Consider the following 67789-nt stretch of genomic DNA (forward strand, 5'->3'; position numbering starts at 1 on the left):
AAAGATGCTAATCTATACAACATCTTTATCAGAAATTGTTTAAAGTGAAACAAGTCTTTTGGAGGCACATTTGTTTTTATTTTCCATTCATGGTCCAATTCCAATATCCATTTTGGTACCGGCTAATGTGTTGTGAAATTTTATTTTTTGAGATGAAGCCTTCTTATTAAATACAATTTTATTATTAAAATTTAAATTCAAAATCTCTAATTAAAAACCCAAACAAAACAACCCGCCCGATGAGTATAAGCATTTTGTGGCTCTAAAAATAATCCCTAAACTGTGATTTGTAAGAATTAATTTGCCTAAAATAAAATGAAGAAAACAGAGGGAAATAACTTTGTAGAGCCAAAATTTCCCTCAAAAATGGTTTTTTTCTTATTTACCTTTTACACTAGACTATTTTTCCCCCGCTTATTGAGTACTTTTGAGCTACAAGGAGTTCTTAGTTTCATTCAAAAGGTGAAGAAGGTATGGTTTTTCAATCCAAAGGAGGTTACATTATCTTTTCCATTTATGAAGTGAAGAAGTTATTGTTTTCCAACACTTTAAAAGCTATGGGGATAAAACTGAAATTTACTCAAATATTGTGATTGTATGAGTGTGGTGGAAAGGCCATAGTGGTAAATTGATAGGAATCCATGAAACTCATCTTAGCTAATAAAAACATGATTTTGTTACTATATGAACCGAATGGTTTTGAACTAAGGATATGAGCGTAGTAGGAGGTTAAGATTTGATAATGGCTGTTAGATAAGGGTTCGAAATAATTTTGACTCAAACCCTGTTGAAAGAATTATTTTCCGTAGTTGCCTTTCATTCCTTGAATTGGTTAATATACAAAAATATTCTAACCTAAAATAGGAGATTACAAATATACAAAATATTCTAACCTAAAATAGGAGATTACAAAATATTTACATAATCTATCACACCCCCGCAGTCGAAACAGGAGGTTTACGAACGCTTAGACTGTCTCGAAAATCTTCAAAAAGGACCTGAGGAAGACCTTAGTGAAAATATCTGCAATCTGATATCGGGACGGGACATGAAGGACACGAACCTGTCCCCGCGCAACCTTCTCACGTACAAAATGAATGTCCATCTCAATATGTTTGGTGCGTGGATGTTGCACTGGATTTCCGGACAGATATATGGCACTCACATTGTCACAATATACCAACGTAGCCTTGCGAACCAGACAATGTAGTTCCAATAAAAGATTGCGAATCCAGCAAGACTCAGAGACAGCATTAGCCACACCTCTATACTCCGCTTCAGCGCTAGACCGAGAAAGAGTAGGTTGTCGCTTTGACGACCAAGAAATCAAGTTGTCACCCAAAAATACACAATACCCCGACGCAGAACGACGAGTGTCTGGACATCCACCCCAATCTGCATCGGTGTAGGAGACAAAGCCGGTGACTAATGAGGGGTATAGATACAATCCATGGTCAAGAGTGCCCTGAACATAACACACAATTCGCTTAAGAGCATGCATATGATCGTCCCTCGGATCATGCATATGTAAGCACACCTGTTGGACAGCATATGAAATATCGGGTCTCGTGAAAGTGAGATACTGAAGAGCACCTGTGAGACTACGATAATGAGTGAGATCCTCATAAGGAGCACCCGAAGTAGCACTGACCTTCGATTTTGTGTCAACCGGAGTGAGAGAGGGCTTGCAAGAGGACATACCCGCGCGATCAATGATTTCCTCGGCATACTTACGTTGAGAGAGGAACATCCCACCCTTGTGACGGGTCACAGCAATGCCAAGAAAATAATTCAAAGGACCTAAATCCTTCATAGCAAATTCAGAACCAAGCCGATCCATGATGGAACGACGGAGAGTGTCTGAGGATGCAGTGAGAATAATATCATCAACATATAGTAAAATGTATGCCATGTCAGTCCCCGTATGGTAGATGAACAAAGAATTATCAGACCTGCTATTTGAGAAGCCAATGGAAAACACAAAATCTACAAATCGTCTATACAAAGCACGTGGAGCCTGCTTAAGCCCATAGAGAGACTTACGCAATAGGCAAACATAATCAGGATATGTGCGATCCCGAAAACCCATAGGTTGATGCATATACACAGTTTCCTTGAGCTCACCGTGAAGAAAAGCATTCTTCACATCCAGTTGATGTATAGGCAAATGCTTTGATAAAGAAAGACTAAGAATAGTGCGGATAGTCACCGGTTTCACCACCAGACTGAGCGTCTCACCACAATCTATGCCAACCTGCTGAGTTTTGCCATCACCTACAAGTCGGGCTTTATGCCTCTCAAATCACCATTAGACTTTTATTTATGAGTAAAAATCCACATAGAACAAATAACATTAACATTAGGTGGACGGGGGACCAAATCCCACGTCTTATTCGTAACAAGAGCATCAAATTCATCATTCATAGCCATTTTCCAATTCGGGTCACGAAGAGCGGCCAATGGGTTACGAGGTAGAGGAGATTTTGTAACCGTGGTATATAAGTTAAACTGACGTTTAGGCTTGACAATACCCCGCTGGCTGAGTGTGACTATGGTGGGTCGGAGAGTGGGGATAGGCGGCTGAACAGTGGCATGGGGAAGGGGGCTGGTGGTCGGGTTAGGGGCCTGTTGGGCAGCCTGCATGATAGGCGGTGTAGTAATAGGAGTGCCGGAGAATGAAGAAATAGGGGGGGAGGGACCGGCTGGGGCTGCTGCACCGTTGGTCCAGCAGTGGTAACGGAAGACAGTGGAGGGGGACTGCTCGGCTGGGCAGAGGGCGGTGAAGGGGAGGCTCCGGATTTTTGAGGTGATGAAAAACATAAGGTGAGATTCCTTCATCCAAAAAATCCTATGTATGGGGTTGAAGGGTAGGAAAGTTAGCAAAGGGAAACTGAGTCTTATCAAAAATAACATGACGACTAATGATGATTTTATTTGATGATAAGTCATAGCATTTGTAGCCTTTATGGTTTGATGGGTACCCCAAAATTACACAAGGTGTAGACCGGGCTTGCAACTTATTAATCGCAGTTGACGGGAAAAGGGGGTAGCACAAACACCCAAAAACTCGAAGATGAGAGTACAAAGATTCCTTTTGATATAGAGCATGAAGGGGAGACTTTTGATTCAATAATTTGCTTGGTAAAATATTGAGTAGGTAAGTTGTCATTTGCAATGCATGATGCCAAAAGGAAGGTGGAAGAGTAGCGTGGGCAAGAAGAGTCCGCATGACATTATTGATAGACCGAATTTTCCTTTCGGCCGTCCCATTTTGTGAGGACGTATGTGGACAAGAAAGACGGAAAGACATCCCATTCGACTCACAAAAACGCCAAAAATCATTATTCTCATATTCTTTCCCATTATCACGTTGGGCATTTTTTATTTCTCGTTCGAAATGCGTTCGGACATGGGCCCGAAATTCTAAAAACTTAGCATAGACATCAAATTTCTTAGCTAAGGGAAAAGTCCACAAATATTTAAATAAATCATCCAAGAAAAGAACATAATACCGATGACCCATGGAACTTAAGATAGGAGAAGTCCATAAATCACTATGAATAATATCGAATGGCATACAAGTGTTTGAATTAGACGGAACAAAAGGCAACTTAATATGTTTACCAAGCACGCAAGAACGACAAATACTAGAGCAACTAGAATTATTACATTCAATGCGTTTATTGATCCTAAGAGAATTCAAAATTGACGCTCCCGAATGACCCAAAAGATCATGCCAAAGAGAAGAAGACAAAGCAGCAAAGGTTGATGGAGAATTGGCTGTGTTTGTGATGGTGGTGGTGATAGGATATAGATCGCCCTGGCTTTCACATCTCATTAGTGGCATCCCCGTCTGAAAATCCTTCACAGAAAACCCATATGGATCAAAATCAACAGTTACAGAGTTATCAGTAGTGAACTTTCTAACTGAGATTAAATTTTTAATGAGTTTTGGGGCGTGGAGGACATTTTTCAACGATAAATGAGGGTTTGGGGGAGGTAAATGAGTATGACCACAACCACGAATTGGAATTGAATGACCATTATCAACAACAATACCATTATGATGATTGCTCAAATTAGAATAAGACGAGAGATTACCATTCTTGGATGTCATGTGAGATGTGGCACCGGTGTCCATGTACCACTTCTGATCCGGAGGATTCATAGTCATCGTATGCATTGCTGATTCGATGTCCGTTGGAGCATAAGATGGGGCATACATCTGCTGATAAGGGGCAGCAGCAAACGCCTACTGCGGAGGCTGGGGAGCAGGGCCTAGTACGCCCGGCTGTTTGGCCGAGGGGCCTTGCGCAGGTGTCGTCCAAGTTGACGGATACGGGCAAGGAGGCACGACCCATTGTGGCATCAATCCCTATGCATAATTCGGAAGCTGCCAAGGGTGAGGAGAAGGGTGACGCGACCAGCTTCCTACCGCCGCCGCCACCACGGTCGCCCTTACCGCCGCCGTTATCACGGCCAGCGCCGTTCCTACGACCAGAATTGCGGCCTTTGTTATTGTTATTTTTGCCCCTGTTATTCACAGCATGACTAGAAGTGTGAGTATTATATATAAAAAAAAAAAAATGGAACCCTCACCACCTGTGGCAGCCACCATCGCCGAAGGAGTAGTGTAGGCCGCCTGCATCGCTTGTTCTCGTTCCTCCAGAACGAGTGAGGAGCGCGCCTCGGTGAATGGAGGCAATGGTTTGTTGTGGTGAATCTGCGTTCCCACACCCTTGAATGCTTCGGTGAGACCCGAAACAAGCTGAAGAACAAGGCGGGAATTTGAAACCAGAGCCCCCACATTTTTAATTGATTGGAGATGCTCTTGAGCCTTTGACAATACGCGGACGCATTTGGGAAGTCTTCTATCCTAGTTGTGGAAAACTCTTGTTCGAGCATGACGGCACGGGAGTTTTGATTGGTCCTAGAAGATGTCACGCAAGCGAACCCAGGCTTCCATGGCCGTTGCTTCAGGTTCAAGAATAGTAGTAAGGAGGTCATTCGAAATCGTAGAATAAATCCACTGGAGCACAGTCGCATCAAGAGTCGACCAAAGCTCTTTTTCGTCATCGGAGGGAGGGGCTGCTTGCTTCCCTTTCTCTGGTGCGATGATATGGTGTATGACCTTATGGGATTTGGCGTGGATTTTAAACAGTTCCGCCCATGTACCGTATTGTGCATTCTCCATTTCAAGAGCCACAGGAATGTGATTACGGATGTTGGAGACGACGAAAGCGGGGTGGAAGGATGTTTTTGAGTCAGACATGGTGGCGGAAAGAAGGTGGCAGCCGTGACGGAGCTAGGGCAGCGGGGAGGAGAAGGAGAAGGAGAAAGAAAACCCTAGGCTGTTGATACCATGAAATAATTATTTTCCGTAGTTTCCTTTCATTCCTTGAATTGGTTAATATACAAAAATATTCGAACCTAAAATAGGAGATTACAAATATACAAAATATTCTAACCTAAAATAGGAGATTACAAAATATTACAAAATATTTACATAATCTATCACCTGCTTACGCATGATAAAATTTATTAAATATGTATAGAAATTAAATTCATAGCTCAATTACTAGCACTTCTGGTCGTTGTCCTAGAATCCAGAACCCATTAATGTCAAATCCTGAATCCATTTCCGGTAGTGATGGCTAGCGATGGTGTCTTGTACACGGCTAGATTTTCACACACACAAAAGCAGATGATTTTGATGTCTCCATCTTAAAACAACTTGATAAGCTTTTCATTTTCAGAAGGAACTTAATGTAGCACAGATATTTGTTGTCTTCTTTTAGTAAAAATCAAATATGTAGTTGAAAGGCAAAAAGTAAAGATACAACTCTTTGTACTCATGTAATGAAAAATAAGCTAAAGTCAGCAGCAATGGCAAATGCATTTTGAAACCAGAAACCGGCAAGCTAATAAATTTGTATAAGAATAAAAAGTTGTAACACGATCTCCAGGGACAAAAAGTAGGTGTCTTAATCAAACATAAATAAATACTCCACTAAATAAGTAATTTTGGAGAGACCAAACTTTCTGTAAAAATGAATCCCTGTTGAAAGGAAGGCGATCTAGGCCACAATTCAAATGGTCCCTTGGATGTCCAAAAACCACAATTTTCATACTCATCGTGGAAAAGTAGTAACACTTCACCATCCGCAAACATATATTTCGGTATGACTTTATGAAGATGGGTCTCTTGTATGGTAAATAATCCAGTCCAAGATTTCTTGACACCATAATTTTTCATTACCCATAGCTTAAAAGTGCCTTCCATTCTATAAGTACAATAAGCACAGAGCAATCCGCCCAATACTGAAACCCCACTTTCTACGGAAGCAATCTTGAAAATATTATGAATTCGCTCAGACAACAGTATCTCCCCCTACACCTCATTTGAAATACTAAATGAAACTACAGAATAATTAGATAACGTACTCACAACGATCCAATGAAATGCCCCATGTAAAAATGCCAAAGAGTCCATGCCAGACAACTTACTGTAATGGCCAGGAGGAAGTTTACCCATTTTTCTCCAGGAACCACTCTTTAGCGCAAGGATCTCATCGCGTTCTCTAGGACCATGGTCCACGTCTGTAATCCGAACAATCTTATAGTCATCGCTAGTTGAGTCATATCCCAATCCGTATTTAAAAGAAGTTCCTTGAAATTTTGGATCAGGAAGTACTATTGATTCTCCTGTGGATGGGTTCCACAACGAAAGTTCACCACGAAACAAAAGAAGAGACAAGCCATCGCAACAACATAATATTACGTAATGATGCGGTCTATGACTTGAAGGGCAGCCAAGTTTTTGTACATCCTCAACCGATTGAACCGATGATAAAGAAGAGTAATAGTACAAAACTGAATTATCCTTGGGGCATTGTCGGCCAATAAGAAGTTTTTGAGAGTTCTGGTTATTCTTAGCATGATTAAAATGCTTCGTCTTAAAGTCCGGTGCAATCATTAATGTCTTCCAAAATTTCGAAGCACATTTAAATCGAAGTAGAGACTGCACAGGTAACATGCTGAGGATGTTCATAGTTATTTCTATAGGAAATCAATCCATGATCTGTATTGATGTATGAAAGTCATTATATACAAAGTAGATATCTAACTATCAACATAATACTAGGCTAAATTATAGGACCTAATTACTTTACATAAGGAAGAGATCATGCCTAATATACATTTGCTAATTATGAAAAGATTATCCTAATATTTACGTAGACTATTTCATAGTCTATCACACCCCGCAGTCGAAGCGCGAGGTTGTCGTACGCTTAGACTGTCCCTGAAATCATCAAAGAGCACGTGCGGAAGACCTTTAGTGAAAATGTCTGCGATCTGGTAATAGGACGGGACGTGAAGAACACAAACTTCTCCACGGGCAACTTTCTCACGTACGAAATGTATGTCCATCTCAATATGTTTAGTGCGTTGGTGCTGAACTGGGTTACCTAATAGGTATATGGCACTAACATTATCACAATAAACCAATGTAGCTGTCCGGATGGGACAAAGGAGCTCCAAAAGAAGGTTGCGAAGCCAACAGGACTCAGAGACGACATTAGCGACGCCACGGTATTCGGCCTCGGCACTCGACTTAGACATAGTAGGTTGCCGTTTGGATGACCATGAGAGTAGATTATCGCCAAGGAAAACACAGTAACCGGATGTGGATCGGCGAGTGTCTGGACACCCGCCCCAATCTGCATCTGTATAAGAAACTAGAGAGGCAATGAAGGATTTGTACAGATGGAGACCAAACTCAATAGTACCTTGAATGTATCGTACTATGTGTTTCATATGGGAAACCTTTGGATCATGCATCTGAAGGCATACTTGTTGAACCGCATAGGAGATGTCTGGTCTTGTGAACGTAAGGTACTACAACGCGCCGGCCAACTTACGATATTGTATGGGATCATCGCAAGAAGGCCCGGCTGTGGCACCAAGTTTGGCTTTGGTGTCGACCGGTGTCTGACTCGGCTTACAGGCAGTCATGCCCGCATGCTCTATAATATCTGCTGCATAATTTTTCTGAGAGAGAAACATGCCGTGTGAAGTCCGGGTAATAGCAATACCCAGAAAATAGCTTAAAGGGCCCAAATCCTTCATAGCAAATTCGGCACTAAGCAGAGACATGATGGATTTTCTGAGAGCATCTGAGGAAGCTGTGAGAATAATATCATCAACATATAGCAGAATGTAAGCAATTTCAGAACCTCGACAATAAATAAAGAGAGAGTGATCAGATCGGCTATGTGAAAAACCAATAGTGGAGACATAGTCTGCAAAGCGTTGGAACAATGCACGGGGAGCTTGCTTAAGCCCATATAATGATTTCTTCATGAGACAGATATGATGGGGATGCTTTGGATCCTTAAACCCAATAGGCTGATGCATATAAACAGTCTCATTAAGATTACCGTGTAGAAAAGCATTCTTGACGTCCAACTGATGGATGGGCCAAGAGTGTGCAAGTACAATGGTCAAGACAACGCGAATAGTAGCCGGTTTGACAACTGGACTGAAAGTCTCGTCGCAGTCAACTCCAACCTGTTGAGACCTGCCATCACAGACAAGACGGGCTTTGTGCCTCTCAAAAGAACCATCAGATTTCTTTTTATGACGAAAGATCCACATAAAACGAATAAGATTCACATCAATGGGGCGTGGAACCAACTCCCACGTCTTATTTTTAATTAGAGCATTATATTCATCAACCATGGAAGCTTTCCAATTGTGGTCATTTAAAACACTTACAGGATTTCGCGGGATAGGCGAGATGGAGGTAGTGGTGGAAGTGTTTAAGTTAAACGGTTGTTTGGGCTTATAAATCCCATGTTGGTTTCTAGTGATCATGCAGGTGGGCTGCTGGGCAGTGGTCACAGGTGGAGCAGTGGGGGGGAGGGGCTGCTGGGCAGTGGTCACGGGTTGCTGGGCAGTGGGGGGGAGGGGCTGCTGGGCAGTGGTCACGGGTGCAGCCGTGGGGGGGAGGGCTGCTGGGCAGTGGTCACGGGTGCAGCAGTGGAGGGATAGGGTTGGACCGAGGGAACGACGGGTGGAGTGGGCTGCGACAGAAAATGCAAGGTGTATGGAGAAATCCCATGGTCCAAAAAATCATAAGAAGTTAGGGTTGGTGAGTGCAATTTTGAGAAGGGAAATTGAGTTTCCTCAAAGATGACATGCCTTGATATGATGATTTTGTTGGTGGATAAATCATAACATTTATATCCTCTATGATTCAACGGATAGCCCAAAAATACACACGGGGTGGATCTTGCTTGCAACTTATTAATAGTTGTAGATGGGAAAAGTGGATAGCATAGGCACCCAAAAACCCGGAGATGAGAATAGGTGGGGGTTCGTTGGTAGAGAACTTGCGTTGGTGATTTATACCCAAGGACCTTGGTGGGAAGCACATTAAGGAGGTATGTGGCCATTTAGAGAGCATGATGCCAAAAAGAGGGGGCATGGAGGAGTGGACAAGAAGAGTGCGCACTATGTTGTTAATGGATTTAATTTTTCTTTCCGCTTTGCTGTTTTGAGGAGAGGTATGGGGGCAAGAAAATCTGAAATTTAAACCATTGGAGGCGCAAAAAGATTGAAAATGCCCATTGGCGAACTCCCGCCCATTATCACATTGAATGTTTTTGATGTCTCTTTCGAATTGGGTTCGTATTAATGCCTTAAAAGATAGAAAAGTAGAATAAACTTGGGACTTGTTAGAGATTGGAAAAGTCCAAAGAAAATTACTATAATCATCAAGAAAGAAAACATAATAGCGGTGCCCATTAGAACTCAAAACAGGAGATGTCCATAAATCACTATGAATGATATCAAATGGCATAGTAGTAAATGACAATGAATCATAAAATGGCAATTTAACGTGTTTCCCCAAAGGACAAGAGGTACAAAAAGAAGTTTGGGCCCTATTACATATAATTAAGGCATTACTACGAAGCAAACTAAGGATAGCATTTCCCGGATGCCCGAGTCGGAATGCCACAAGCTAGGTGATGCGGCAATGAAGGTTGATGGTGGAGTGGTCCGTTTAGTGGCAGTGATAGGATACAATTCCCCAGTGCTCTCACATCTCATTAGGTGGCTCCTCGTCGGTAAATCCTTCACAGAAAACCCAAGAGGATCAAACTCAACAGAAACATTATTGTCCTTAGTGAATTTTTCGTACGGAAATAAGGTTTTTGATGAGTTTTGGAGCATGCAAGAAATTTTGGAGACGTAATTGGGGATTAGGTGAGGGTAGGGATGTATGACCATAGCCTTGAATTGGAATAGTGCTACTATTACCAACAACGATTCCAGAATTATTGCTCAAATTAAAATAAGACGTGAGAGTACCTATGTTGGCAGTCATGTGGGAAGTCGCTCCGGTGTCCATGTACCAATTATCATCTGGTTGATGCATGGACAGAGTGTGCATGGCGGCCTCCACGTCTGTTGGAGTGTACCCAGAGTAGGATGGACCATGCATGGAATAGGCCTGCTGAGGTGAGCGTGGACCTGCACAGAGAACGCCACTGCCGGGCCTTGGCATCGTGGGACGCTGCTGCCATGGCTTGGTTGGATACGGGCAGGGGGGAAGTGCCCATTGCTGGGGCGGCCAGGCAAGCCAGTAGTAGCCCCCTGCTGGTGGCTGGGCCGTCAGCCACTGGCCGTGGCTGGTCTTTCCGGCGCCGCCGCGGCCGGATTTCCCGCGGTTGTTGTTGTTGTTGTTGTTATTCCCCTTTCCCTTGTTCCTATTGAAATTCCTGCCACGATTATTATCACGACGGTTGGTCAAATTATTGGTGCCGCCAGGTGATGGGGAGGGAGCATCATTATCAACGAGAAAAGCCGCGGGACTAGAATCGCGGGCACGTTCCTTGGCAGCGGCGTCTTCGAGCTTAAGTCTGGAGCACACTTCAGAGAAAGAGGGCAGCACATCCTTTTGCTGGATGGTAGTGACAAAGTGTGCATATGTCCGGTAAGCCCGCAAGGAGGCGCAAGACCATACGTTGGTCGGACACCGGCGACCCCACGTTGGCAAGCTGGTCCGCGAGTGACTTTAGCCTATTATAATAGGCCATAACCGAGCCAAAGTCGGCCATTTTTGTGGTGGTGAATTCAGTTTCAAGGTACGCTGCCCTTGAGTGCTTGTTATCTTGGAAAAGTTGAGCAACTCGGTTCCAAGCCTTCTCCGCAACATCATCCGCCACGAGAATAGAGGTAAGAATATCATGGGATACGGTGGCGTATATCCATTGGAGGACCACCGCATCGAGCCATTTCCAGAGCGGAAGATTAGCCGCCTTCATTGCGTTGTACGCGGTGAGTTCGGTGGTGTCAATTGGTGGTATGATGTACTCAAGTACGGAGTGGACGCGGACTAGAACTTTGAAGAGGGTCGCCCATTAGTGATAATGGCCGGTTTCCATGTCAAGGGTGATTGGTATTAAAGATTTCACATTCGTGACAGTTAAAGCAAAATGAATTTTTTTGTCAGCCATTGAAGAGAGAAGAGGGAGAAGGAAGAGGACGGCTAGGGTTAGGAGGGAAGGTGACGGCTAGGTTTTTGGGAGGTGAGGAAGGAAACCTAATCTGATACCATGTAGGAAATCAATCCGTGATCTGTATTAATGTATGAAAGTCATTATATACAAAGTAGGTATCTAACTATCAGCATAATACTAGGCTAAATTATAGGACCTAATTACTATACATAAGGAAGAGATCATGCCTAATATACATTTGCTAATTATGAAAAGATTATCCTAATATTTACGTAGACTATTTCATAGTCTATCAATTTCCTCTGGTATGTGAATTTCCATGGCCTAGATAGGACAGGGCAAGTGCTTTAGTAATTCACCACATCTATATATGCATATGAAAACCAAGGATGAATTAAAGAAGAAAGCTGAAGTAATTAGAGAAGAAAACAGTTTCCGCGTGCAACTTCTGTAGCAAAATCAGACAAGGGAAAAGAACCAGGAGACACCGAGTGACTTTCACTGCTAAACACACACTACTAAAAAAAATTCTATTTTCCCACTAAAAAATGTTCAGTGACTATTTCCCACTGAAAAATGTTCAGTGGCTATTTCTCATTGAATGTCGGTGGGGAAAACTTAAATAGTAGTATTTTCACATGGAAAAAGTATGAAGTTTCCCTGCGTTTCAGTGAACATGTTTCCCACCACGCGTTTTCCTAGTGAGCTGGTTCGGTGGGAATGAGGTAGGAAAATCATGTTTTATATCACAACATACTATGCGAAAAACATCTTTTTCTAGTACTAGTGACAGGAATATTAGCGACGGATAAATTATGTAGCTAAATAGTAAAATCTGTCGTTAATCCTATTTAGCGATGAATTAGTGACAGAATGGGAACATTGCATGCCTGCAGTACTAAAAAAATAGGGTAATGATGATTTATTAAAGCATATTCGCATTTGAGAACATTATGCAACTTATCAGGGAATAATATTCTAACAACTAATCTACTGTAGCATTTCATTATAACTAATTAAACCAGCAAATGATGAAAAATAATGCTCCTAATTGATATATACGATTATACGTATTGTCAATTCTTCACGTGATGTAATATCAGCAACTTTTCTGGCAGGTGCTGCAGGATTTAAAGAAGCATTATCCTTGACTTTACATTAATTCATCACATAAACAAAAGTCACAGAATTAAAATTAATTTGAGCAAGAAATAAATAACTAATGCTGAAGATATTTGCAATGCCAAACCTAATACAAATGAGTTTAATAGTCCTTTTGGCCAAGCTCTTTGGAAGACAGAAGTGCTTATTTAGAGAGTTTGTTTGCCTTGTTTTTAGAAGACAAAAAAAGTGTTTTTGATTAATTAGTAGCAGAAACTGTTTTTCAGAAGCTGAAAAAAACAGTTTTTTCCCCGAAGCACTTTTGGAACCTTGATCAAACACAAAATTACTGCTCTAATATCGGTAAAAGCGTTTTTCGAATAGATTTACCAAACACAAAATGCTACTCTCTAAAAATACTTTTTCAAAAAACAATTCTAACAATAAGCACTTTTCAAAATAAGCAGATTTTGAAAGTTTGGCCAAACATGTTATAAATTTTATACACTGTCGGTGCAAATAATTATTTATATTGTCAGGCCATGATCCAAGGGGTATGCACAAAGTTAGCCTCCTTAAAATGTGAGATTTGAAATCTTGAAAACAAAATATGTTACTTGGTCTAACAGGGTAAAGATGACCTAATGATGTAAAAATTATTTACACTAACCGTGTATACAATTGAAAATCAATAAAAGAATTAAGTGGCTACAAACCATAATTAGCAAGGATTTTCAGAAGCATCCAAGATTTGGAGAAGAATCTTGCAGAAGCACTGTCCAGGTCTTTTTTACATTCATCACATAAACAGGGAGGCACATCATTAATATTAGTTCCAGGAGGAAATAGAGCATCGCTGGTAGTGAGAGCTATTGCTATAGCTCCTTGCAATGCCAAACCTAATAAAAAACACAAAGTATATACAATTAGATCTCTCTGTAACAATCATCCTCTATAACAGTTAAGTTTTCTTTGAAAAAGACTTTCATGTTATGTTATATTATATGCTCTCTATAATAATATTTTGCCATAACAGTCAAAAATATTTGGACAAAACCGTTATAGAGAAGTTCGACTGCAAAGACCATAATAAGCAAGCTAAGGTACCTTGACTGTCACTAAAAAATATCTGAATTTAACTACGAGTTTCATTGCTAATCTGCGTTAAATAGCTCGTAGCGACCATAGTTTTTGATAATCTGTCGCTACTTCATCCCTAAATAGGATTAACGGATTCTTTAGCGGACAATTAATCTGTAGAGAAGCACAAGTTGTGAAATTGAACAACAACATGTGAAGGGGACTTTCAATCATCTCAACATCAATATACCAAATATGCTCCAAAATACAGCTCAGGCAAAAAAAAAAAAAAAAAAAAATCAGACCTGGATGGGAGAAAACCGTCATTTCTTGTTGAGACAAATTTAATCACATATCCGTTTTACATAATATGCTCAAAATGCAAAATAAATTTAGGATATATTATCTTGGGGAAGCTACATATTTGGCCGCTCAGCCAAATCTATGTAGTTATACTACAGTATCTTTTCCTGACTTTGATCTCTAGAGGCATTGGTATAGCCTCCCTCTACTCTTTGTATTTTTCTACTTCTTAATTTTAGAAAAAAAACTTTATTTAGTGAAAAAGAATAACACAACCAAGAGAATGAAAGTATAAAAATCTATAATTTGTTAAATATCTTTTTCGAACAAGACAACATTAATGTTGTTAAAAATGAAGCAACAATACTCAAGGCTCGAATCCAATTAATACATACCCCATAAAGCATTATTGCGGCATTGATCTCCTCCAAAATGCACATTGTTGTCTTCATAAGTTACTGGATAATGTTAGAGCAAACAAAAGAATATATACGTAAAGGAATCATTAGTCATGTTGTATATATCCAAGCCAAATACATTATATTTTTCATGAAGCACGACCACATAATTATATTTAACTATGCCAAAAAAGAAATCGACATATATAGAAGATTAAAAGAATGTAAAGAAGACAAAACTGAATGATAGAAAAAAGTACAGTTCAATATTAATGCTAACCTGCAATGTCTCTAAATGACTAGAACCTGACTGTATGATTTCAATATTGGGAGTCCACGTTAGTGCAAAAAAGGAAAAGGCCAAACTTTTTTTTTTTTTTTGGGGTGGGGTCATATTTGGTTTTAGTTACCCACATTAGGACTCGATCAAACCTTGATTATATTGTCGGGAAGTCTCCCCACTTGGGGTAAACCACTCCCTAACAAAGACGCCTCATACTCAAAGTTGGCTCGAATCCGAAAACTTTGATTGAAATTTTGTGCATTATGAGTGGATAAAATGTGTTACGCCATCAAGCACACTACAAAAAAAATCCAAATTACCAACAACAAATTTAGTTGGTAAATTGACAAAATCAGTTGGCAATTTGAATTATCAACGGATTCCCAACGGATATTGATCCGTTACTAAAAGGCTCGATGGTAAATTTTGCCAACCAATTTGATATCGTTGGTAACATTACCAACTAAAATTCGGTTGGTAAAACCACAAAAAAATTGTTGGCAATTTATGAATCTTGACTCTATGATTTCCGTTGGTAACTTTGCTAACTAAAATTCAGTTGGTGTTCAATCAGTAACTTTACTAATGGACAGAGAACAGGTTAGTAAATTTGGTCATTTATTATTCAAATTTCGTTTGTAATTGGTTGGTAAATGTATTAACAGAAAAAGTGTCATTGGTATCCCGTTAGAAACTATACTAACACATAACAACTTGGTTGGTAAGTCCGGTCATACTATTTTCAAAATACATTGGTAATCCGTTAGTAATTTTAGTTACGAAAAAGATCTGTTGGTAATCCAACAAATTTCAAATTCATTAGTAAATATGGTTATTATTACGTTAGTAATTTGTTAGCAATAGAAAAATTCCATTAGTAATTCGTTAGAAAGTTTAATATCAGATTCTAAACCTGTTAGGAAATATTACTAACCGAATAGTAATTCAACATTAAAATTGTCATTTTAAATATTCATATTAATTTAAAGCTTTGAAAAGTCTAAAAAACTAAAATAAAACAAAAACAGTAGCTATTTTATAAACAATAACATCCACCGTAAAGTTAATAAACAATCCAAAATGTATCTAACGTAAAAGACTCTAAAATAATTTTAAATAGGACTCTTGTCATTATTTGACGACGAGTCACATCTACGAGAAGGAGGTGTAGGTAAGCTAGCTAGGATGAGCGACATGAGTGCTTGGAGTATTTGATCAACTTGCTCTTGCACCTCTTGTTGCACTTCATGTCTCATTTCTTCACGCAATTCTTGTCGCATTTCTTTTCCCATTTCTTGTCTAATCTCTGCTCTCATGTCTTCCTTCATTGCTTGCATACGTTGTCCAACACATTCAGTCACCCAAGCATCAAAGTCTAGATCTGGAGGCCGAGATGTTGAAGAGGATGATGCACCAACATGTCCGTAGAAAGGTGTTTGAGAAAACCAAGACCATAAATGCACGGCTTCTTAACCCAGCCAAATTCATCCAAATAAATTTGTGAGAAATCAACTGTAGGAGGCTCACTACCTCCATCTTCAAGTTGAGATGCAGATGTGATTTTAGACATTATAGCATCCTCAAAGCAAAAAATATGATATGAATTCTATAATAGTAATTTTTTTTAAAAGAAAAAACCATCAAGAACAGTCTTATAGACTAAATCAAAATGCTAACAAATTAAAAGGCTTATAATAACTTATAACATGTCAGAGCATTGACTAATGGTCTATCTGATTCATTCTATTACACTTAATTCTCAATAAAATCTTTACTCTCCTAGGAAGTGGGAAGTTTCAAAGTTTAAACGACTGGAAGGAATGGAAAATATGAAATGACTGTTATAAATGAAGAGCAATTAAAGTATACATTCTTTCAACAACAGTTCAATAGCAAGCTAGTCAAATGTTTCTTTTTCTAAACAGCACCTCAACAGCAAGTTGATAGAACAGTCAGAGTTTAGTATCCACAGCTAAAGCTTATCACGCAGAAAATAAGAACACAAACTGAACCTTCTCACAGAAAAATAAGAAGGCAACAGAAAAAATCTCCTTCAGACAAAATCTCCTTCTAAAGCACATCCACTCACTATCCTTAAAGTACTCAACATTTATCTGGTTTCACATTATTAAGAACAAACACTGAATCAAGTAGCAGACAGTACTTTACTCAACAAAAATAACAGTCTAATTAAGGGTTCTCATCTCCCTGCTCTGTAACTTCCTCATCCCAATTATGTATCAGTCTAATTCTCTTCCCTTTCTTCTTAGATTCTGTTGGATTTACTTACTATCATTTGTAATCCCAGTTTAGTGTTCAATATAAGCAGTCTATTTTCAGTTTGTTTCAAAAGAGCAACATAATTTATGAAATCTTTGGATAGTAAAAAAGGGTACAATATACAATTAAGCAGTAAGACAAATGTTTCCACCCAAAAAAGGTCTAATGTTCCTCTGCTTTTCGGAAAATGGTCTTTGTGTTTTTAAACAAGGAACTAGGGGGGGGGGGGGGGGGGGAAACAAACTGGAGAAATTAAGTTTTATGTAACAGGTGGCTCGAAAATTGTAAACCTAACAGAACTCCTGAAGCCACTTCACGACTATCTTAGATAATTCTCCTTATCAAGGGGATTCAAAAACACAGGTAGCCATATATTCTATCTTTTTTTAATCTAGAACCATCAACACAAATTAAATAAATCCTATATATTAACCAAACAAATAAAGCACATCAGAAGATACCCTATGGACGGATGGATTCAAACAAAAAAGAGGAAAATAAAATTGATAAAGACTACTTGCCAGTTAGTAGAAAGGAATGTGGAACTGAGAATCCAAGAGTGACAGGCAGATTGTGGGATAGTACAGCTTGAGGATTTACATAAAAGTACTGGCATCGTGAACGTGGGCTGAAATTGGAGAATAAGAAACTGAAATAACGGCGCGAGGGTCTCTATAATTCAGGAGGTGGAGAGTTTAGGCGGCATTTTTTTTCTTTTTTCTCTGCTTCTTCTTAATTTTCCTTTTTCCTGTGGACACTTTGACTTCTTTCGTATCTGATTTGGAGCTCTGTTTTGCAATTTCTTTTTAAGATTCTTATATTATATTACTGGTAACTAGTTAAATGACTTATACATGGATTCTTGGTTATTAAATTATTATAAAAGAGTAGTAAAATTTTAATTGCACTTAGTATTTTAACTGCACTAAATTATTTTTTTGAACTAAAAATACAAATTAAGTCCAAAAAAAGTTTATAGCTAATTTTTTTAAAGTTCGGATGTACGATGAAATTAATATTAATACAAAAAATTATAATCATTGGTTGTCGTCTGAATATGCAAAGACGAACACCTAATTAAAATACTTAGTATTATTAAATCAACCATGTAAAAACACTACACTACGTATTTTAATTTCACAATGAATGGGTCAACTATTTAATTTATTTCTCATAGCAAACAAAATAATTTATTTTTATGAGAGTGCAGAGCTGTGAAATAAACATGGCAGACGTGTAGATCAACTTCAACAATTAATTTCAGCCAATATAGAAGGATTTTGAATTTTGTTTTGATATGTTACAGTCTCGGATGTCTAGTTTCTACAAATCAAATTGCTCGTGATTTAAGGCTCCTATATTGAGATATGATTTTTTGGTAGAGAGTATGCAAAGTTGTGAGCTCGACAGGCCAAACGTGTAGATAAACATTATAACTTAATTCTAGCTAATCTAGAAAGAGTTTTGCTTTTACTTTTGACATGATGTAGTCCTCTGAGTCTAGTTTCGAAAGAATCAAGTAGCTCGTCATTTTGGAAACTCATTCGATGAGATGTGAATTCTCCATTCCAGACACGCAAAGTTGAAAGATTTTGGGATAAGAGAAAAAGGGGCACAAAATCAGGAACAAGATGCTTATTCGACATGAAAGGATCTCTTGATTTTACATTAGAAGCTATTATTAAGGGACCACTTTGGTATTTAGACTATTGGTCAAAAGAAACTGGTGCAATAAAATCAATCTACAAATTGAAGTCTCATCTTCAAATTTCAGCGTGTCTATACTCGAACTGTCGAACAAGCCTTGAGACTGTGACTCAAAAAAATTAAATGTAGTTTGAAAAAAAAAAGGATTCATATTTGTTCACTTGTAATGTTGGAGTGTGACATTAGATATCGACTAGTTCTAGTTATATACGAAATGAAATAAAAATATATTTCTTTTTTCCTACTATCCTAGGGGATTCAAATGGACTAGAAGTGCTTTCGACCCCTTACACATGTGAATTGAATGAATAAATAGATGAAATCAATCAAATAATTTAACTAACAATTCGAACCAAAGAATAGAAGAACGAAATACATATGGGTTCACGACGACTATGTGGCTAAAAAGTTATATATATATATATATATATATATATATATATATATATTGAAGTAGCTCTAACAATTCAGACTTCAATCCGAAGTTCTTCATTCATGAATCCTAGCGAGAAAATAGTTAAGTTTTCATTGGTTGTTGCTCCCAAATGCACACACAAGTATATGTGGTCGTAGAAGTAATATAGAACTTTTAAGTTCAGATATCGATCCCACAGAGACTTAGATTCTACTGTTAAACTAATTCAAATTCGAATCAAACTATTCAAGAAAGTGAAAATCAAAGTGTTTGTTGTAACTAAACTAAAACTGAAAAGAAACAAGTCATGATTGGTGTTTTTGTGACTGAGAATATTTTGACAATGACTGTAAGATTTATCAGATGAGAGAAAGTTCTAGGGTCATGGCTTTCGACAATCCAGTTGATTTTCTGACAATTCTACCTATCTTATTTCCTGGGTTACTAGTTGACGAGTTAATTATAACTTTATGATATTCTCTCAACCTACTCACAAGCCTGTAGATGTGACTATAACGCTTATATCTCTATGGTTATCAGAGGTAACAAGAATGCATTTAATTCTCCGTATTCAACTAAGTAGGGCTAAAGGGTATATCTAAATCCTCAGTAGCGAAACGATTAAATCGAATAAACTATATTTATTCTTATTACGTACATGAATTCCCTTTCTCAAGTCCAATTCATGCACCACAGATAGTGTTTAATTATTGACCAGATAATCAAACAATTAAGCACAAGAATAAATAAGCAACCCAAAATATGGAAATTTAATTGATAGAAATTGTTGTCAAACCAACTATCATGTCTTTTTCCATAGCCCCAGAATTAAGAAGTTTCGCTACTCATGATTCTCAATGAACAACAAGAATTCATGAAGAAAGTAGGGTTGAAAAGATGGAAAATAAAATAAACCTAGGGAGAAAGTAGAACGGTGGCTTCCAAGTCTTAGAATATCCCAGCACACCGTTTACAGCCAATAAAACATTTATATATAGCCTAGGGTTAAAACAAAAAATAAGTAAACCTAATCCCGATCGAAATGGGAAAGTTGCGTATAACCATGCTATCCTTCCACGATGCAGATGGATCGCGCGAGCCTGCTTCCGCTATGCCGAAGAAAATCCTGATTGTGAATTTTGGTCAGGAGCTTGTTTTGTCCGCTTTCTCCCCGCGATACGGATGAAAAGCATGATTGTGCAATTTGATCAGAGATAGAATTCCTTTGCTTTTGTTCCGCGATGCCGATGGATAGCCAATTTTTCAATTCGTCACTTCTTCTCTACTGTTTCTGCTTCTCAGTCGCCACGATCAGATGCCAAAGCTTCCAAAAAGCCCACCAAATTGCCCATTTCTCCTCCAAATGGCTGCGTTGCACCTATTCACAAAACATTACAACATAAGCCCGGATACTACGATTTTGTCTTCAAGAAAGCAAGTAAAGTACTAAGTTTTAGAGGGAAAGCGACACGAAACTATAGATATTTGTGCCAAATATCATTGGTCGATTGTTATCATCAATTAACTATTTCTTTTTGTACAAGGAACTTATAATGAATCCACTGATTTATACTTGCTTTTATTGGACCTGGAATTGATCAATGGACTGTTGCAGGTTAAGCTGTGGAGGGTATCGTGAGAGAACTTGAGGCAGAGGGAAAAATATGAGGTACTCTATTACTTAGTCTAGTTTTATGGAAGCTTTAACAATTTATGAACTGATTGTAGTATTACTTTTATTTTCGAAGACTTTTGTTTAATCTTAGCTTAGAAATATGAAAATAAATATATTTTCTATATTTTACTATCTTCGACTTATTGTCATTTGCTTTTTCAAATTCTATTATGATTTCCTCTTAAGTAATTGTTATTTGAGAAAAGAACCTACACGGCGGGCTTCTTTGTGGATGATGAATTAGTATACTGACTCACTTCTATCATTTCAATTTATAGTCCAAGGAAAACTCTTTTAAGAAGTGTTAACGGTCCAATAACCAATAAAAAAGCTAGTCATTAGTTCATAATATATAACTAATTAACTCGAATATCTTTAAATTTTTTGACCCAATTTCAAAAATAAAAAATAAAAAGAGGGGTGAGATGCCATAAAAAGAACTCCACTCGAATTTTTAGCTATTTATAAGATGATATTACATGAAAAACGCAATCGATTCTTTCATTTCTGTGGGCCATTGGCCGTATGTCAAAATTTCAGGACTTTAATACCGGTAATTTTAACACTAAATTTAAGTGTTAGTGCTTGGTGTTTTTTCTTTACAAGGGAGTGTGTGCAAGTTGTTTATTTCAAGCATAGGCTAAACCAATAAGTTGTTTCCTTTTCCATAATAACTAGAAAAGAGAGGTGCATGTTTTCGTGTATTACTTCTGAATAAATTCAGAAATTATATGTAAGAACCATAGCATTTAGCGATCCATTGGTAAATCAATTTTCTTCTCTATTAATCGATAATGTAGAACTATTAACATAGCTAAAATGAATGATTTGAAATTTTGATAACGGGTTTTCAAACGAGCCTTACGATGAGCTTTAGAAACTCTAGACTGAATAGTTGTTTTGAAATATTTACATATCATTAGTGTCAATATTGGCATGTTGGGAATAACAAAAGAAATAAATTACTGGTATCTATGTATTATTTTTTTTCTTTCATAAAAGAATTAAAGAACGAATCATGGTAAGTCCATTCGTTCTGACGAAATTAGTAATAATATTCGTAAACGTATTGTACAATAAAACTAGATAAGTAAATATATATTAACCACTAAATTCTATATCGGTCCAACATCAATTGATTTAGAATCCATCATTAAAGTTACCACCAAATGCTAAATTCATCAAAAATATCAATTGATTTAGCATTTCTTGATTTACCAACCGTTTTAGCTCCGGTTGGTAATTTAGCAACCAATTTAACCTTCTCGTTGGTAAATTTACCAACTGTTTCAATATCAGTTTGTAATTTACCAACAAATTTGATCTCAGGTGGTAGCAATATTTGACATTTGTATGTAAAATCACCAACTAAAGATGGATCGGTTGGTAAATTTTACCAATCGATTAATAACCTGTTGGTATGTTACCAACTGATTATAATATGTTAGTAATCTACGAACCATAAAATTAATTAGTTGGTAAAAATTTCCAACTGATTGAGTATTCGTTGGCAAGTTACCAACAGATAACAATCAATTGGTAATTTACCAACGCATTCCTAATTGGTTGGTAAAATTAGCAACAAAATCCTTTTGTTGGTAATTACTTAGTTAGTAATTCGTTGGTAAATTGTTAGTAAACTATATTCCCCGTTTTTCTGCCATATTTACCTACCAATATATACTCCGTTGGTAATATTACCAACGAAATGTGTCTGTTGGTGATTTTTCAGTTGGTAATCTGTTGGTAAAAAGTTGCTAGATTAGGCGCCACTTTTTCCCGCCATATTTACCAACTAAATTATTTAGTTAGAAAATTTTTAGTTGGTATTCCGTTAGAAATCTGTTGCTAAATTTTGAATAACAAATCAGTTACAAATTTGTTAGTAATTTGTTACTAATATACTAACGGATTTGGGTCGTTTGTAAAATCCGTTGGCAATTCAGGGTTTTCTTGTAGTGAAGTAAATTAAATGATTACCACCATAACTTATATAACAAAAGTTCAACCATCAAGTAGAATACTAACTGTACTCTAACCAAATTAGTTAGTCTTTCCTTTTATAACGCTAAACAAAGTCTAACTTTTCCATGTTGTTCTCTCAACAAAATCATTAGAATTACCGAAGTAATTTTTCAATGCCTCAAATATTGTTAAACTTGCTCTATCAGGTGTTTATTTTTTCTCTATGATTTTTCTGCAAACAATTTAAGTTTCCCCTTCTTTATATTTAGAAGCATTCAGAGTTGCAGACATCACATTAAAATCTTAAAGTGAATTATATGCTAATCTGTAATAGCTGATCAATTTTGTTTGATGATATATAAAAGTTAATACACTATACAAGACTTTTTTAACTCTTTTTATCTTTTACTTTCGATGAAGATAATTTTGCAAGAAGTTTCAGTTCTAGATAGAGCTATCAAAGGCGAAAAACGCAAAAAAATCCTAATGCTTGCTAGGATTATAAGTACAAAGTGCAAAACAAAAGGTGGGCTTTGATGAAAAAAGTCGTAAGCGGAAAAATAAAAAAAATATATGTGCAGTCCAAGAATAATAATTATAAGCATGATAATAAATAGTATATGGACATAAAATTGGAAAAAAGTAAGATAAAGTGAAGTATCATGCCTCTTCGAGTTTGCTCATTGGCAACGAGAAGCATGTGATCTAGAGCCTTGACGGTAACACTGAAGCACCTGCTACGTAAGGACCAATGTAAAACACTCCGCATGTTTTGTGACCCTGCAAAGATTTCTTGTGTGTTGTGTTATTTTCTTGGTGATATGGTCAGTAGATGATTTAAGAAAATCTTCAGCCCAGAAAAAGAAAAAAAAAAAAAAAAACTCATCAGCGTAGTGATTGGAATCACTAAACAGTGAAGAAAAATGGTAATTCAAACGCTCGTTTCAGTTGTTTCATACGTACTCAAAGTATATAACTCTAGCAATCCTTTTTTGTTCATTGCGCTCCTTCGTTCTAATGATCGCTTTGTATAGTATACTTCTTAGCATATTAAACATTTTTATTCCACTAGCTCCTTAACTTTAAGAAGGTCTTTTCGTTTTAGAATTTAAAAAGAAACTACTATAAAACTTTAATTATCCAACCGTTCTTGAAATATGCAATAACTGTATTCCATTGTTGGGGGACTATGGTTTTGTTGCTCTTCGAACCCAATGGTTTAGAAGAAGAAAAGTTGGATATGAGGAGAATAGGAGTGTAGTATTTGAATAGCAAATATTAATTTAGTAGACTTACGGGGTTTTTTCTGTCACCTTCGTTGGAAATCCTCACGAGAAAGATGAACTCCCTTTAAACACAGCCTATTAATACCTCATATTATTTTTTATGTGAAAACCCTCGCCCAAAAGACTTTTCTTAAACACCCATAATGATATTTATATAGGCTAACTCTAGGGTTTTACGTGGAATAATAATTAATGGGTTTATAGGTTGTCATACCCCATTTTAACCGGATTAAAGTAGAGTACAACATATTGGTGATTCCTATGTTTTGTTTATTTTAAGGAGTCGCCACCTAATTATTTATGGTGAATTAGGACACCTAAAGTTTATTAAAGTTATTTTCTAAAGTTAGCGCTGTTTAAGGTCTGCGAAACTTAAGATTCTAGGTAAGAGTTCAATTAATCTAAAGGGAAGGTATTAGGCATCTTTTAAGACCCATTAACAATGGTTAACCGACCGGACTTAAGTGAATTAATTAAGCTAAGTGCAAATATTATAGAAAAAAGAACATATTTGTAAGTATTGCTGAAATCATAAATAGAAATAGAATGTTATTCAAAATAAAACTTGTAGAAAAGTAATAGTTGCATAAAAGAGTTCAGCCATAAAATAAATTGAAGAAAACGCGGGATGGTGTAATGTTTTAAACATGTTTGAAAATAACTCAAAAGGGGAGACATTAACTAATTTTGTTTAAAAATAAAGATAAGATGAGATTTTTCCTTCTCCTTTTTGTTATGTTTATTAACTATGCCTAACTAAAATGATGTGATTGATTCAAACTTGAAGGGTTGTTGATAAAGTATACATGAGTTCATACTTACGTCTTAGTGACATTTCAAAATTTTCTAAGATAATAAGAATAGGACGTACCCTTAATTCAAAATAGATGTTCGCGACTTCGCGTCTTTGAAGATCAATTGTGTAATATAAGTGAATACTATAAGTATTATAAACAATTTTAGAAATAGATAAAATAGATAAAAAGAAAACAAAACTGATGGAGTTACTAATAGTTCTTCCTTAAGATGACTACTTATTGTTTCTACAACTACCCGTACTAATTCTCTATAATTCGTATAAACTAAAAGGCAAAAATAAAGTGTTAGTCATACAAGGTAAATAAGAAATACATAACAAAAATAAGATAGAAGGAAAGAAGAGCAAATGGATCAGTCCATTTTTAGGACTGCTGCTGCAGCCTATTTTGTTATCGGGCTTTGGCCCAGAAAGTCTTTTTTTTTTTTGTTGCTGTGGGCAAGCTGGACAAGAGAGGAGAAGATCACGTTGGGCTATGGCCCAACACCGAATGCGGGAGATGACGAGTCGCTTGGACTCGTATGCGAGATGTCATGCATAAAAAATGAAAAGAAAAGGATTAGTATACGATCAATGGATAATGGTAAAACATATAAAATATAAACTCAAACAAATCGGCAGAGCGTATATATTCTATGTAAATATACAGTCAGGTGCCTAAACTGCCTTAACCAATTTTAAGAAAAAGCGCTTAATGTTCAGCAAACATGGTCAACAAACAGCAACATGGATCAAGTAAAGTATCATGAGGCTGATTGAACATATAACAAGAAAAGCAAGCACTTAGGGTGATTGTAGACATTTGTAGAAGCACTTACAGGATGCAAGAAAGCAAATACCAAATTGTAGAGGGACATAGCAGTTCTATATAACGTTTAGACAGTAAGACAAACAGATTGGACTAATATGGACCAAGGTTCCAATTAAATCTTCACAAAGGGTAAACACATCTTAGGGTCCATTAGGCCAGTCCTTACATTGATCATATCAGTTAAGGTGCTGATAAGAAAGACAACTATCCTCAGAGATCAAATGAACAAACATGTATAGATTCAGACAAAATAGAGGTGCATGAAAGTGAAATATAATGGCTTAGGCACGTGATACACTTAATTCCTTATAATTAGTCATGTGAAATCCTCATGTAAGTGATATGGCTCAGTATGTGTAGGTAGAATCATAGCATAGGTCCAACAGCTTTCAACTAAACAAGGCGTATTATGTAATGAGAATGGCAGTTAAACCAACATAATGGATCCATGTTCGGATCAGATGTACACAAAGAGTTTTAATAGCTACGCAAGCAACTGAGCAACAGCCCATATCAATTGAGCAACAGCCCATATCAATTGAGCAACAACCTACACTAGTCAACAATGTTTGGCCAAAGTGATAGATGGCAGCAGGGATTCAGCCAGATAACAGCAAACTATCGATGGTTCGTTGTAGTAAATAACGGCGATAACAGACGGCTATATGGAAACAGCCTGGTTTGTACAGACAGCAACCCGAAAGGAAGAACCCGACGTAGCAACAACATTTCTATTTCAAAGACTCAAATGAAGACGCACAAGCATGTAATACCCTATATACAGGGCAATATACACTAAAATATATTCAACATTGCACATACCTGTATATCCTATGTATAAGTTTCATAGTAGTTTTGTAAGACAACACATTGAAGAGGGCAGACTTTTACCAGCATTATTGTTCCATTATTAATCTTGCCAACTGCACATTTAACTAAGTCATTTCATTCATATTCTTAGATGATTGAATAGGGAGAGAACATCTTTGAAGGGAATCTCATTCTACAAACTCATATTTAATGTACACACTGTCTAGAACTACCAGAGATTTAACCTATACACAAGGTGTGCAAAGCTTGTTACCAATTCCTAGTTCATTTTTATTCAGTTGATCATTAAAGAAACTGCACAAATCTTCATTTGTTGACTCTCAGTTTAATCTTAGGACCTCATGTTTTAACTGATAGGCTAACACATCTTTTAAGATGGGGCATAGTTAAATTATTATGTATACACTGGTGTTCAAACAAAGTTAAGTAATATCATTCGAGAATACTCAAGCCATTATGATTTCAGTTTCTATAACCAAGTGCCCTTTTACTAATAAGGTAAGCAACTAAACAATGGTTCAGATATCAACTAGGAGGTGTTCAAATATGACCACATTCATTCCAACAAATTATCCCCCTTACATCTGATACTCAAACAGACACACATCAACACACATTAAGGCTAAGCTAACCAACTAATTTATATGCTAAACATATATGAACGTATATAAGCCGAGTCTAAGCAGAAACTGGCACAATCATCTATTAATATTAACGAAATATCAAACCAACCCAACAGCTACCTATCTGTTACGTCCCGTATTTTTATACATTGGGACAACCCGGATTAACTATGATAGTTCAAGGCCAAGACCATTCCGGGAATTGAAGTCAGGACTTTTGACCATTTGATTTTATTTTGAGATATAAGTTATATATGAAATTGTTGGCATTGAACACTTAGGAAAAATTGGGACCACAATTCATAAAATTGGAATTTAAAAATGTTGTGCAAAATGTCATGGTGGCCGTGCAAGTTGAAATGGTCCCACACCTTGTGTGGCCAATTTTAATTGGTCCAACACATTGTGTGGGCCAAGACACTTGGAGATATTTTTGTGGGACTAAAAGATGACTTTCAAGTCATCTCTCCTCATTCTAAACTTAGCAATGAAATAAAGCAAGAAGTGAGGAGCAACTACTCCATAGTTCTCGGCCAAAGTGGAGGAAAACCAACTCCATTTTTAGCTTCTCAAAAAAATATTTCCTTGATACAAACCCACTATATTGAAGTCCCTAAGTAGCATGGAAGTATTGTTTGGGTCATCCAACCATTAGTTGTGCCTATTTGCAAACCCTAGCCTATTGGTGGAGGTGAAGAACAAAGGTATGTTTTGCTCTTGCTTTTGTGTTGCGAACGTTTATCATGTTGTAGTATGTTAATATGGATGAAATTGGTGAAATATAGTATGTTGGAAGTGGAGTGTGTGCATTGTGTTCTAGCCGTGTATATGGGTGTAGAAAATGGAATTTATGAATCAATTCTTATATCATGTTAGATTGTTGGAGAGTGGGGAAGAGAAAAAAAATCCTCAATATATGTAAATGTGTGTAGTGTGGCCGAGTATAGCCCCAAGTTGAAGCAAAGCATGAATTGCTATCGCTTAGCGTCGTAATGGTTAATGTGATGACTTCTATGTTGGAAATGAGAATTTAATGTCCCAAATTGACATAGTAAGCGTTGCGGACTGATTTGGAGAACTTCGTCCATTTAATGCAATTCTTATATATGAGAACCATTAACATATATATGTGTGTAGTATGGACGAATGTGAGTCCTATATTATGTCGAAGATCGCATTTATATTGCTTAGCGCTTTAGTTATCGTCGATATGAATTCTAGTTGGAAATAAGTGTTTAGTGACTCAAGAATGATGTTGAAATGGTAGGGGCTGATCTAAGGCTTATTGTACGTTCGATGTAATTCGTATATTTTATGAGAATGATATTGTTATATTGTGGATTGTGATACAAAACATGACTTGAAAATGAGAAAAGTGAAAAGACGGCTGCTCTCGGCTAGGGACTGTTTTCGGCCAACATTGGAGAAAAATTTTCGGATTGTTAGAAATGTCATGCGAATTGTTTAGAAAGTCCTCCAATATTGTTGGTAAGGATTTGGGTTGAATATATGAGCTATATTGTGGCTTGAATGTAAGCCGTCGAAACGAATATTTGGGAAGTTGTCGAATGGTGTAAAAGAGAGCTACTATTATTATTTTGCCTTTCGAATTGATTATCGATGTTGCTAGGTTGGTTGTTGTTGATTTTGAGCGAGTTAAATTCTCGGGATGGCCTATTTACAGGGGAAATGCTGCCGAATTTTCTGTAGAATTTAATGAATGACTTAAGGGCCCTTAGCTAATGTTTGGTATTCGTTGGCGTATTTGTAGACCTTGGGGAGCCCGAGGCGTAGATTTGTACTAGCTTTAGATTGACTTGCTTGGAGTGCGTACGAGGTATGTAAAACAACCTCCTTTCTTTTTGGCATGCCTTAGTTTTACATAGGCTAGATTAGAGCCTTAAGGAAATTCCAAATCCGAAATCCGAGCATGATATGGTCTATATATATTCCTTGGCACTCTTATGTATGATTTGATGAAATATGAACCTTTATGTATTTGAAACAATCGCTTTCCGAACTTTGCGCAAAAAGGTTTCACTTTAAAGAATTTCGAAATTTTTGAATGCCATATCTTTTGCATAAAGGCTCGGATTGTTTTGATATTTTCGTATGAGTTTGCATGGCCTATGATGAGTATGATTTCTATAGGCGGGCCCGACTCGGATAAATACCCGTCCGTGGGTCCCGCGACGTTCTTTTATGTAATTCGGAGAACTTTTGAAAGAATTTGATATAACTATTACTTCGATTTGCAAGTATGATCATTTTACTTATGTTTGAGGTTATGATAATGATTTTATGCATATGACTACTCACGACTCTACTCGTGCATTCTGTTATTCCCTTCGCCGAGTCCCGGGCCGGTTCTGTTATCGTGCGCATTTTAATATACTCCGGAGTTATGCTGTGTTTATGGTTCACCGAGCTACTCGCAAAAGAGGGTCGGGTTCCACTTATATCTGGTGTTATGCTGTGTATGGCTTTATGTTGTGATGTGATATGTGACGGGGATACGGAGATTTGAGACTTTCTGGTGTTATGCTGTGTTATGGCGCCATCGACGGGTGGGCGACCATATTCTTCTGTACCCGATGCATGACTTACATGTTTTTGAAAGCAAACAAATTTTGATATGTTGGATTTGCACTTATGTTTGATACTTCCATTTCGTTTATATCTCAGATTTGCTTTCGGTACATTCTGCTTTGCATACTCAGTACATATTTCGTACTGACCCCCTTTCTTCGGGGGGCTGCGTTTCATGCCCGCAGGTACAGACGCACAGTTTGGTGATCCACCGGTTTAGGACACCCCCTTTTTTCTGTTGGAGTGCTCTTCTCCTTTCAGAGCATATCTTTTGGTATATATTTTTGTTCGCCATGTATGTATATATATTCGTTCAGGGGTACGGCGGGGCCCTGTCCCGCCATATGATTCGTTTGGTCTGTTAGAGGTCTGTAGACGTATTTGTGGGTGTGTGTGCCTACTATGTACAGTTATGTTTATATGATTCTACTCGTTATGGCAGCCTCGCCGGCGTGCATTTTGTATATGCGTTTTGGGCCGTTGTGCCATTTGATAGCCTTGTCGGCTTTTGATACATTTGACAGCCTTGCCGGCTTTTTGATATATATATATATATATATATATATATATATATATATATATATATATATATACGTTCGCACATGGTTGCGTTAAAATGTGTCTGATACAGTTTGATATGATTTGAGACGGCATATAGTACTTATGGCCGCATATGCTATTTGGATGTGATCAGATATGGATAGGTATGTCAGGGTGCCCAAGTAGGGCACTAGTCACGGCCTACGGGGTTGGGTCGTGACACTATCGAACCAATGAAACACTTCAACATATGAAACAAATAGGAAAGTACTTAAGCTACTAATAAACAGATAATGAAGAGAGATTTACCGACCTTTTGTGGGTACAGTGAAGTGGGTCTCGAGGTCTCGAATCTACTCTTGCGTCGACAGGTTCGCAACTCGAGTCAATAATTAAAGTACTTCCGTCGTAATTAAAATTCTCGCCGAGCAACGATGAAAATTAATCAAATCGTCAAGAACTTAACTTCGTCACAAATTTCGCATCTTCAACAAAAAGTATTTTCTGATTTTAATAAAACCAAGAACAGGATAAAAGAAGCTTAAGACTTAGTGACAACAATACTCCGTATCTAATAATCTCCCTAATCAACGTTCAATCCCTAATCGGTGTTGAATCCCCCGAATTTTCTATAGACTCGACTTCGAAATAATAAAAGAGCAAACAGAAATAAGGTTTTGAATTTCCAAAACTGTCTAGGAAACCATGGAATTCCCTCGAAAACACTGAATAATGTCCCCTAAAGTTACTGAATCCCCCTTTCAATTGAGTAATTCTTCATTATTTATAGAGCGAGGATGAAGAGGAGCGTATGAGAGAGAGGAGCGGGGACAGGCGTGGGGGACAGGAGAACGTGAGGAGCAGGGAGCAGGCGTGAGGGATGACGATGGTGGAGAGGAACGTGGGAGAAGAGAGAGGTTGAGCGAGAGAGAGAAGGGGGAGACGGCAGGTAAGGGAGTGAAGAGAAAGGGAAGGGGAAAGGGATTAGGTTTTAGAAAATATAAGTGGGCCGGATCGGGTAAGGTGTTGGGCTGAACCGGGTCGGGTAAGGTGTTGGGCTGAACCGGGTCGGGTAATTAGTATAGGAATTGGGCTGGTTGGGTAGGTGGATAAAATGTGGGTTGTTTATTTGGCTGTTTAATATATGGGCTGATTTGGACTCAAATGTTGATCCAAAAATATTGATCCCTTCTTCCTTCAATTAATTTATTTGGGCTTTTAACTTAATAACCAGTACAAAATATACTATGTGAAATATGTAGAAAATAGGGATTTAACAAAGTGTTGTCTTGTAATTAATTTAACGAGTCCAAACCCGAAAATGAAATGATGACGATCATTTAAAATTTGTGTTAAAGTAATGCTCGTAAATGTTGAAAAATAAAAGTAGCGAAAATAATAGTAGTGAAATAAAAAATAGAATAGTGAAAATAAAGTATTTAGCTCGTCAGTAAATTTAGAAGCCCGAATGAATAAAATTAAATAAAGGAGGGACAAAATTGGGTGTCAACATAGGTAATGTAACAGCCGTTATGAGTCGACCCGACCAAATAATTTTTTTTTTTTTGTGCGGGTTGCCCTTCAAAGGCACTGGTCTTTACTTTTTGCCCTTCAAATTGGTGGTCTTTAATTTTTGTCCTCCGCACTGGGCCATATATCATTTTTTTTTCTCGATTGATATACATGAGCATGAGCAAATATATATTGTAGTGATTGAAAAAAGTACTAACAATTATCCACATCCATTTTGGGAAAGAGAGGCCTGAGCTTTAAATGCCTACTCAAAAACTTTATTAATGTCCTTACGGCTATGGTGGGGTTGTCTTTAAAATAACTAGAACCAAACTCTTAAACTGCAGCTTGTCATTATAAATGAAGTTAGGAGCTATATGTTGTTTTAACGCTCCAAAAATAATGTTTGATATGTGTCAAATTCTTGAAAGGCCGTAATGTCGTGTCCGCATCGGATCCTCTAAAATATAGTATTATAATTTTTTGAGGATCCGACACGTATGTAGCCATTAATATTTTTTGAAGAGTTCGAACTTGTATGTGTACATGTTTCATCATTCAAAAGCTATGTTGTTATACCTGTATTGGATCTTTCAAAAATACATAATTTTTGAAGAATCCGACATATAACCAATTAATATTTTTGAAGAATCCGAACATTATAACACTACGTCATCTCTAGTTTTCTTAAGTAGAAAGACTTTCCTTGCTTGCTGTTCTGAAAAATATTCCTAGTTTTCCTTCTTGACATGGTGAAGTAATTGGTTCTATATCTATGTAGCAGTTGTAATAAAGTAATTGCACGGTTTGGCCTTCAAATGGGCTGATTTTTAATTTTTTTCCCTTCAAAATTGAATTTATGTTTAGAGGGACCTAAGTTAAGCATCATAATATTCACAAGTTATATCAGCGTCCTTAAAAAAATATTATGCCCCGCTAGGTATAGTTCGAGTTTGAAGGACTACAATTAAAGACCAGCCCATTTGAAAGGCAAAAATTAAGGACCCGTTTGGCCATAAGAATTTTTCACTTTTTTCCGGATTTTTTTTTTCCACTTTATTTGAAAATCAGTGTTCGGCCATGAAAATTTCAAAATTTGAAAAACACCTAAAATCCTGTTTCCACTTTCATTACATTCAAACAACAAAATATTCTTTGCAAAAACTATAACCAAACACAACTCCATATTCAACTCCAACTTCAAAATTCCAAATAAAGTTAAAAAATACTATTTGATTTTCATGGCATAACGCCCTTACAAAATAGGCCCAAATATGTTAATAGCCCAAAAAAGAAAGTACCCGGGCCTATAACCCGTTACCCGTTTGTTTGTGTTCTACAAAAATCCCGTAATTTGTGACTCTTTTTGCCCTTCATAAATTAGTGCTACTCCACTATTGTGACCAACAACTTAACCATGGCGGAGACAACAACAACAGGCTCCGATGATCAGCAAAACAAACCCGGAAACCCAATTATGTCATTTATCTGTGGTGTTCTTGACTTCTTCAAACCACCACCACCAAATAATAAGAAGATAGAAGAAACCACTGCAGTTACTTCAGACCCCAAACCAACTGTTTCAGTTATAAAAGAGGAAAAACCTGATGTAGTCAAGTTTCCAAAACAGGATTTGGAAACTTCTTTGAAGCTTGAATCTGAAGGAACTGAACCCAATACTAACCCTGTCGTTTTGTGGCAGGTATTCTATTACTCTCTTTGTCCTAATTTATGTGACACAAATCGGAGTCTAATTTGACCGTGAATTTGTACATACAATTTAAGTTTTTTGAAAAATAATTTACATAAAGAAAAAATACTATAAGTCATGATAGTTAATAATTTATATTATTTAAAGGGCATAATCAAAGATATTTTCGTCTGACTGTCGAGAAACGAAAAGTATCACATAAATGGGACGGAGGCAGTATTACTTAGCCGTTTCTCCATAGAATTTTTTTTCCCTTTTTTTTTTGTCCATAGAATTTATTTTCTCTTTTTTCCAATTTTTTTTTCATAATTGATTGATTATTTGAATTGTGGAAGGTATTTATTTTCCTCTTTTCCAATTTCTTTTCTTCAAATCATCTCATAATAGGTTTCTATACAACTATTACAAATTCAAATTCATTAAACCATTCATATAACTAAGTTTGAAGTAGTATATTGGTATTTGGTGTGTATATGTTTAAATTAACATTTTAAAGTTTCGTGCGGAACTAATCGGATTATTTTTATAAGTTCCCTCTGTTATTGAGGATTTTTTTTTTTTTTGGATGTTTGATTCTTTCTTGATGACTTGAAGTATTATTGTCCAGGAACAGGTGGTTAAGATGACTCCAGAGTTGCTATGTATAATTTGTGTATAGTTAAGGTCAACTATAGTTATAAAAAAGAATATTTTTTTTGCTTAAGACTATGCTTTCACTTCTCACTGATGGAGAATTGAGTTAGACACCTCTTAAACTAACATTTTGCATTTGATGATACTAGCACTGGTCCATGTAACTTTGTTTTCTGAGAGATTAGGCGAAAGTACGAATTCCTACAGTCAGACCAATCTTCATGAAATTTCAGACCTATTGGGAAATAGTTAATGAGAAGGGGAGCCTTGGCATAACGGATAAAGTTGCCGCCATTGGACCAAGAGGTCATGGGTTCGAGTCGTGGAAACAACCTCTTGCAGAAATTAGGGTAAGGCTGCATATCCTTGTGGTCCAGCCCTTCCCCGGACCTCGCGCATAGCGGGAACTTAGTGCACCGGGCTGCCTTGGGAAATAGTTACTGTATATTAATTTTACAATATTGAAAGCAGTTTGTATTCTCCAACCTTAAGCACCTTTTGGGAGGAGTTTACACTTTGCGGACCTCGAAAGAGAAAAGAACATTGTAATCACTGAGGTACATAAGTACTTCAACTGATTAATCAGTTATTTGTCATTGGTTCTTCGAGAAAAAGAGTGGTGTTGATATCATACATGGGATAAATAAGACAGACTAGTAGCAACAGCTAGGCTAGAATACGAATTAAAATAGTAGTGTCAGATACCATATGTGGGAGAACGAGTGGGACTACTGTGGAACCATCTATTATATGTTTCAGAACATAAATGAATTATTTTGCCACACACAAGGGTGTGGCCTAGTTTGTCAATGAAGTGGGACCTCAGGTTCAAATCCTAGCACAGACAAAGCACTAGGTGGTTTCTTCCCATTTGTTCTAGCCTTGGTGGACATAGTTACTTGGTACCTATTACTGGTGGGAGGTGACAGGTATCCTGTTGAACTAATCGAGGTACGCGAGCTCGCCCCAACACCGCGGTTATAAAAGAAAAAAATGAATTATGTTGCGGTGGTTATATATACCATCAAAATGAGAAAGGATGAAGTGAAAGCTTTGCACACAAGATTGATCTTGCTGTGGATATACGTACCATTAAATTGTGAAAGGATGAAGTGAAAGCTTTGCACACAAGATCCTGTATTTGATATCGATGCAAAGGGAGATATCAAAGGAAGGAAGAGAAGTATTGAATACGACAGTTGGAAGTCAGTTATATAGCAAGCTTTTCTTCTCACGTATGCGTTGCCACGATTTGTGTATGCCTCTGGGGTTGATATACATCTTTCCTGATCTAACTTTGATGACCAAATTTCTAGATCTTTTCGTGTTTTCTGTTGGTGTAGTTTCAAGCTTTATTTGTGTCAATATAGTGTAATGATGAGGAATTAAGTAGCTAATGGATTGTGTAACCAGAAAAAGGAAAAGGAGGAAATTGTAAATCGTCATGTGTTCGACGAGCAAAATGTGGTGCCCCTGCATATCTCAAGATTTTGCTTCTTTCTTCATATGCTGCCTTTTCTTATTCTATTGCCTGAATTTTCTGCACTCTTTCTGAAATCAGGTTTATGCTATCGGAGGGTTCTTTGTTTTAAAGTGGGCATGGTCAAGATGGAACGAGCGTCGAGGAAAGAAGAAGCCATCCGATGAAGAACCTCCTCCGGGTCAAGAGTAGAGAAAAAGAAGAATGATACTTGTGGAGGCAGGTTTATGACTTTATGTGAGTTTTGTAAAGTGTTGAAGTCACAGTTCTGGTTTTACAATACTAAATGTAAAAACCCGAATCAAGCTACATCAGTTGGCTGGACAACATTTTGTACAACCTGTGTTTTAGCCATTCTTGATAATTCTTCAATTGCTAAAGCAAGTGGATGTGTGCATGAGTTATTGTAAGCTCGTGTCTTCATTCAAAATGGTAAGTCAGTATTTTTTATTAAAAGAAGGTGCTCTTGAGCACATGATATTGGAAAATCGGAAGGTTACATTCTTATCACGTTGTTCATGGTAAGTAGCTCATATTGTAGCTCGAGGAGCAAAATTCGAGTACCTTGAAGCCAATTTATTAATTGCCTTTAAATACATGAGATGGGTTGATAAACAAAAATGGATTTATGCTGCACTTGTGTGGATTCGATGATACAGCAGAACAATCTCACTTTCCTCATAGTAGGTTTGATTTACGTTCAATAGCGAGCAGAGCAATATCCCAACAAAAGAAAAAGGATCTCATTTATGACCTTCGCCTTACAAGAGCACATAACAGGGAAAAAGATGCAGCTACAACCAGACCTCTTTGTAACCTTCATCTTTTATAACAACATTTTACTATCACGGCCAAATTTTCTTCCGAACCCATTTTCATGTTATGTTATAGGAGTATTATATGTCTGAACTCTGCACTCTTCTTCGGCCAAATGTTTTATAGTATTTCGCTATAGTAGTCATCTGAACTCTGAAGAGAGATTGTACCACGTGGTTCCTGCTCAAAGACAAAATTTCCAACACAGAGATGTCAACATTCCGCATGATATATCTCCAGAACCACAGAATCAAGATGTGTAATCCAACAGCTTGTGTAAATGAAACGACAAAACGTTACAGATCATTCGATGCTGCTACTTGTACACTTGTCGTCCGCCACACACGCCTAATCAAAAGAAACACTAGTAGATAAAATCCAACCTTCCATGTACGTTAAGTTGGTGAACAGGAAATGAGTGCAGAAAATTGCTATAGCTCAGTGAGCAAACAATCAGCTGGAATTGTTCTTTAAAAAAGTAAATTCAATAGGTGGGCTGCACCAGTATAAAAATAGCCAACAGTTATTAAGAATAAATGTACCACACCACCCACAGAAAAAGTCCGCTGGAACCATTTTATTCAGAACTCATCATTATTTGTACTTACAAGAATGCAGAAAGAACCTCTAAAGACACTTAGAAAGGGGAACGCCTACGTCATAATGTACATTTGAATCATGTTTAAATAATATCAGTCCTAAACATACAATATCAGTTCCAATCATCTCCAAGTGAAATCCTCTGCAATGTCAAAACTTTCAGATGGTCCGCATAGAAACTCAATTAGTTGTCCATGTACAGATCTTGGATCATCATATCTAACAGCAACTTTGTTGAAGCTGTGTTCTTTTTGCTACTCGTTTAATTGTTTGTTGTAATGTTTGCCGAAGATAGAAATTGAACCTACTGTCTCCATTCAATTCCCTACTGTACAAATATATTTCACCAGATAAATAAAGTTTGCTGCAAGAGAAGTGAGCTTGGTTGAAACCATCTCTGTTAAGTTCCGAAATAACTATCATAGATCGAAAGCCGATCAAATGCATCAAAGTTGGCTTTCAAACCAACAAGTTGGCTCTGAAACTGAGAACAGCCAGCATTTGGCCACCTGCACTCTCCATCTTTAGTGTGCATAGGGCACAACGATCCACAAACTCTGATGAGAGGATTGTCAGAAACGGTATCTTCCATCACAGTAACAGGTTCAGAGAAGTCTGCTTTCTCACTGTGGGGCAATGAACCATTTGGATCTTTTGTAAGAACTGAGCAGACAGATCGCTGAGGAATTTCTGTTGGGTTCCTTTCAATGCCAACATTACAGTCTCCATCTGCTGAAAGGTAGACATTGAACCCCAAAGATTGTACTGCACGCTTTACAGTAGCAGTTTCTTTGCTTGCTCTTTTTACCGCATCCCTGGCAGAGGCGCTGACAAGTTTCTCATTTCTCAATTCTGCAACTAAGGACTCCACGGTGACATTTATTTCGTTAAGTCTCGTTTCTGCTGCTTCTTTTGCCTGTGCAAAATGTTGTTTTTAGACAGTTGATGGAGGAGTTATGAAACACAAATCAACATACACACCAAGTTCTAGCTTGCATTGACAAAATTAAGATGCAACAGTAAAGCGACAATGACAGGCAACACTATAAAGGAGCTCGAAAGTTATGCTTGTCAATTATGTAGGTTGGATGTATCTTATCCTAGACTTCGTAGCGAAGTTCTTTTTTCATAATAGCTAATGTCATGAAACTATACAAGCTAAATTTGGTCAACCATTGTAATTTGACTGTCAACATTAAAATGCCATATTGGGGTTCCCATGCACTTTGCAGTTTCAAGCTGGAAACCTTCTTTTTCCTTTTCGGAGAGGCCGGAGGAGAAAGAAGTCTGCAGAGCAAAAAGAGAGTTTACCCTTTGCAGTTCAGAGAATTTTCTCGTCAGGTTCCTGCATTCTGCTTCAACTTCTCCACCTTGTGCCTCTGATGGGCAAGCCCAGCGAAGATGAAACTGAGGCCAAACAGTTGGAGCTAAAGCTGCTGCTGGTGGAAGTAGTGGACCATCATGTTTAAATGGGTCATAGAATAGGTTGTAATGCGCATGAGAGCTTCCTTCCGATGCCCGTAGTTCAGCTAAATACATCCACAGGCATCCACACGCATCAGAAATACCAGCTTGCTCTCTTTCCTTCTCGCTGAAATTTAAAAGTCAGAAGAAGTGAACTAAAACTAGGAAATGACATTTACAAAATCCTTGCTAACCATGATGGAGTTCAAACAACCTAAAGCCAAAACCACTGATGTGGAGAAGTCTTGTACTGTGCTTAATAGCCGTAGATCCTGATCATAAGTATAAATAACACCCTCCTCAAAAAAAGTTATGAAAAGAAAATGTTTGACTAATAGGGTAAAATAATATTTTTCAGATATATGTATCCTATCTTGTCATTATTGCACCATAAGGATAATTTCCTTTCAAATAAGTCAAACGCACACGACAAATTACCAGTGTTATCAAAAGCGAAAAGCGAAAAGCGCAAAAAAGCTCTAAAGTCAGCCGGGGCTTTAAGCGCAAAGCGCAAATAAAGCATGGGCTTTAATTAAAAAAGGCGCAACGGTGCAAAATAATAATAATAATATATATATATATATATATATATATATATATATATATGTTTAGCCCAAGACTAATAATAATAAGCATGGATAACAAATATATGGACAAACAAATTGTAAAAACATAACAATCGAGCGAAATATCAATTATCTGGTGTCATCTCTTCAAGAGAGGCTAATTGGCAAGGAAAAGTATGTCTTAGAGCCTTGATGATGACACTAAAGCGCACATAAAGCGAGGCGAAGCGCTCAACATGCTTTGAGCCTCGCTTTAGGGCTTAAGCGCGCTTCAAGCGCGCCTTTGACAACACTGCAAATTACGACGCGTCCACGCACTTTCGTGCTGAACGAGCAACCTAACTTTTAATGTGGTGTAATCAAACATGAACAGGAGGGCAAAAAAAGATATTAAAGAAGTCATATGAATACATCAAACAAGCACCTCAACTTCTAACAGAGTGAAATTTTTTCTGGTTTTTTCAACAAAACCATGTGTACGAAAATGAAAGTGCAAAGAATATACTTCAAAAACAAGATTACCTGTTGCACAAAAAGTTTCCAAAACGACAAGAAAGCATGCAATCCAGAAGATCTACCAGGAAAGCCTGCATTGTTGGAATTGAAGATAGGAAGCTTTATTTTCTCCGTGGGATATATATTATCAGTTAATTGGAACATGATCTTTTTGTTCTTGTTTGACTCTCTCACTCTCATGTCTTTTAGCGATACATACCGAAGAGAACTCGAAGGCAAAAGGGTACATCCGTAACAACTGCGAAACACAATCCACCCACTGCACAGTGTATCCAAATATATCAGGTTAGAGCTAAAATATTAAAGAAACCAAAAAAAGGGTAAAAAAAGAAGCAGAGATAGAGGATATTTTTGTCAACACAAGAAATTAACACCAAAAGAATAACAAATAAATTGTACATCCGTAAATATATCAAACAAAAGGTAGAACTGTGAACCGCATGCAGACTTATCGTCCAGAAGACATACCTGCAAAAAAATGGGGGAATTTTGGTTCTGTGCATGTGATGTATTTTGAGCTTGAGATGAGGATGACCCCGCTCCTTGCCGCACAGGTGATAGAGGTAAACTCCCAGTCGAAGCCTGACGAGATAATTCAAATGGCATGTTGCCACTTCCAGATATAGTGGGCATCCCCAGACGATCTGAAAATGGATGACCAAACGCAAGCCAATCTTTCTCTACAAGTGCCTGGACAAGAATAGATGATTCGAACAACTCAGAGGCGCTATCTGTATATAACCAGGGGGTAGGAAATAGGAATGCCTCACTAAAATGTTAAATCCTTCTAGCACCCAGGGCCAGAAGCGCGACTGAGTGCATTACTGTCAGGAGTAAAATGACACGCTGAAGTATTAACACAGACCTAAGTGGTCTCATGTGGATGAAGTATTTCACGCTCCAAGAAGGGAAAAACAACAAGGCTACAAATGCTAAATACCAGGAAACATGAGCAGATAGATCCAAACAAGTTGTCTCAGTACCTGAAACCCTTTGATTGTGCGATAGTATGGGTCAAGTAGCAAGCTGGCTAGTGAGACCAACTGTGTTGTTCTATCCCATCCATCACTGCAAAATAAGTTCCAGAATTCAAAAAAATAAAAACCTACTTTCTTCAAATAATTTCTGATGAAGAATCAATTAAAATAAATAAATGAAAAATCAGAACAACATGAGCTTCATACCATAAATCATCAGTTGGATAAACAAATATGAGATAGTAGAGATTTTTGGTTATATGCAAACAAAAACCATCAAGGACTGAGCATTTTCCCATTCAGATAAAAGGAAACTGAACAAATATTTATAGGTCATACAATGTACTGAAAGCTACTGCCAAAATAATTGCACGGTGCAATTTATGTTGAATCGTTTGTTAGTTGGAGTAGTTGAGGCAAAACTTTGTTTGCAGGTTCAACTGACCACTAGTTTTGCTTGTCATCAATCCTCATGTTTTGAGAAAATAAATTTATTAGATTGACCAAATAAAGATGACTGTCATTGACCTAGATTTTCTCCCTTGCTCATTCAACAAGAAAACTGATTATGTCACAACTCTTTGTCTTTCTCTGATTCTATACCCAAGTTGCTCAACAAATTCCATGATAATTTACTGAAAGTCATCTATATTCCTACAACAACAACAACAACCCAGTGAAATCCCACATCGTAGGGTCTGGGGAGGGTAGAGTGTACGCAGACCTGACTCCTACCAATCTATATTCCTACAACCTGATACATAAAACAACAACTATGCCTCAATCCCAAAACAAGTCAGGGGTTCTACTATATGAATCCTCACTAATCATGTCGCTCCATTTAAGCTCATCTTGGACTATTATCATACAATAATAACAATAATAATTGTAGTAGTAGGGAGTACTGGAAGTTCTTAAATATCTCTGGCATACAACAACAACAACAACAACAACCCAGTGAAATCCCACATCGTGGGGTCTGGGGAGGGTAGAGTGTACGCAGACCTTACTCCTACCAAGGTAGGACGGCTGTTTCCGAAAGACCCTCGGCTCAATAAAAGCATAAAAAGAAGTCAGATAAGTCTAGTAAATATCTCTGGCATATAAATCTCAAATACGATGAAAAGGCTCTTAAAAACATAAGTCTAGTAAACGCACTAACGGTAAAACATAGTCCCAACCGAAATGTACATACTACTAAGCAATCCAAAGAGGAATCAACAAAACCATGAATAGAAGAGACTCAAGCATTTAACAAAGTTCTCCATTTAGACATTTCATGCCTTGTTTATAAGCATAATAATGAGTCCGGAATGCAAGAAACCTGCAGTGAACAAGCACTGAAGCTGATTCAAGTGCAACACGTGCAGCAATCCAAGCAGCACCAGCTAGGACACTTTGAACATGTATTAACCACCCAGTATCCCCCAGAGTAGAAACTGAAGCAGACATACTGCTGAGATTGCCTCCGCCCCAACTCCATCCACCATGCCTCTGGAAAAGCAGAAAAACAAAATTGATAGCATTAGCTTTCCATCACTAGTCCCTCCTTGGCTCGCTCTCCTTCTGGCACCATGCCCCCACCCCCCTCTCCAAAAAACAAAAAAAAAAAGAGAGAAATTTACTCTGTCGAAAGGACAGAACCTCCCCGTCAATTTTCTTAGTTCCTTACCTAAGAGGTGGCTTCTGGTTGGACCACCAAATACTGATGTCACATATCATTGGAAGAGAAGAAAAACAGGAAAAATACATCTCGCAAGCATATAAACTTATAAACTTAGAACTTATAACGGTCCAAAGATATTCAAATAGTCCCTGTTACTCTTCTTTACTTAGATTCACCTACTTACCCAACCAGGGAAAAAAAAAATCTTGATTTCAACTCCCTTGTATCCACTGAATGTGCATACAGGCACAGACTGCAATCACAAAAGAAAAGGACAGAGCAACTAGAGGAAGAACCCACTGGCTTGACCATGATCATTGTCAGAGTCCAGATTGGCTTCAAGAGTATGTTTCAAATACTTTTGAAGTTTGTTACACTTGAACTTATCAAAGCACATAGAGTATTATGAGTCACAATGCCAGGATGCACCCATAGCCCTGGTGTTACAATAACTAGTCACAAGCAGGTATTTTGAATTCACTTTCAGCAAAGTTCCCTTAGTTCCTGCCACCTTAATTCAAATCTCTGTTTGGTTTGGTGCCCACAGTGCAATGGTAGGTGAATATTAAAGTTCTAAATAGTGGGCATTTCGTATGAAAGAAAAAATTTCAGATAGATTAGTGGCATACCAGAAAAGATGACATTCCATCTGATGAAGTAGTCCCATGAGTATCCAAATAGTCTCTAAGCCGACCAAGACTCTCCCTCATTGCATGTATATTATCAATGCCAAAGAAAACAATCTGAAAGGCAAGGTAAATCAAGCAACATAAATCCCAAGAAAAATAATGGGGAAAACTATACACCCTCCTTCTCATTTTATATAGAGGTTTTTGACTGGATACGGAGTTGAAGAACGAAGAAAGATTTTTGACACACAGCTAAAGTACCCGTAGAAGTTATGGTCTTAAACATGCCATGAAATTTTATGGCTATAAAGAGCATGTATTTAAGGAAAAATGAGAAGTTTAAAGTTAAGGAGTTATCAAACATATGTCATTCTTTTAGGAACAAACTAAGAAAGAAAGTGCGCCCATATAAATGGAACAGAGAGAGTATTATGACGGAAACAGCAGCATAACCAGATAGCTCAAAACTTAAACAGACCTCAGACTGAAAATAGTTTGCAGATGACTCTGATCCACCTCCCATTGCCCCATTTGCTAAAGCATTTTTCCTCGGCCTTGCATCAGCAATATATAGCTTCCTGAGAAGACAAATAAAGAACATACAAGAACATACACAATTACTAAGAGCTGTGCCGTAGAACTCCACATGCAACAATCTGAAAGGAGTGATTCATCAAAAAGGAACTATCTAAAAAGCGAAAGTAACAGCGAGAAACAAGAACAGAAGTATTTTTATGACCTGACCAAGGAAGGAATTGAGTACAGAGTAACTAGTCACACACCAAGAAATTCACTTGTAAGGCTTAAGAACAAAAATTTAATCAAGAACACCTAGAAATTAAGTGAAATAAAAGGGAAGAAGTAAAAGGAAAACCTCCGTTTCTCTCCAGCAATTTGAGTACAGAGTGCAGCAACTAGATTCTCATCAGCATTGCTGCAGAAAAGAACACATAAATTTCTTTTTAAATTAGCTCAAGGAAACACAGACCACCATAAAGCTTTAACAGCCCATTTATTTCTCCACGAGAACAAACCTAATATAAAAATTAATAAAAAGAAAAGAATCATATAATTTGGAATAACCTTCTCATATTCATCATGAGTCCAACTAAAGGTTGAGAAGATCGTGCAAGAACAGCCCCCGTTCCTAACAGATGCAAAACATAAGCAATGGCCTAATAAGATCAAGGCAAAGAGAGTTCAAAGAACTAAATTTAGGCACACCTCTATCACACCATGTTATGGATGGAAGTCTACACCGTGCACGGAATGTACAAGCCTGCAGCACTTTGTCATCACTAAAGTAAGCACAACGAAAAGTCATTAGGTAATTACCAAAATAATAATCAGTCAACGCAAGAAATATGGGAGAACAAAGAACAAAACCTTACCTTATGGACTTTGGTAAGAGTAAAGCAAATGGATAAGTGGGGGACATTGTGTAATTAGAGTTGACACTGCTTATACGCCACCACTCATTTGAGAGTGTGAATGACCCATCTTCAATAGCACGGATAGAAGCTTGATAAAACCCCATTCCAAGAAGTCGGCAATACTCATTCAACAACCTTACTTTGGGATTTGTGTTACTAAACCTGGACGGGCCACCAGCAAATGCATAGAGATCCCATAACCTTGGAGGCCTTGTGCACCGTAATAATGCATCATAGGCATCACGCCTCTGGGAAACCACAAGAAGAGCTTGTAAGCAAAACGTGCGCAGTTGTTTTGGCAGAAGTTAGGAAAATCTTGTGTTGTAAAGAGTCTGCGTGACTTTGTTAATGAATACAAGCTATTGCAGATCTATGCTAAACATAGAAGTATTCAGATTACTGTCCAGTTTCAACTACCATAATAGTCTTAGGATGCATCAAAAAGCATTGAAATCGCATATATAGAGGTGTTAACACCTACTAAAGCCAAGACAAATGAGATGTGGTCCTCCACAAATACCCCCTTCATCCTGTATAAATTTCATCATTTGAAGCAGATCTATTTGTTGATAATCATTTTGAAGCAGATCTATGTGCAGCTATCATCGAAGAAGTTAACAAAGTAACTCACAATTTCTATGGAACATGTGAAACAACAGAAAAGAAAAAACTTTTAATGAATGTATTTTTTATTGGTAAAAGCAATCACCGATATACAGCAGCAACAAGTAAATGCTGTAAAATATTACTCTTGATGAATGTTGGTTATGGACATACAATAGGATTCTATATATAGGAGTTTAGACTACACGAAACAAGAAAATTACTGGGAAAGTTCCCTATATAAAATAGTTCAATAATTATCAAAATTCTAATTCTTTTTTCTTATAAAGCCAGAATTCTAATTACAATGCAACCATTAGGAATATGCCATACAATTAACCTAGAGCATCGTATACAACTCTGATAAACACCCTCGAGCTACAGCATATATATCTGCGCTCCAAGCTAACCAAACATGTACTTTATTCTTGGACTTCAGAGAGAATTTGTCCAATAGACTTCACAATTGGAACAGAAAGCATCACTATCTTAAAAAATAACTTTTGACTCCTGGAAAGCACATCCATTCTAGTTTGGGATTGAGGTGTTTGACTGCTATATTTTTGTACATAGTGTGGACTTAATGACTAGATGACTGGTAATGTGGATTAGTAACCAGACAAGTTGACTAACTCAACATGGAATACTTGCTAGATTAATGTAAACTATAGACTTAACATGTCAGCTAATGTGTATGCACTTGACCAGTCACCTGACATAAGACCAATGACGCAGCAGGATGATGTCATGGCAATGATTACTGGATATTCCTGACTTGATTGGTCGGGTCAGCTTACATGGACTTCTAATAAGACAAGTTAGTTAAAATGAATTGTTAACTTGACATATCAGGTGATGTGGATGTTGTTGTAATGGTTAATGTAACAAAGTGAAACTGTATTGTTTTTTAACAGAAAGGACACGACAGGGGACAGCGATGATGTGCTGACACGGCTGATAGAAACTCGGCACGTCGGTACGTCCACATACATGCGGCTGGAACTAAAGACTTGAAGCCGCATAAGGAGAGGATCTCCGACAAGGTTTTACCATTGTGTATTGACACAAAATACCTGATGTCAAAATCGGGTGGAATAGAGAAGAACAGCAAAGATATAAGACCTCTGAGTTTTTTATTTTTTCTGGAATGGAGATCACTGAGGAAAGAATCGAGGAGAAGTGAAGAAATGTGACAACATAAAAAATTACGGTAAAAGGATAAAGCATAAAAAAGGAACAACAAAATATGGTGAGAATTTATTTATTTCACAACTAGGTAACTGACAGGACACTAAATTAGTACTTTTGAATTTTAGAAATCTCAGGTACTGTTGAAAAGACAATAAAGTAGACGAAAGAACTCGAATTGAATTGGTTACAAATAACAGAAAAGACGATTTATTGTGTAGGAGTTTAGACTTTTTCCTAAATGAGAAAAGTTACAGGTAATTAGTGAAGTTTCTATTTATTGTCATTCTAATTACAATACATGTTCTAACAGCACACCACCATTAACCTAGAGATGTACGACGAATCTAGATATTTCTAGCCCTTGCAATCTCGAACTCATTATATTTTCAAAATCTCTAACTCACTATTCCAACCTGAGTTGCTCAGGGCATTATACTTGGTGAAACACACGTCGCTTATCAGTAATAGTCCACAAAATTCATTCAAAAGGACAAAAACCAACCAGTCAGGAAGAGAAAATACAAAATCTCATGCTATTATTGAAGAGCTCAGTCATCCCAAGAGAAACTTGAAAGGCATTGCGCTGTCAGCAAGTTCAAGCCACATAAAGCAGCTGGAATTTCATGGACTCCCTCCCCCCACCACAAATAACAAAGCAGATCATCTTAATGAAGCTTAAAGCATATACAGAAGAAAAAGGAGATAAAATCAGCACATGGGTTCTCATGAGTCGACCTGCTTGGTTTTAGGACGAAAACCAAAGACAATGATTCTCATATCTTTGCCTGAAAAAAAGAACATGAAGTTAATTACCATTTTCAGAATATCTTACAACAAATTCTCCAAGGATGAAGATAATGCTTTCATCTAATGACATACCGATGATCTGAAGCAACCGCTGTGATCCAGTCTTTTCAGGTTGACGTGGACCTGATGGAAGCTTCAAAGCCTAGTTAGCAGGAAAAGAAAGAATTTTAGTCAGACTTGACCAATACAGGAAAGGGTTAAATAGTACTGATTCTAGAATGGGGCATGAAAGACCAAGGTTCAAATCTCTGTAGAGGAAAAAAAAAAAGCTAGGTGATTTCTCCCCATATAGCTAGACCTTAGTGAAAGCAATACATGGTAGATTAATCGAAATGCGCAATAGTTGAGCAGAAACCATCTTTATCCCAAATAAAAAAGAGAGATACCATTAAGCTGTTGCATATCTAGATCATAAGAAGAAACAAAAGCAAACCTACAATTTTCTGGAACTTCTCAATGGTCGCCAACGGTATCGTGCCCATTGCAATGATATCTCTAGACCCTTCACTCTAGATAATACAAAGACAAACAACATTCAGTTCAGTACAAAATCACAGAAAGCTGAAGAAGATGAAAAGAAAATTGTGACAATGCATAGATATCTCAGGTAATTCATGTATGTAACCAAGGATGTGTGCCAAAAGTACCCAAGGCATTTTAGAAAGCAGATTTTAAGAGTAAGACCGAGATGTTACAGTGGTCTCAGCAGGAAATCTGAAACTACCACCAAAACCACAGAATGTCGAAATACTATCTGAACATTCAACAAATCACAACTTCTTACAATAATCAGAGCACCATGAAGACATTGCACTACATTCAGCCAACTACACGCTAAATTTGTGTGTAACAAAATGCAACTGACAAGAGGCTAGCTGGACGAACCTGCCTTTTGTGTGTGTGTGTGTTTTTTTTTTTGGGGGGGGGGGGGGGGGGGGGGGGGGAGGGGGTGTCACTTACTGACAAATTTTCAGAATTGATGCAGTGACAAAGAACTTGATCAGTTAACAGAACCAACATAAGGCCAACCCCACCCACACCCCAAATGGGAATAGAGTCTCTTTAGCAAGAGGGCAGAAACATCTCAAAACCTCTGTTTGTAGCCTTGTCTCAAGACAATGTTTCAGAAATCACCAACAAATTAAATTACCCTTGCCTTTGTTACCAGGAAAATTGGAGACAATTTTATTTTTTTGATAAGGTAAAGTTTTATTAATAAAGTACCGAAATGGTACAAAGCAGTACATGACTAAGCATCCCCCAACCAGACAAATCTATATATTCCCACCCAGTAGATACAAAATATCCAAGTATTGATCCATATTCTCTATAGTGCAACTATTACACCAGATATGTGACTTTTCTTCCCTTCAAAACACGCACTATTTCTTTCCAACAATATGGTCCAGATATGGAGACAAATATTTTCTGATACAAACAAGCAGGCCAAGCTAAAAAAAGGGCAGGCCATCTTATGGGTTCAGCTATTTGAATTTTTGTGCCAAGTCATGGAAATTAGTGATAATGTTAAGGAACTGCTTATCTATCCTTAGGTTAGCAAGAGATCCAAGCCATTTTTCATGAACTTGCTCCTTTCTTTAAAGGAGCCAGGTGAATTGATGTGAGCCCGCAGAGCTTCACTTTGCCACAGCTGCGTACGCCCGTGCCTAAAGCTTGCTCCTGTATACTGTGCTTATAACCATTGGATGTGGACCTAATTACTACTAACTTTTTTATTTTTTTGGATGACCTAGAAATCCTGTCTAAGGCCAACCTTTTTTTTGTTTTTTTTTGAGAAGGTATGTTGTATGTATTAAACACAAAACAGTACATGGGTTGTACTGAAACCATATTTACAAGTGAGCAGAAGAGAGTAAAACCAGTCTACAGTTCTAACAGGAACCTAATGAGTCTAGGATAGATATAGTATCTTCTGGGTAGATCTGGTTACACCAAAAAGAAAAAAGCTTAATACAGTTAAGATTGATCTCCTGCATTGTGTTGCTGCTGTTCTCAAAGCATCTAGAGTTCCTTTCTTTCCAAATTGCCCACCAAATGCAAGCAGGGACCATCTTCCATCTGTTTATGTCATCTGGTCCAGTTCCAGCTGCCTCCCAACTAAAGAGAGCTTCAGTAATCTTTCTAGGCATTGTCCAGGCTATGCCTCTGAGATTAATGAAGATCTTCCATAGCTGATCAGTTATCTTGCAGTGCAAAAATAGGTGACCAACTGTCTCTACTTCTTTTTCACAAAGAAAACATCTTGAGCACATAGTCCAGTTCCTCTTCTTTAAATTTTCATGTGTGAGCACAGCTTCCTTTGCCAGTAACCATGAGAAGCATGCAACCTTGCATGGTATCTTGGTCTTCCAAATATGCTTCCAGGGCCAGTTGGTGACTTGAGGTGTTGGTTGGTTTATCAATTTATAGGCTGCATTAACACTGAATTTTCCACTACTATGTCCCTGCCATCTCAACGTGTCATCTCCGTTTTGAGTTCCTGTGAAGTTATCCAGTTGTTTGTAGAACTCAACCATTCTACTTATCTCCCAATCATTCAGGTCTCTTCTGAGTATCAATTCCCAACCTTGAGGTCACCACATTTCAGCTATAGATCCCTGTTGGTGATGAGCTAAAGCATATATGCAAGAGAATAGATCCTTCAAAGCTCCATTCCCCAGCCAATTATCATTCCAGAAAGATGTCCTCTTACCATTTAGCACTCTGATTGAAACTTGACTCTTTAGAGGTGGCCATAGTACCCTTATAGACCTCCAAAGACTAACTCCATAAGCTGAGTTCACTGGTTTAGTCATCCAGTTGTCTTCTACTTCATATTTGGCTTTGATTACCTTGCTCCATAAGCTTTGAGGGTCTTGAGAGTACCTCCATAACCACTTCAATTTGAGGGCTTTGCTGTGATTCTTCAAATTTCTAATTCCCAATCCACCTTGAGCCTTGCTGAGAATTACCTCTTCCCACTTGACCAAGTGATTGGCTTTTTTTTCTTTTTTACCTTGCCACAGAAAGTTCCTTCTTATGCTGTCCAATCTTTCAATGACCCCCACTGTCTAAGGCCAACCTATTAATACACCTACCACAGCCTTCGAAAATTGTGGATGATAGAACTACCCCTTTACCTTTCCCCACTTAAATACCAGCCTTTGTTTGCATGGGGCAGGGCTCAAACCTGTGACCTCAGTCACAAGTCCCACAACCTTAACCACTTAAACTAAGCCCTGGGGGACCCTAGGCACTGTGAATTCTTATGGTTCTCTTGGTTGTACACATGCCATTATAATACTAAAACACAGATGAAAAAACACAGCACAAGCCATGATTGAATCCGCATTTCTCTTCATCTCTGCTGGCTGCTATGATCCTCGAGGCAGATTTACTTTTTTATTTAACTCTTCTTCTTTATTATCCCTCTTTTTTGGTATGTCTACAAAAAGCTGTAACTAGTTATGCTTCTGACTGACTAGGTATGCTTCACAATGACTAGTATGCTTCTTATTCATCTTCTGCTTTGTACTTCCTCTTCTTTGTTAGTATGTTCTCAAGCCTTCATCGTCTTCATGTGGCTGCAATTGGGTTAGCTTCTGAATCGACTATTCTTCATTGTCTTCTACTCTCTCTGTCTCAAACTCCTTTTTTTTTTCATTTTCTAGGATCTTCTTTATTATCTTTGTTTCTTTTTGTTTGTAGGTGCTAAAATTGTTTTATTCTGACCGATAATGAAAGATGTGCTAATTTGGGACTATAATATGCAGATCCTAGGTCATATCCTTATGTGTATAAAAGGTTTAAGATAAACTGAAAGCTAGTTCTGCTTGACCTGGAAAAGCTTCAGAAATAGAGAAACTTCTTTAACATCTTTTCTTAATTTCCTTTTTTTTTTTCCTGGAGATAAGATCTACAACCAATCATGTAAGTACTACAAACATGCAATCCTGAACAAGAAAAGATAAGATAGACAAAAATGGAAAATTAGTTACTGCAATTGCGTTAAGCCATCCCACTGTAGAGAAAAAGAAGATAAAGACAACTTTTTAAGTCAAAATGCATGCATCGAAAAAGAAAAAAAAGATGGATAAAGACATTAGCATTTAAAAATTTAATACTCAAAATCCCTAATCAGTGTGGCTCTCACGATTGACATTAGACCTTCCAATATCAGTGCCTTATAAATCATTATAATATTATATAATATGAATTTGCAATGTTTGAGGACAATTTCACTGGCATAGGTTTACAAAAGGGAACTTCCATAAGCAGAGTGCATAAAAATAGGATTTTGGCCATATACACCATCAGATATAAAGGAAGAAACTGCATGCATCACTTACCAAGAAAAGGAGGCGAAAATTAGTCACATATAAGGTTCCAGCTTCATCAGTGTTGACAAGAACTACCCCATAACCCTGGAAAAATCAGTTAACCTTGAGAGTTGAGCTGACTAAAAATTGTGGCAACTGAAGAGAACAGAAACTACTGAAAGCCTCTACATAATAAAGTTGAGGCTTCTGTATAGAGGCATTTCACCGAACACTTATTAATAGTTTGTTCCAACTGAGTTTTATTCCAATACAGTACATCTTCATGATCTAAATGATGCCCTATTAAGAAGCTCATGAGGAGATAAATAAGAAAACAATCATTAGAAAGAAACAATCAAGATATACAGCACTTATAAATATAATAAACCTATAAATTAATATTAAAAAAATTAACATCCTCACAAGCCAGCATCATGTCTTCCCAATAAATCAGGAGAAATATTAAACAGCAGTTTATGTGTGGGGAATCATATTTGTATCTTATGCATTAGACAATAAATGCTTCTAAAGATAGAAAATGCAGAAATAAACTGTCAGCATCTTCTTCTTCTTCCATTTTTTTTTTTAAATTAGCTGTCAGCATCTTGTTTGAAACAACCTGAGGATTTTATAGACTTCCTTCATGGTTCTTCACAATGTCTCACTATATGTAAGTCCCTTGGATTTGAAGGGGGAAATAATTCTCAATTCACTACTTAACCTAAAAGATAATTTACTAAAGGTAGATTTTCTTTAGAAAATTGGATAAATGTACCTCAAAAAAACATCGATTAACATATAATAATTTCTTACGCTGAAGAGAATCTAAAAGGCTTAAAATAGTCAAAGATTTCAGCAAAACAAAAAAGGAAGAAAGATTAGTTCAATCACATCTTTGTCCAAAAGCTTTACAAGTCAATAACTAAATTGGGAAAAGTGAGGAAAACAGTTAGTACAAGAAGTCTAACTTACTCCAAATAGGCCCTTGGGGTCCTACTAAGAGTTAAAAGGCAGCTTTTTAGTTAAAGCTAGGAGATCAGTTCCTATGCGGGACGGGAATAAAGGCTTCTAAGATCAGAACCCCTGACCTAAGTATTAAGTTCCCTCAGAATGAGATGCCGATCTTCTACAGAAAAGTTAAAGCTAAGCCACTATTTTTAATCGCTACTTTATCCTATCAAAATATCGCAGGGACACATTAACAATTCATAAGGTGGTTGGTTAATCGTAATAAACCCCTTTAAGTACCTCAAAACTTAGGTGAACTGTCAACTTTTAATCAAGATCATACACCTAGCCAAGCATACAAACATCTCTGTTAATCTCCAAATTGCTCCATCTTTGGTTGTATAACATACTCTTGTTGTGTGTAGGCTGGCACCTTTCCTGTGATTGACAAAATCCCTATGTTCAGAGCTAAGGGCCAGATTTTTTATTTTATTTTTCAATAAATTAACATAGAGGGATATGGAACCCCCCCCCCCCCCAAAAACCCCCCCAACCAAATAAAACAACATATCATTTACATATGATACTTTATTTTGTGCAAGCGGTTAAATAAATGAGAAAGCTTTAAATGCAACAGAGTTCAGACAGATTTTATAACCCTTTAAGGCAAAAGAGTAAGTCATATTTTGCAAGTGTGTGTTAAAAAACTGTTGTTTCTCAGGCCACTTCCTGATATCCACCCACAAGGGGCAAAAGAGAGTAGCTTGCCCCACAAGCATTTTTTAAGTTAGCTCGCATCGCCTCCTCCCAAGATAAACGTCTTTTCTAGCATCTCAGAATTATTTAAATTGCAGTCAGCAAATGCTCGCAATATATGTAGAAAGCCTTTACCTAGTGTTTTTAAAAGGGAAAAGTGTGAAAAAGCGACAAGGTTGTCCATGGGCTTCAAGCAAAAGTGAAATGCACGCTTCTTAATCATGCGCCAGGAATCGGGTTTCCAAGGAGGGGAAAATTCAGATCGATCCAAAGATCCTATTTGAAAAATTGGAAGGGAAAAGGTCAAAAATACACCTCTACTTTCATTTATTAGTTAAGTTTGTCCCCCGTTATATAAAGGGCTATTCGTACCCCTGCCATTATGAAACTTAACATATTGGCCCCTAATTGGACAGATTCCCCAAATCGATCAAAATTACCCGGTCCCCTCTTTTAACCCGACCCACCTAATTAATTTAGTACCTAATAATCAAATTACAGTTAAACTAACTAATTTCAGCATCCAATGTATAATATTGAAAATATTAATCAAATTCCTCAAAGTTGAGATTCAAAGAACCTCCCATTTTCTTTTTTTTGATCACTTTGGGTATCATTCTTTCAAGCCACACTTCTTTGAAGCGGACGGCGCCCCTCGCTTCTCATCGCAGCGATGGTTATAACACTACATTCAGGGGCGCAGCTATATGTGCCGAAGGGTGGTCAGTCAAACAATCTTTCCCGAAAAAGTTTACTAATGTGTATATAGGTCAAATATCACTTTTTATACATGTATAATAATTTGAACTCCCTTAGATATTCTTGGTCAAAATTCTGCCTTCGCCACTAACTGCGATTACCATATCATCTTTGACTTTAATACATATTACTCCCTCCATCCCATTTTAAGTGTCTTAGTTTGACTAGTCACGGTGTTTAAGAAATAATTAGAGACTTTTTAGTCTTGTGGTCCTAAATTAAAGATGTGCATAATGTATTAAAATTTCCTTTCAATGTTGTGGTTATAAACTTGCCATATAGGATGTTTGAATTGTCAAATTACTAAACATAGAAAGAGGCACTCTTTTTGGGACAGACCAAAAAGGAAAGTAAAGACACTTAAACTGGGATGGAGGGAGTATCCTCTAATTAATTTCACGCAAATTTTTTTTGAAAATGAAAAAAAAAAATCTGCACGAGGATAATCTTACAAAAAACATATGTATTCCATACTCTAATTATACAGCAATAATCAGTAGAGTCCTAATTTCATTGTCTGGGAGACTGGGACACAATTCTTCAAAATGCACTACACACATAGATATAGCATTACCTCTACCACAACATGCTCGGCTTCCAGCAAGAACTGTTTAACTCCAACAGGAACCGACCTCGAAACGGACTGCATGTATCAATAACCAAAAAAATAAGAAAAACATGAAAACATTAAATTCCTCATTCAATAAAAAATACTTCCTCCATTAATTTGTAGTTGTCACGTTTCGCTTCTCAAGAGTCAAACTACGTGAACTTTGACCAACATTTTAAAATGCATTTTTTCATCTTCATCACATTAATATGAGAAGAATTGCAACTTATTATATTTTTCATATAGTTCCTGAACATCTAAATTTTGATTTTAAAATATTGAATTAGCTTAACTCAATTTAACTCCAATGATTAGTCAAGTTGACTCTCAAGAAGCCAAACATGACAAGAAAAGTGAATGGGAGGGAGTATTAAGCAGGAATCAACGCACATTTACTCAAGATATGAATTGAATTGAATTTGATTAATTCAATATTTCTTCAGAACTAAAATTTAGATGTTCAAAAACTACGAAAGATACTATAAGTTGCAAATCTTCTCATATTTATGATGAAAAATACTATGTTAAATGTTGGTCAAAGTCCAAGTAGTTTGACTAACAACAAGCGCAACATGACAAGTAAAAGATATTAAAAGTTGCAATTCTTCTCATATTAATGTGATGAAAAAATACATATTAAGAATGTTGGACAAAGTTCACTTAGTTTGACTATCGAAAAGCGAAACTGACAAGCAAAGGGGAACAGAGAGAGAGTATATTAACCAGGAACCAACGCACATTAACGCAAGCTATGAATTGAATTGAAACAGATTAATTCAATACTTTAAAACTAAAATTTAGACGTTCAAAAACACAAAGTAACAAAGTAAAAGTGACAAAGTAAAAGTGAACGAAAGGACAATTAACCAGAAATCCAACGCACATTAACGTTAGCAAGCTAGAAATTGAATATTTTAAAAATTAAAATTCAGATGTTCAAAAACTATCAGAAAGTTACTATAAGTTACAATCCTTCCAAAAAAAATACATAGTTTGACTATCGAGAAGCGAAAAGTGACAAGTAAAAAAGTGAACGAAAGGAGTATTAACCAAAAATCAACGCACATTAACGTTAGCAAGCTATATAAATTGAATATTGAAATAACGGAACCCTAGGTAAAGAAGTAAAATTACATCGATTTTGGTCCATTCAAGGGCGACAAAACTACCAGCTCCTTCAATCTTATCTGAATCAGCGAGTCGAGGATCACGGAATGACGGAGATCGCTCCGACCTACTACGATACATGGCGGCGCGTTGTGCCCACTCGACTACGGCGGTTGATTGACTTTGAGTTTTCTTTCTTCTTTTGCTGGTTGTTGTTGTTATTGTCTTTTTGTTTTTTGAAAGAGTATTTCCAACAAGGAAAGAAAACAAAAAACAGACAGTGCTATGTAATCTCTCGTGAACCAAAGAAATGAGAGAATTTCTGTTTGTTTTTTTCATTTTTTTTATTTTTATATTTGGGTGGTATTGCTGGACAAGACACCTGTGAGATCATGGGCTCCATCTGACGTGGGATGTAAGTTTTCTGCTTACTATAATACTCTACTCCTTCCGGATAAAAAAAAGAATTCACTTAGCTTTTTTTTTCTCACATCAACAAATAAAGAGTCCACTTAGCAAATCAAAAAAGAATTAACCTTGTTTTTTCATATTTGCCCCTATTAAGTGTTATATGATCAAATCCAATGCCTATTTAATTAGGTGTAGTTTAGTCAAATTACCTATTTTTATCTAGAAATTAATATTTTCTTAAGAGGTGTGCAAATGTCTAAGTGGACTCTTTTTTTTATCCGGAGGGAGTAAATACTTACTGTGTACTCCCTCCGTCTCAAAATATTTTTGTCGTTTTTCATTTACACGCCTATTAAGAAAGCATTTATAAAGGTAGTATTTTGACTATTTTACCCTTATTTCATCATGTTCTCTCTTTTCAATAAATATTTGATAAGTGAACTCACAAAATCAGTCCTTTGATGTAACTAATAATACAAGCGTAAAATGGGAAAAAACTACTTAATTTTATCTTGGGTAAATAAAATAATAAATATTTTAAGACAAATATTTTTAGTAAGGATAACAAATATTGTAAGACAGAGAAAGTATATTTTTATTACCTTTAAAAAAAAAAAAATTTAATCGTTCATAAGAATTTCTGTTTTTATATATATAATATTTGTATATTTGGGTGGTATTGTTGAAGAAGACACCTGTGATATTAGTGGGCACCATCTGACGTGGGATCTAAGTTTTCTGCTTATTATAATACTTACGGCATATATTTTTGCTACATTTAAAAAAAAAAAAAATTAAGAAGGGTAAAGGGTCAAAAATACCCCTCTACTTTAGAAAAAGAGCTAAAAATATCCTCTGTTACGAATTTGGGTCAAAAATAATGAAGCGGGTTTCAAAATAAAATTAGATTATTTTGAGAGATTTGGAAATTTCCACCAGGAGATGGATATATTTGAAAACTTTAATGGCAAGAGGGGTATTTTTAACGGAAGATATTTTTAGCCCTTTCCCGAAGAGTATTTTTTACCCTTTTCCCTTTAAGAATCGTTCATAAGCCATATAAGCTTAAATTTGATAGCTGAAGAAATTTCATAACCTTAATCATATCTTTTCAAAATTAGCAAATATTCATTATCATGATAAACGGATCTTCCCCTCGAACTAACTTTTATGTGGTTCATTATTACAATTCATGAGTCAATTTTGGAGATTCAATTTCTGCCATCTACATCGTTTGAATATTTTTTATGGCAGCTGAAACCAACAACTAGCTTATTTTTGTATGTGTGCGACCTCAAGCTCGTAAGGAAAGTAATCTTCTACTCTTTATTTGGGAGAACATGGCACATTGATTTGCCTCATTCCAGATTACACCTATTTTCTATCCTTTTCATTTCATCTTACGGTGAAATTTTTGGCCCAATACAACTATCCTTGATTTTTTTTTTAGGTAGAATAGCTTTAGACTCCTTTGAACTTATCGATTTTTATTCGGTGTACACGTAAACTATGCGTTGGCTTAATTACCCCCGAACTTGGTAATATGATATTCTCGACCCCCTAGACGCTGATGTGGCAAAGAGCATGAACACACTCTCTTTTAGGCGCGTGGAAGGATCAAAAATCGAAAAATCAGCTTCCAGGTGGAGTATTTTTCAACTATTAATCGCCATATAATCAATATAATGATTTATTTTTTCCAATTGTGGTTATTTTTGTTTTTTCTTAATATTCATTGCATATTTTATCCCAATTGTATTTTTTTCTTTTTAGATATAATGATTATTTATTTCAACTCTGCATTTTTTTTCTTTTTTTGGATCCAAATCTAAATAACTTAGTTGGAAGTTTAGACGGTGTATTTTCTACAAAAAAAAATTGTGTATTTTTCTTTTCATGCAATTACTATTTATTTCAACTCTGCATTATTTTTGCGGGTCAAATTCTTAAAATATTTGATTGATATTTTATTTATTTCTTTTTAGATACAATGATTATTTGCTTTAACTGTGTATTTCTTCTTTTCTTGACCAAATATATAAAAATAACTTGATTTGAATATCATTATCTTTAGCCAAATAAAAAAAAGTATGATCAACATATTGTTGTTTCAAGTTTTTTTTTCTTTTTTTACAGATTTGGCCCGAAAAAGATGATCTAAATAATTGGTGAATTTAAAAAGGTAAAAAATATATATTTTATCCTTAAAGAATGCCACGTGGACAAAAAATTCATGTGGCAGCGCGTGTGTCACACTTCCATGGGTTGTCAACGTCTGGGGGGATCGAGAGTATTATATTACCAAATTCAGGGGGTATAAGCCGACACATAGTTTAGGTGTACACCGAATAAATATCGACAAGTTCAGGGGGGTCCCAAGCTATTCTGCCTTTTTTTTTAAAACTATACTATCCTATGAGATCGCATTAAAATGAAGAGTTTAAATTTAAATTAACAGTAAATTAAGAAAATCGTCATTTTATTGAACACTTAAAGAAAAAAGTATCATGTAATATTGAAAACCTAGTATAATTTTTTTCTCACTCAAAAGATAATAAGTCGCTTGTCCAAACATTCACTTTATGCTTGAGGACAATTTTCTGTTAAGAATTCATTGAGTATAGACCAGCTCTTTTGGTTTGAACAAATTTCTCTTAATTTTACATCATATCAAACTTCAAATCAAAGCACTGAATTGAGTAATAATATTGCTTGGTGCATGTTGGCGTTACTTGACGACATAGACTATCATGTTTGATATATATCACATCATAATTTAAGTTTTATATGCTTAAGTTTAAGTTGTAAATAAAATACTACTATGAGTTTTCTGTCTAGGCACCTTCATACAATAAGAAATGCATTACTGTTATTTTCTTTCCTCAAAATTATACTAATAATTATTATATAGGTACAACAACAACAACCCAGTGAAATCCCACAACGTGAGGTCTGGGGAGGATAGAGTGTACGCAGACCTTACTCCTACCAAGGTAGGACGACTGTTTCCGAAAGAACCTCGGCTCAATAAAAAAGCATAAAAAGAGGTCAGATAAGGCTAAGAGATTCAAAGCGATATGGAAATGAAATAACGCAAGCGACACAGATAACATAAGATAATCAAAGCACAGGAAATAACAGATAATAGCAGAAATCAGAGCACAAGAAATTATACTGCGATAATGCGACTACTAATAAGAAAGGATAACGAGACTATCTACTAGCCTTCTACCCTAATCTGGGTCCTCCAAACCCTTCTATCTAAGGTCATGTCCTCGGTAAGTTGTAACTGCGCCATGTCGTGTCTAATTACCTCTCCCCAATACTTCTTCGGCCTACCCCTACCTCGTCTGAAACCATCCATGGCCAACCTCTCACACCTCCGCACTGGGGCATCTGTGTCTCTTCTCTTCACATGCCCAAACCATCTCAATCTCGCTTCTCGCATCTTGTCTTCCACTGAGGCCACTCCCACCTTGTCCCGAATATCCTCATTCCTAAACCTGTCACTCCTGGTGTGGCCACACATCCATCTCAACATTCTCATCTCGGCAACTTTCATCTTTTGAACGTGAGAGATCTTAACTGGCCAACACTCCTCCCCATACAACATAGTCGGTCTAACCACCACTTTGTAGAACTTGCCCTTAAGTTGTGGTGGCACCTTCTTGTCACATAGCACTCCGGAAGCAAGCCTCCATTTCATCCACCCTGCCCCAATATGATGTGTGACATCATCATCAATCTCCCCACTGCCTTGCATAATAGACCCAAGATACTTGAAACTGCTTTTCTTCTGGATGGCCTGGGTACCAAGCCTCACTTCCAAGCTAGCCTCCTGAGGTGCTTCACTGAACTTACACTCTAAGTACTCTGTCTTGGTCCTACTCAGCTTAAACCCTTTAGACTCCAAAGTATGTCTCCAACCCTCCAGCTTAGCGTTAACTCCGCTACGAGTCTTGTCGATCAGAACTATGTCATCCGCGAAAAGCATACACCATGGCACCTCACCTTGAATTTGCCGCGTCAATCCATCCATCACCAAGGCAAATAAAAACGGACTAAGAGCTGATCCTTGATGCAACCCCATCACAACTGGAAAGTGCTCTGAGTCTCCTCCTACTGTCCTTACCCTGGTTTTGGCTCCCTCATACATGTCCTTGATCACCCTAATGTACGCCACAGGTACACCTTTAGCCTTCAAGCATCTCCATAGGATCTCTCTTAGAACTTTGTCGTAAGCCTTTTCTAGGTCGATGAATACCATGAGTAAGTCCCTCTTCCTCTCCCTATACTGCTCCACCAGTCTCCTCACAAGATGGATGACTTCTGTAGTTGAGCGTCCCGGCATGAATCCAAACTGATTCTCTGAAATAGACACGCCTCTCCTCACCCTCATCTCCACCACCCTTTCCCACATTTTCATAGTATGGCTTAGCAGCTTGATACCTCTATAGTTGTTGCAACTCTGGATATCTCCCTTGTTCTTGTATAGAGGGATCATTACACTCGGCCTCCATTCTTCGGGCATCATTGCCGTCTTAAAGATGACATTAAACAAACTAGTCAGCCACTCCAAACCTGCCGGGCCCGCGCTCTTCCAAAATTCCCCAGGAATCTCGTCAGGTCCGGTCGCTCTTCCCCTGCGCATCCTACGAACAACACCCTTAACCTCCTCAACCTTAATACTCCTACAATACCCAAAATCGTGACACATTCTTGTATGTTCTAAATCTCCCAACACAATGTCTCTGTCCCCTTCTTCATTCAAGAGTTTGTAGAAGTATGACTGCCATCTCCGTCTAATGAGAGTCTCTTCTACCAATACTTTGCCATGCTCGTCCTTGATGCACTTCACTTGATCCACATCACGTGCCTTTCTCTCCCTCACCTTGGCTAGCCTGAACAATTTCTGATCCCCTCCTTTCTCTTCTAGTTCAGCATAAAGGCGTTCAAAAGCTGCCGTTTTTGCCGTCGAAACCGCCAACTTCGCCTCCTTCCTCGCCATCTTATAAAGTTCCCTATTCGTCCACTTCTCCACCTCATCCTTGCTTTTTATCAACTTCGCATACGCCACCTTCTTTGCTTCCACCTTCCCTTGAACTTCTCCATTCCACCACTAGTCCCCTCGATGCTGACCACGACTACATGTCGAGACCCCCAACACTTCCCTTGCTACCACCCTAATGCAACTAGCCGTCCTATCCCACATACTGGTCGCATCCCCACTACTATCCCAGGCCCCCATATCCTTCAATTTCTCCCCCATTTCCAGGGCACTAGTCGTGATCAAACTCGCCTATCTGATCCTAGGTCGGTCATCCACGACCCTCTTCTTCCTCGTCATCTTGATCCCTAAATCCACCACCAAGAGCTTATGTCGGGTTGTAAGATAGTCGCTCGGAATGACCTTACAGTCTTTGCACAGACCTTTATCATCCTTCCTAAGGAGTAAAAAGTCTATTTGAGTCTTAGCCACCGAACTATGAAAGGTTACCAAGTGCTCCTCCTTCTTTGGGAAACTCGAATTGGCTATCACCAACCCAAAAGCTCTTGCAAAATACAAAAGTGAGACTCCTCCTCCATTCCTGTCCCCGAAGCCAAAGCCTCCATGCACATCATCATAACCTCCCGAAATAGGCCCGATGTGCCCATTGAAATCACCTCTCACGAATAGCTTCTCAGTAGGCGGTATGCCTCTCACTAACTCGTCCAAATCCTCCCCAAAGCGCCTCTTCTCCTCCTCACCTAAGCCCGCTTGCGGCGCATATGCACTAATAATGTTCAAGGTGAGCCCTTCAACGACTACCTTAATCGACATCATCCTATCAGTGGCTCTCCTAACCTCTACCACCTGATCCCTTAATTCACTATCTACTAAAATGCCCACCCCATTTTTATACTTCGACCTACCAGAGAACCACAACTTATACCCGTCTACCTCCCTAGCTTTAGGACCTACCCATTTGGTCTCTTGGACACAAGCTATATTAATCTTCCTCTTCTTAAGAATCTTAACTAGCTCTATGGACTTCCCCGTTAACATCCCAATGTTCCAAGAACCTACTCTCAACCTAGACGCTCCTTTAACCCACTTACCCCTCCTAACCCTCGCCCCCGTCCCAGAATAAGAACATGACCCTAATCTACCATCACTAACCAAAGCCAAGAAAATGAGTATGAACTAATAAATTATTCAAAGGTCTAAAGTCAGCAAAATGTAACTACAAGTATATGGACAAATAATGGATATGGCAACCGGAGGTACCAACTCCAGTTGAACTGAACCTGGTCTCCGCCGAAAAACACTGTTCAACGTCCGAGTTACTGTTCACCGTCGAGTTACTATTCACTGCAGGAATAGTGTTCACAAAGACTTGAAAGGGAGAAGAGAAGGGGGGGGGGGGGGGGGGGGGGAAAGAAAAAAAGAACAAGAAAAGAAAAAGAAAAAAAAAAGGAGAGAGAAAGAGAGGGCTGGCCGGAAAAAGTCAGCGGCGATGGCGCGGCGGTGTTCTGGCAGCGCCAGAAGCAGATAAAAAAAAAGGGAAAAAAGAGAAGAGAAGAAGAAGAGGATAAGAAGAAAAGTAAATCTGGCCGGAAAAGTGGTCGGCGTTACCTGGTCGCCGGCGTCACCTGAACAGTGATAAGGTATGGTCGCTGGACGGGGTGGCGGGGGGGGGGGGGAGGGAGGGATCAGATCTTACCGTTGGGAGAGGAGAGGAGAGAGAAAGCAGAACCAACATCATAATGCTATATAGTAAGATAGCAAATTGATGGATAAATAGTGTTGGGCTAAAAAAACTCAAAAATACTTTTAAAATGATATGATTGTCCGTTTTAGATTAAGAGCATGTTTGGCCTAGCGGCTAAAAATTGCTTACTTTAAGAAATGTTTTTTAAAAAAATACCTTTGATGAAAAGCAGTTTGTGTTTGGTTAATTCATTTGAAAAGTGTTTTTGACTGTTTTTAAAAAGCAGATTGTGTTTGGCCAATCTTCTTAAAAAAGTGCTTTTGAGTGTCATTATCAATGAACATTTACTATCAAGATTATTTTACAGAGAGAAATTATTTTAAAAATTCATTATGAAACATTTTAATTAAGTTTTTTTAAATTAATTAAAATTTAAAAGTACATATTAATTTTTTTAATTAATATAATACATATATAAATAAAAAATATTAAATATTGATATAATATCAACACGATGATTTAACTATACTAAAAATCTATAGCCAAAATAAAATTCAAAATCCTTCCACAAATTATAGACATACGTGAAAGCTAACTTTATACTACGTAAAACAAAACAAAAAAAGAATTATTAATTAAAAATTAATGAATTAATGTGGGATATACTTGGTAATATGTATTTATGGTAGGGATATTTTTGTCTTGAAAAAATAATTTTCTACTTCTGGTTTTTTCAAGAAGCAAAATTTTTCTGCTTCTCCTCAACCGGAGAAAACTGCTTCTGCTTCTACTTAAAATCAGTTCTAGTAGTTGGTCAAACACCTCAAATATCCCAAAAAAGTGTTTTTTCTCAACAAAAAAAAAGAGAGGCACTTTTGGCCTCAAAATCGCTTGGCCAAATAGGCTCTAAGCCCCCATGGTTTTCCCCGAAAATATTGTTACACACCCCATAATCGCCACCAAAGCACATTGGCTTTTTTTTTTTTTTTGTATGTGTGTACAGATCTTCGAAGCTACGAATAAATGTAATAAAGCAGTCAATCGACGAATAAAGACACTAAGTTGGGCCCTACATCATCACTCTGTAATCTCCATACTCATCTCATCACGTCATTGGCTCAATACCAATAATTATTGAGTTAAAACAGTCTAAAAATGCTCTTAATAACACAATGTGATATTGATTGCTTTTGATTAAGTCTGTTTGGTTTTCCTTACCAGGCTCACATTATTAAAAATATCCTTATAAGTAGCTTCTATTTCATTTCAGTTATTAATACGGTGACTTTGTTCACGTACCATTAAATTGACCACTACAAAGCAAAAACCGAAAACGGAAAAGAAGGTTACAAAAAAACTAAAAGTAATACCACGCAATGAGATCGGTTGGTATTCACGCGTGAATAGATCATTTAATAACTAATCACAGAACTAATTATTATAGTTGATTGATTACTTCCTATCTGTTTTTCTATTCTTTAGAAGTTGACTTGAATCATCCAACTAATTTCCCCCAGTCAATTATTAGTGGAGGACTAGACTTCGAACGGATCAAAATAAAATTTAACAAAATGAATAAATAAAGATAGAAGAGGGAGACGTGTAACTTGCCTTCGAATGTGATTAAAGAAAGACGGGTCAATTAAATTTGGGGTCTATTATAAATTATTTTATAATTCATATCAATTTTTTCAGAATTTTTTTGTTTTTACATATAAGAGATTTAAAATAAATCACAAATATTTTGCAGGATTAATTAAATCGTAAAAGGTTGTGATGAACCCGTTATTGTCTTTTTTATGGTTATGTTACGTTATAAAAGTTTTAAAATACCTAAAACAAATGAGTAAATGGACAAACCTTGATGGTGGTCATTGCATATGATGTCTGCATAATTATCAATGTTAGAATTAAAATTAGCTGCCCTTGTTCGATCTGAACTATAGTTATTGATCATATCTTTTTTTAGGGTTCCGCACATCAATGGAAGAAATTCTCCTGTGGAAATAAATAATCTTCTAATGGACTGTTTCAGTGTCGCTATCATGCTAACAAAACCTTTGTTTCAATCTTGACCTTTTCTATTTGTCCTTTTTGTTTTTATATTTTTGGACGGTTGTGGTCTTGTGGACATTGATTTGATGATTCGATCCAAAATTTTGGTCCACAATTTTAGTGAGAGTGCCAGAATATAATAGGGGAATTGAAATATCATTTTTACAACTATTATGTCAAGTCTTTGGTTCGTCAAGATATCAAGAAAATAGTTTGAGACAAGTTTTTGCGTTTCGTTTTTACTTGTTCAATATATTAGAATTTTTTTTCAAAAAGTTTCTTGTCCATTTTCTCAAATCAAAAGAGAATTTTTTTTTTCAATTTTACATTTATCATTAAGTAACCACTAAGTAAATAAAAAAGTGAGCCTTTGTACTTTAATTATCTTATTTATCTATGGTAGTTAATGCTCCTTTCTACCATGACTTCCTCGCTTTTGTTATTTCTCGTTTTCATATTGTTTTTGATATGCTTGTCCCTATCTGACCTTTTGTCTTATTTTCCTCTTTTGAGCCGAGGGTCTTTCGGAAACAGCCGCCCTACCTTTTAAGATGGGGGTTAGGTCTGCGTACACTCTACCCTCCCCAGACCTCACATGGTGGGATTCTACTGGGCTTGTTGTTGTAAGTAAATCAAAAAGTCTATTAATTTTTCATCTTGGGATTAAACATTTTTTTTGCACGGATTGCCCTTATTTTGGGCTGGTCTTTAAATTTTGCCCCTCATATTCGTGGTCTTTAAATTTTGCCCCCCATATTGCTAGTCTTTAATTTTTGCCCTTCGCGTTGCAATCCTGAGCTTCGCGCAGAATCATGAGATTCTGGGTTTGAAACCCTGCTCAAGCATAAATTAAAAAAAAAATCGCAAAGCAAGGTTTGAGTAATTCTAAAAAAACAAAAATCTAATAAATAGGGGTATTTAGTAAACTCCACATTATATTTATTAATTTTTAATTGGTGTAATTTTTGCTAAGATGACACTTATTTTGAGACAGATGGACTATTAGAGTTTCGTCTCTATTAATTTAGTTAACTATATTTCGCCTTTAACTTAATTGAATGAACTTCCTTTTTCTTCGCAAACAAGTCAGCTTAACTATTACAACAATAACATACCCAATATCCCACAAGTCAACTTAGCTAATGAAAAATTGAACAGAATTTAAATATTGGAAGGCATTTGTGCAAATGTCCCCTTCGACACCACTAAGAGTTGTTCAGATTGAGAGACTGGTTAATTTAGAGATAATAAAAACAATGCAAAGAGTTTTCAGTTGTCGGTGATATGGGATCATTTCAAACATCAACTAATTCCACTTTGTGTTTTTCTCCCTTTTAGGTGAAGCCTAAAACAATCCTTTCATTTTTAAATTGTTTCGACCCTTTTGTCCACAAAAAAATGTGATACCATGAATAGGAGAAAAAGGATAAACAGCTATTCACCCCATAAAAGATTAAAATTACATATGTTTCGCTTGAAATTGTAGATCACTTAGGGAAAAAAATTAAGGATAGATGTCAAAATGGACTGACTCAACTGGGAAAATGAGCTAAACAAGCTCTTTGAGAGTGAAATGTAAAAAAAGGGATTTCTATTTCTTTTATCTTTTCTTTTGTTATAAATATTTAATTAAGGGCCCTCTAAGTTTTTTTAATTTACATAAAAACCCCTAAGTTTTTTAAATTTACACAAAAACCCAAAAATAAAAGTACTTTTTACAAAAAAAAAAAAAAAAAAAAACTGTACGTTTTTCTCTTAAAAAATACGCAAGCAACTATTGGTTGCTTAAACAACTCCTTGTTGCTTATACAATAACCTTGTATCTCATTAAAACTAGGTAAACAACTAGTAGTTGTTTAAATAAATAAAGATTGCTTATAATAAACAACACGAAGTTGTTTAAGCAACTCATTATTGCTTATACATGAACTCAATTGGAAATTAATTGATTGATCACAAATGAAAATTAACTAATATAAAAACCTTGCTTCTTGTAAAAATTAGTCATTTGATGAGTGATTAAATCCAATTTATTAATTTTATCATCAATTAATTGACTATACTAATAGTTTAAACAAAAATTTACTGATCCAGTGATAATGGAATCAATGTTGTTTGATTATATGAATATTTGAACATCAACTTATTGACTTGATAACAATTAAATATCAAACGAGTCATTCAATGAGTTATTAAACCCAACTTATTAATAATATCATAATTGATCGCAAAATTGATTGACTCTACTAATAGTTTAACAATAACTTACTGATCTAGTGATAATGGAATGAATGTTGTTTGATTATATGAATATTTGAACATCAACGTATTCACTTGATAACAATTAAATGTCAAACGAGTCGTCCAATGAGTGGTTAAACCCAACTTATTAATAATATCACAATTGATCGCAAAATTGATTGACTCTACTAATAGTTAACAATAACTTATTGATCTAGTGATAATGGAATCAATGTTGTTTGATTATATGAATATTTGAACGTTAACGTATTCACTTGATAACAATTAAATATCAAACGAGTCGTTCAATGAGTGGTTAAACCCAACTTATTAATAATATCACAATTGATCGCAAAATTGATTGACTCTACCAATAGTTTAACAATAACTTACTAATCTAGTGATAATGGAATCAATGTTGTTTGATTATATGAATATTTGAACATCAACGTATTCACTTGATTGTTATAAGTTGATGTTCTAATATTCATATAATCAAACAACATTGATTCCATTATCACTGGATCAGTAAATTTTTGTTTAAACTATTAGTATAGTCAATTAATTGATGATAAAATTAATAAGTTGGATTTAATCACTCATCAAATGACTAATTTTTTACAAGAAACAAGGTTTTTATATTAGTTAATTTTCATTTGTGATCAATCAATTAATTTCCAATTGAGTTCATGTATAATCAATAATGAGTTGCTTAAACAACTTCGTGTTGTTTATTATAAGCAACCTTTATTTATTTAAACAACTACTAGTTGTTTACCTAGTTTTAATGAGATACAAGGTTATTGTATAAGCAACAAGGAGTTGTTTAAGCAACCAATAGTTGCTTGCGTATTTTTTAAGAGAAAAACGTACAGTTTTTTTTTTTTTTTTTTGTAAAGGGTTTTTGTGTAAATTAAAATTTTTTAGGGACTTCTGTGTAAATTAAAAAAAACTTAGAGGGATAGAGTCCCTTTTACCTAATTTTTAAAACTTGAGTCCTAAATTCTTAAATAAGTAACTCAAAAGTCTCTTTTAATAAAATGCCCCAAGTTACT

General features: G+C 36.8%; 2 protein-coding genes across 4 annotated transcripts; one reads left to right on the top strand and one right to left on the bottom strand.

Moving 5' to 3' along the window:
• The first annotated feature begins 33103 nt into the window (after positions 1-33103).
• Positions 33104-35978, top strand: LOC132614141 (uncharacterized). Its single transcript, XM_060328515.1, has 2 exons — positions 33104-33446; positions 35650-35978. Exons 1-2 carry the CDS (start codon positions 33162-33164, stop codon positions 35758-35760), a joined length of 396 nt encoding a protein of 131 aa, XP_060184498.1. The 5' UTR covers positions 33104-33161; the 3' UTR covers positions 35761-35978.
• A 959-nt stretch (positions 35979-36937) lies between these two features.
• On the bottom strand, positions 36938-55657 carry LOC132614140 (phosphatidylinositol-3-phosphatase myotubularin-1-like). 3 transcript variants are annotated; one of them, XM_060328513.1, is made up of 20 exons: positions 55363-55657; positions 54193-54261; positions 52404-52541; positions 51186-51260; positions 47274-47345; positions 46909-46978; positions 46765-46814; positions 44194-44483; positions 44027-44100; positions 43886-43949; positions 43677-43736; positions 43281-43380; positions 42803-42916; positions 41832-42001; positions 40514-40598; positions 39999-40220; positions 39730-39789; positions 39537-39601; positions 38296-38575; positions 36938-37900 (listed from the first exon to the last, which is right to left on the bottom strand). In XM_060328513.1, exons 5-20 carry the CDS (start codon positions 47316-47318, stop codon positions 37385-37387), a joined length of 2265 nt encoding a protein of 754 aa, XP_060184496.1. In that variant the 5' UTR covers positions 47319-47345; positions 51186-51260; positions 52404-52541; positions 54193-54261; positions 55363-55657; the 3' UTR covers positions 36938-37384. The 3 variants fall into 3 exon arrangements, with proteins under 3 accessions (XP_060184496.1, XP_060184497.1, XP_060184495.1); XM_060328514.1 differs by having other exon boundaries at positions 47270-47345; positions 55363-55656; XM_060328512.1 differs by lacking the exon at positions 52404-52541.
• Between the last annotated feature and the right edge of the window lie 12132 nt (positions 55658-67789).

Source organism: Lycium barbarum, chromosome 10 (genome assembly GCF_019175385.1).
Source record: "Lycium barbarum isolate Lr01 chromosome 10, ASM1917538v2, whole genome shotgun sequence".
Lineage (NCBI taxonomy): Eukaryota > Viridiplantae > Streptophyta > Magnoliopsida > Solanales > Solanaceae > Lycium > Lycium barbarum.

What these genes read in the sequence shown, in the direction of transcription:
- LOC132614140 (XM_060328512.1), bottom strand. Translation starts at nt 55,476, where the DNA reads ATGTATCGTAGTAGGTCGGAGCGATCTCCGTCATTCCGTGATCCTCGA. An exon ending in CTCATGATGAATATGAGAAG is followed by an intron (nt 43,737 to 43,885) that starts GTTATTCCAAAT and finishes TCTTTTCTGCAG; the next exon opens with CAATGCTGATGAGAATCTAG. An exon ending in ATGGAATGTCATCTTTTCTG is followed by an intron (nt 42,002 to 42,802) that starts GTATGCCACTAA and finishes CTGCTTTTCCAG; the next exon opens with AGGCATGGTGGATGGAGTTG.
- LOC132614141 (XM_060328515.1), top strand. Translation starts at nt 33,162, where the DNA reads ATGGCGGAGACAACAACAACAGGCTCCGATGATCAGCAAAACAAACCC. An exon ending in ACCCTGTCGTTTTGTGGCAG is followed by an intron (nt 33,447 to 35,649) that starts GTATTCTATTAC and finishes TTCTGAAATCAG; the next exon opens with GTTTATGCTATCGGAGGGTT.